A 72089-nucleotide genomic window follows, 5' to 3' on the forward strand; every position below is an offset into this window, starting at 1 on the left:
TCTCGACTTACGACATGTTCGACTTACGACAACCCGGACATACGACACCCATGTTCGTATATAATATTTTTCACATTACATATTTTTGAGACCCGACGTTAGTGATCGCACGTGCTGTGTACGGACAAAATTTTCGTTTGTCATTCTCTTTAAAATGGCTGGCAAGCGTAAAAGTGTGAGTTCTCGTGGTGCTGAGAAGAAAAAGAGATACCTATTTTAGAATTTCTATGTATTATTTTCGCCTTTTCGACTTACGACCAATTCAACTTACGATCCAGTCGTCGAGACGGAACCCCGTCGTAAATCGAAGAGAGACTGTACTGTATCTAGGTATTTTACCTCAGAGACTGATATTTCTTAATACCTCATATGGTGTTTAGAGATTTGAAATTGAGAGTGAATGAATTTATTGTACACTAAATCAGTTATACCTATAGTGAGAGAAAGCATTCAAGGTGTATTGAGTATACAGTATAATGTTAAGATGTTGTGTTTTGAGTACCCATCTGCCAGCAGTAAATCAGTATGTTTCCTGTGAACTTATGAGATAGCAATTCAAACTGAAGTCATATCTTTTTGACCTATGAACATCAGAGAATCCGATAGAAATTGTTGTCGGTCTTGTATTATAGAAAGTACATAGTTTTCCAAAATGTAAACAGACTCTGACTTATCCCTGGAATATAATGGAAAAATCTCGGTATCTGCTCGCAGTTATTTAAAAGTAGTCGGATAAAGAAAAAATAAAGTAAATTAGTATGGAAGAAATCCCCAATACCATTATCACCTCTACACCCCTTCGACCTCTCTCCCTCCCAAGTACGCTCATCTGCCTCTACTGCCGTGTACTTCCCCAAGTGTTGACGTAATCGTCCACACCTACATGAATCCACCCAACTACGGTATATACTCAAACTTAACTGCTTTGAGCAGATTAATGATGTCGCCTCCTCTCTCACGACCTCCCACCCTCCTCTCCTTGGGTCTGTTACGCTGGGCGGCGCTGGGACAGCCGTGTGAATCCCATCCAGTACCAAAATGGGAAGGAGCTTGCAAGAGTAAAAAATAATAATAATTTGTTTTACGAGGTTATATAGAGAGCAAGGTATTTGCATATGCTTTATTGAGACTTACACTGAACACTGTGCGGCAAGTTTGGCAACGTTGTGTGTGGTACAGAAAGGCTTGGAGTCTCACAGCTCGGAGGCAGGGACAGAACCTTATCTTGTCAAAAGTCATCCCAAAATTTTCACAACATTTCAAGTTCATGTGGGGTGTCTATACACATTAAATCACTCAACATTACTTGTATGGCTGGTACTCATATCCAGAGATTATGTGGAGAACAAACTGAAACTATCATCAGTTGACAGAAGTTCATTATATTAGAATAACAATATCATCAATAATCCTTCTGTAAATGACTCTGAGGGACTTGTATTAACATATTAACCAAGAGGAAAGTATAATAAAAAAAGTAAAGCTCTTGGCTAAATTCATACTAGATAAAATAAGGAGGACAAGAGAAAGCTAGAGTTGTGTAGCAATGTTTATGTTAAGGTGAAAGTCTTTAATTTGTTCAGGGTTGTCAAGATGATGATCCACAACAGATGAGTTATGGCTGTTTAGTATATCAAGGCCATGGGTACAAGGGTGCCACCTAGCTCCTTAATGGGTCCAAGGTGCCACCTAGGTCCCTGTGCAGGTACAGGGTGCCACCTACTGTAGGTCCCTGTGCAGGTCCAGGGTGCCACCTAGGTCCCTGTGCAGGTACAGGGTGCCACCTACTGTAGGTCCCTGTGCAGGTCCAGGGTGCTTCCTAGGTCCCTGGCAGGTCCGCTAACTTTTAGTTACTGTTTCATGACATGATTGGGTGTAAAACAACCAATCCATACAGTGGTTTAACTGAACATTTCAACCAACAGTTGTCTGACTATCAACCCTAATGTTACCATAATACCTCACATTATTGAAGATTTAGTTTAGCACACACACTACGATTTTTTCTCAACATAAATGCACATTGAAGTACCCTGGTTTTATTATTGAATGTAAAAAAAAAATGGTTTTGTTTCCTACAGCAAAACGGATAATTCTTAACTGGATATTTTTAAGCCATTTAGTTTTGTTTCGTACTATTGAACTGGATACAATAATGATCAAATATGCTTGGTAAGAAGAGCTAATAACATTATTTGTCTACATTTTATCACTTTATTAAATCATAAATAAGCAGTACAATTCTGCACTTATAGTCACTATTGAACTTTTAAAAATTTATTTCTATTCATGTATAATATCATTTAGACTACTTTTATGAATACTCTGACCAAGCACAATAAAAATAATTTGTATTTCAAGAGTACCTGTATATATAAATGATCTATGACAACTTCTGATTTATTTAAATTACAAGAGGAATTAAATACCCTGTATATGCCACCAAGGGCATGATATGTGCAAGAGAATAGGCACACCATCTGGTGCTCTAGAACGGAGGACTTTAGCAACCTCAGTCGAGGAACTGGTACAGTATATGAAACACATTGGCAGATAGCAACTACTACAACCAGTGCAACACAAACAGCAGCATGGCAGTAGAAAACGAAAGAAAATGTGAAAATTCTCTCAAAGAAAATGAAACAGGTGTCATCAAGTCCCTATGTAATACATAGGGAGTATACTGTAATGTCAAAAATATGTCATGAACATAACATTGTTCAAACTTTCCATTTAAATAAATTGTGTCCGCTCAGCTTGTACAGTACAGTACTGTGCTTACAACATTAATATCTTTTCCACAGATAAAATTCAGCATTAGTCTTAAATTTTGGCAAACATTTGTGATCAACAAGAACTACGATGAAATCACAGCATGTGCACACAAGTTAATGGGATCCAGTATTATGCCTTCGTAAAACATAAAGGCTTTTAACTTCTCATGAGATCTGACCCGCCCCGTGTATTTGAGAATGGAACATGGTCGATGAATGCTCACAAAGACATCTTTAAAGCACTGAACGGAAAAAATATCCCTATTAACTCACTCCATGTTCACCAGTGATATGAGTCTTTCACGTTGTGTAACAGACCTAGACAAATCATCAGTCAGCTGCTAATAACACCATTACATACAGGTATTTCACATGACTAAAAAAATTTTACCCCTGCCTTCTATATGAATGAGCAAATATATTCATCATTAGGGTATGCTGCAAGCAGATGGAGATATTAACATGATAATATATAACTGAATATGCTTTATTTCTGTGCCTTCTGACTCACTGGCGCCTCAATATTACAGATAAAAGTTTTGGAAGAAATATAGCAGTTAACTGTCCTTTCAAACAAAAACTCTTGTCCAGAATATAACACTTCAGAAGACCCCGTCAGTAATGAAGACTCGTATACTTATGTCTGTTAGAATGTGGTAACTGCAAGAGAGTGAAGAACAGAATGTCAAGCATCTATAGAGCACATTCGAGCAAAAATATCGACTAGTAACTCCATGATAATAATATGCATCGTGCCATGACTTGCCTAGACTGTTGTGCAGTTAACATAAGACTTGCAGCTAACAAACATTTCTAGTTTTCCTTCAACAATATGGTAATTTTCTTCATTTTTGTCTTTGCAAAAATTAAAAAAATCAAACAAAAATATCTTGAATAAAGTGCAGGAACAACCAACATATTACAGTAACATAAACAGTATTTTCTACAAGTAGATGAAGACAAAAGATTGTAGCTTTTATATTATAATCCTTCATAATGGTCACAAGTTCCTATGTAAATATATCTAGGTACTATATATGGCAAAACTCTATTTTCAATATAACTCTACATACTAGTAACTAAGAACAATATAGGAACACCAAACATGGAGCATTTGTAGCTTTTATAACAAAATACAGTAATATTATATAATATTATACTGCCTTTAAGCAAACACGCAGATGCTGAAACTGTGGTAGCAAGGAATATCCTGGTGAGTGTATGTACAGTCACAAGCTCTTGGTGGAGTGGCTAATTTTATTTAACAAACTTAAAAGCAAAGTACTCGCATAACATCATCACTGCTTCAGGAAACATAAAATATATTCATTAGATTCTCAAGTGACATAACTCTGTCTGTGAACAGTTAATTTGATAGCTTATCACACATGTAGCACTGTATCATCACACACATAGCACTGTATCATCACACATGTAGCACTGTATCATCACACATGTAGCACTGTATCATCACACATGTAGCACTGTATCATCATCATCATCATCATCACATAAACTCTCCAGAGAGTTAATGTTTAATGTAAACAAACAAGAACAGTAAATCAACGAATAACAAAAACACTTGGCTGCTTCATGTGGCACTAACACTTGGCGCCAGGTGGCACTATCACTACCAGACTGTAAAAGCTGTCAGCATCGCATTAGTGGCTCATCACTTACACAAGTAGACATCACTTTGTACTTTTTCCAAAAAAAATAAAGAGTTAGGGAATATTTGCAGAATTATAAAGTTCACCTTATATATTATATCTGTCCAACTAGGCAGCAAAAAAAGAAAAAAAGAAAAAAAAAAGAAATGGCACTATTTTTTGTAGTTTTTTGGACACATACGAGAGTCAAGGCATCATTGAAAAAAAAAATGTATGAATAAAGAGTGGCCCCTTCTACATATATCAACATTACCCCTCAAATTTTTTCTTCAGTTTTCTGCAAAAGTTATCAACATAATTACTGTACTATATCACTTTCTTCAGCACAGTTTCCTCCATGGCACACTGGGGCTGCTGCAATAATTTCTACCCTACTCAATGAAGGTCTCTGACCTGACTAGTTCAGAAATATTACAACAGAATAATGTAACTTAAGGAAGCATTCACTATGTACTAGTTAATGGGTCTTGACTCGAGAGAAGTGCGGCAACTTACCATTTTGACTTTCATTGTATTACACGGTCATCTTCCCTTCAACTCAGAGGAACTAATCTTCAATCAGAATACATGATGCAATATTCTGTTAATGAGCAATTGAAAACTGAAAACCAACAACCAATGAATTAAAAGCCATAATAACATCAACATTCTCAAGATAAAGCGCTATAAGTGAACAGAAACGTAAACAGACTTATTTCTATGCACATATAACATATATATAACGTATGTACTGTACACGTAGCTTTACCATCACTCACACATGGCAAGTTTATTCACTGGTAAGTTGTACTGGAATATGGGTGTGCTTCAGAGAATTCACAAGTAAGTGCTATGCGGAAGCAGTTTCACCGACTGTCCCTACATTTTCATTGACGTCTCTTCCTCCCTGACGCAGCTCCTCATCCTGAAACACGTACGGACCATTATGTTTCATCATGACTGAGTTTGTCGTCTCACTCTTATTATCGATCACAGTTTCTTGTGAATCTTGAAACTCAAAGACATCTGGTTCAATATTCTGTGATATACGTATCAACTTGTCTGTTTTTGGGGTATTGGAATACCCCTGATTCTCATCACTTGCTGTATTTGCTTTGTCAACTTGTAGCATTTTTGAATCATCTTTGTAATCAACAGAATCCTTTGTCATTTTCACTAGTGAGTCCTGGTGAACCACATCTGCAGAATCTCCATCATCTTCAGCCAAATGTTCCTCGCTAGGAGTCTCACCCTCCAGCTCAGTCAACAAGTACTGCTCATCATAATCTAGAAAGAGCATATGATATACTGTATTAAAAACAAATGTGACAAAAGTCTCATCCTCCAACATTGCAAACATGAAACTGCTCTGTGTAAGAGTAACAGGAAAGGTTTTTCTTGGTTTAAGTCTGCAACTTGACCAAGGGACCAATTCAATATCTGTACCTCACCACCATACACTCGGTTGTATTTGGGGGAAAAAGAAATAAGTGAAAGGTTCACGGTTGTGATACAATGGTGGTAAACTGCATCCAAAGCTCACCCTCTCTCATGCCTTGTCTCAACACTTGGTTTCATATGTTACTGATAAGTCTGTCACTACAATAATATGTTCATAAATTAATAATTTATATCTTCACTCTTATAAGTCTTCTGCTGCTATGAACCAGAGCAGTCAGATGAATGCTAACCCTCTAGCTAATGTACTGTCCTGCTAGTAGGCTACCTCACCCCCTGGCAGTATGGTGGTCCACTACCTCGCCCCCTGACAGTATGGTGGCCCACTACCTCACCCCTGACAGTATGGTGGTCCACTACCTCACCTCCTGGCAGTATGGTGGTCCACTACCTCACCCCTCCTGACAAACAAAGTCTCTCTCTCTCTCTCTCTCTTGGTATTGTTTATTCAATCTTACAGTTGAAACATCCTCAAGAATCATTTGATGGCAATGTTCTGTTGTCTTATTAATACAATATTCTCTTTGTAAGTACGAGGAATGACTCAGATTTATGCAATATGAGCCTCAATGAACACTTTATACATTAATCTGTTTCCAGAATTAGGATTAAAACTAAGCTAGTAATAAATAACTTTACAATCCTCACCAGAATTATCATCAGGATCTAAGTTGAAACGAGGGGTCCTACGTCGACGCCCTCGACGAAGAACCTTTTTTGTTCTCTTTGTACTAACACCTCCTATTTTACCATTTTTTCCACGGCCACGACCTCGACCGCGATAACGTCCTCTTCCACGTAAGCGGGGACGGGGAGAGGGGGTAGAGGGTGGTGACGGAACATCAGATGCATCGGACATTGCCTCCTCATCCTCATCGTCATCCACTTCATCATCCAAATCTTCTTCACCTTCTATATCATTAGTATCATCAGCATTTTGTGTGTCTGCTATGTCAGGACTCAGCGGTGGTGGTGGTGTTGGGGGTGTAGGGGATGGTGCTGGGGGTGTGGGGGATGGTGGTGGTGGTGTGGGGGATGCTGTGGGAGTGGGAACATGTGTAAGAACAGGATCAAGTGTGGGAATGAGTGTGTGTTCAGGTTCAAGTTCAGGTTGAGGTTCATGTTTGGGTTCAGGTTGAGGTTCATGTTTGGGTTCAGGGTCAGGTTGAGGTTTGGGTTCAGGTTCTGGTTCAGGGGTGTGTGGGGGTGCTGGGGTGGCAGTGGATGTAGGAATGGCACTTGTGGCTGTTGTGATGGCAGTACACGTGCTGGCAGTAGTAGTAGAAACAACGTCAGTGGCAGGAGGCAAGACACTGCCTGTTTCAGGGGTAACATCAACAGTAAGGAGTGGTGCCATGTCAACTTTGAATATCTGTGCTTCTATTTTTACTGGTTCTACTTCTTCAATAGAATTTTCAACCTGTGGATAAATTTTTTTTATATAAGATATACAGTATATTAGCAAGAGAAAAAGGTACTATACATTTACAATGAAAATCATAGGTTTCATTTAAAAAATAAATATAGTATATCATGAGTATTTTCCTGTCTGCTCTCCAGAAACTGAGACAAATATGTACCAGAATATTAAAGTACAGTAAACCCTCGATAACTCGGCATTTGATAACTTGGAATTTCATTTAACTTGGCATGGATATGGTCTCGGAATGTACTAGTATAACTCAGGATATGCCGAGATACATAATATTATCTGGGAAAATCTCGGCATATCTGGCCCCCTGCACCACCTACCATACCTCTGTGTCACCTACCATGCCTGTGTCACCTACCATGCCTGTGTCACCTACCATACCTCTGTCACCTACCATACCTCTGTGGCACCTACCACGCCTCTGTGGCACCTACCACGCCTGTGTCACCTACCATGCCTGTGTCACCTACCATGCCTGTGTCACCTACCATGCCTCTGTGGCACCTACCATGCCTGTCACCTGTGTCATACCTCTGTCTGTGGCACCATACCTACCATGCCTGTGTCACCTACCATGCCTGTGGCACCTACCATGCCTCTGTGTCACCTACCATGCCTCTGTGTCACCTACCATGCCTCTGTGTCTTCTACTATGATGCTTCACTCTTCGCCTCCAGTGCTGGTAGTGTTACTTTTTTACATTTAGTAATTACATGTACACATATATGGGTCGATAATTTTTTAGTGTTGTATTTTTATAGGAGGGGGGGGAGTGTGCCTCGATAAGTTGTAATTTGGGTTAACTCGTCAAGGCCAGAGCCCCATGTGTGCCGAGTTATCGAGGATTTACTGTATTGTGAATTTATACTACAGTACATCTCAAATATGTCTGTAAATCTCTTAAGCTTACGTGTGCTGCTCGACATAGATGTATAGTGGCGTTACTATCTTCTCCCTCAGTTATTTCATCAGTTTCATCAATATGTTCAGCTCCTTCTAGACTCTCCAACTCTTCCAGGTTTTCTCTACTATCTGCACAGCCTAAGTCAATTGTTTCCTCAGATGCACAAGAGATGGCCGCACCTAAATGGGAGAGTGTCTCATGGGAGATGTGCTGTTCATCGTACGTCAACTTGCTGCGGTTCGAGAGCTTAAGTGCTTGAAGACGAGGATGATAGACACATAACTGCTTTACACACTTCTGCAAAATAATAAAGAGTTCCTAGTGTTAGTGTACAGTACATGAGGCAGAGATACATTATAAACTAATAAAGCATACAGATTGAATACTGTACACAGAAAAGTTGCATTATAGAACAAAGAAATAAGCAGAAATGGTGAAAATTCCCAGTGTTGTTTGGTGAAGCTGTTGTTTCTCCTAATAAAATGAGACCCTATTATCTGAGCTAAAACTGAATAAATTAGTTATCAGCCTTTGAATATTCTATAGGTGCTGTATTTTGTGCATTAGTGTTGTGTTATGTAGAGCTTTCAGGCAGAGACTTTGATAAAGGTACTTGAGTGTGAGTATAATATCCATGATAAGAAGATAAAGTTGTCTAAGTTTTAAAGAAAGTAGTTAAAATGAAGTTGACACATACTTAGGATGATTTGTCTACTCTTGTCATACTTGTAAGGCTTTTCTTGAACTACACAAAGAACAAACAAGACAAAGAGCAACAAGCACTCGTCCATGCTTAAATTTGTCAAAACTGGAGACTTATGGCCTGCCCAAATTTTTCAAGGCTTGATTAATGAACTGCACGAGGACATGTATGATTGTACATAATTCTGTGCTAGATCTTTACAGTTCACAGCAGTAATTTAAGATTACTGAATGGAGATGACTTTATATGGACAGACAGACAGACAGGACCATCAAAAGCTGTGATGTGTGAAAAGAGAGAGGAACAGAGGTGGTGGTGCAGGATTCTTTTTTGGTGAAGGTGATTCTGTAACAGTTGTAGGACCAGTAGAACATAAACACAAGGCACTGAATGTCAATGATGAATGTCATGATATAACTTGATTATGGTACTGGACTGAAATGCTATGGACATGTGGAGATATATGATGAAATGTGAAGGGCTTGCACTCCTGAAGACAAAAGTTTAAATAAGGTACAGTATTTAATAGTGCTAATGACCCTTAGGGAAATGTTTCCCTTATTCTTTAAGTTTCATGTAACAGTTTTGTTCACTCTCTAAGTTCTCAAGTTTTTTCTTCTATAAAACAGAAGGTACCTGTATTAAACTAATTCTGTAAGCTAATTTCAAATTCTAAGGGAAAACATGTTTTCACCCCAAAAACACATGAAAGACTAAACCTTACTATAGTATCATGGTGATATATATTTACTTTATGTGATCATTATTGTTTTTCTTTACACTTCCCTCTTGCCCACACAGTTCCTCATGTTGTCCTTCTACCTGGTAGAGTCTATCACAACCTTGGTCTCCTCCCTTCAGTGTACCATAAGGTGCTGCATCAGCCAGCTTCTATGAATATTAGAACTTACTTGCTATTCACCTACACAACGAGGGAAATCTTTGGTCAGTCTACAATTATATACAGTAGTTTCTAAGCAGTTCTTGTTCAGTTACTCTTGTCTATCTATCCTCTCACCACATGCTTATCATCTGAACACTATTCTTTATTCTTAACCATTACAGTTTATTGTTCCCTATCTGCTTATTTGTTAATTTCTCTCTCACCACCTGCACCTCTACTCACTTGTCTATATCGCCCAGGACCGCCAAACTTGGGCATGTCCTCACAGTAGAGACAGTTACCGCACGGTGTTGTGGTCTGGCAGCCAGGGCACTCACCGCAGTAATACTTTGTTCGTACCTGTAAAATAAAAAGTTTCTGGTAAAATTATGAGGATATTTCAGTCATTATAAGTTCCTTCAGAATCTTTTTGTTGTCTCTCTTTCTGGTTTAGGAAAGAAAGGAAGAAAATAAAGAAGCAACACCTCAGGCAGGGATGGATTTGCTGGGCCATGTTTTTAAATTGTGTGTGTTGATGATGTCACAAATGTGTATGTGTTGATGGCATTAATGCATACCTGCATACAGACTATGTCATAATATATAATTGGTCTTCTTTAGTGAGGTTTTCCAAAACAATTCAAACTGTGTAAGATACAAATTAAAGTCAGTGGTTAAATGAAAATAGGGAATGTACAAGAAACGTGAAAACATAAATCTGCTATGTGCACAATTTAGTCAGATGTAAGAGTTATGTATTGTAATAATATTCATAAACTTAAAACTCTGTAAGGACGAACAAAACAAAACCATCACATTGCTGCCACCGACCTTGGAGGGGCTTACCCGGCTGTAAGGCTGGGCAAATTTTTTCTTAAGCATTTTTCTCATCAACTTCATTTTATCATTGTGTGTACTAGGCTGGCCATCTGGCGTGGGACTGGATGCTCCAGAGCTGATGCCCATACTCTCTGCCATGAGTGAGTCAGTCGAGTACGGCGATGGTTCCCCGGCAACACTGAGGGCAGCTCGCACTTCCTCCATTTGCTGTTGCTCACACACCCTCATCTCACACACCTGATGTAAGGAATACTGTACTGCATTAAAAATAAGACTTTTTGATACACATGATTTTGTAATGATACAGAAATATTTAATTGTTTTTGTTAATGACTACAAAAGTGAACTGTATTCAGAAATATAAGTACAAGAACAAGTGCAGTATACAGTACAGTGCTGTACATATAAAGTAATTTCCAAGTGGTAAGAGTTATTTGGTGATGTTAACTTAACCTGAATGTGAAGAGAAATATTTCTAACAGTAACTAAGACCTATAGCAACTTCCCTCATCTCATACTCGGTGAAGCTCCTCAGAGAATAATTAAGTAAACTGACCAAGTCTCTCAGTCATATTTCTCACAATGTAGTGTGTTAGGTATATTCTCTTTACACACTATGGTTTAGGGGACACCCTACAGTACCAACATGAGAGGACATAACTACAAGGTCGCCAAGTTACTGGGTGGTAGACCTATTGAATGGTCTACCAGCCCAAGCTGTTAAATCAAGAACAGTACTGATCTTCAAAGTAGACAATGGAGGGATCCTACACAGTCCATGGACCTCCTTCCCTCAGCATGGCCACTTGTAGTGGGTGGCCATTATGTAAATAAGGTACTGTATGTGTCTGATGGTTGATAAACATGTGTCTGATGTGTCTAATGGTTGACAAACATGTGTCTGATGTGTCTAATGGTTGACAAACATGTGTCTGATGGTTGGTGGTAATGGCCATCCACTTGAAATATTTTTGGTTTGTATTTACTGATCCTTCCTGATTTTGTCATCTCCAGGGACCACAACTTTTACCACTGCAGTATTTACTCACACTAGATCCTGTCCTTCCTTGGCCCTCCTATCCACTAAAACCTCCACCATTATCCTCCAATCCTTTATCACATTATCAAAATACAGTACTGCATCTTACTTTCCTCAATATGTAAATTTCAAGATATAAAATATAGTATAATATAAAACAAAAATACTGTAGTTTAAAAAATATAGAAAACTGTGAAGCAGAATGTTATGAGCGCTGTTGTTACCTTCCTGCGTGCTGGAGGCTGGGCGGCTGCATTGTGGAGACAGGCATAGCACTCATTACAGTCACTGGTGCGCTGACAGCCATCACAGCCTCCACACTTACCACGACCTTTCTTCCCACTTGTCTGTATAAAAGTAAAGTTATTGAGTCATTTGGTAGTTGAAAAAAATTAATCTTTCAATTACTTAATTGTTTTTTCAGTAATGTACACCCTTCAACATTATTGCCTTGACTGTCCCACTGTAGGGGCAGATCCAGGAGAGTCCTGGGGGGTCCAGACCCCCTCTTTTCATCAGAAAATTCCAACACTTTTTCTTTAATGCATTTTTGTATTGTAAAACGTAATTACTATTGACCTCATAATATCTACTCATATCAAGTGGACATGGCCTCAAAATACCCATGATATTGGTCAGATTTAGAAAAAAAGTTCTGGGGGGGTCTGACAGTGCCCCCACCCAAGACCCTTAGCTGGGTGGGCTCACTGTGCTTGCCATGTTCTCTCACCCATAACTTCTTGAACCCCCCTTTTGATATTCCTGGATCTGCCCCTGCATTGTCAGGGACCTACTATATGTCACCACCTATCCTATTCATAATAATTTGGATTTAATTCTTGTATGCTACCCATGATTTGGTAGGTGCTAACTCCCATTGTCCTTAAATCATATCAATATTGTCACCATATCACAGTGTGTCCTACGAGACACGAGTACCAATTTATTTGTGTCTGACCGCATGGTCTTGTGACTAGACTTGTCGTCCCGTGGTAAGCGGTGAGGAGATGATGCTTCTATAGGTTTCTTTGGTAACACCCCAGATACTATTGAACAGCTGATGTCTACCCACAAAATTGAGTAACTGAGCAACACTATATCCATTCAACATTACATTACATAGCATTTTAAAATATGGAGTGAGAAAGCAGAAAGGTTATCCAAACACAATTATATGTCAAACAATAAGACCTACAGTACACTCAATATAAGACTTTGTGGTTGTCATGGCTGAAGCCTTTATCCTGTTTGCATCATTATTAATAATGGTTCTAACAGTTGATGTAGCCAAGTTGAAAGCAGTACCAACATCCACCTGATGGTCACCGGCTACCAACCGCATCAACACTTGTAGTTTTACATCGATGGAATACTTTTCTGTGGGTGGCACTTTAAAATGTACAAGCAGGATTAAAACCTGAAGGCCATTTTCTAAACATGATAAGTAAAAAATAGTCACTAATATAAAAAATCAACGGGTCAACAAGAAATTGTACACAGTGTAAGCACAGCAAATTTGTACAGTAAGTCCCCACTGAATGAAAGGGTTAGATTCCACTAAAATGCTTTTGTTAGGTGGATTATGTTCATCAAAACCATTTTTCCCATATAAATTAATGTAATAAGGGAGGATGGGTTCCTGTACTAGGCTTTGTAATAGAATAGTGTACTGTACTAAGCAATGTGACAAAATAATTGCAACACATCAAAATAATGAAGATAAAAACAATAAAACATAAAGGTACAAATACTGTACACACCAAATACTTGTCAAAAGCAACAGGTGCAGTGGTTGTTCCTTCCCGAGGCCAGAGGATCACAGTTACTTTAACTTATTTAGTTATTGCTAGGGACAGGATCATCTGCCTCTTCACTTGAGGCACTGTTATAACAATGATATGAGTGCGTATTTCCCGCCAAACGTGAGCCAATCGCAGTGACCTGTGAGTGTGAATGCCTTAGGCCTGAACCAATAAGAGAGCCTGGGAGATGTGACGTCATGACCACGTGGTGTCCTGTAGAGGACGTCTGTGTTTGAAATAGACAGTCCGGTTTTGGAGAGAGTGAAGTGTGGGCGTGTGGGTGTCATCATCCCACATGGCGGGATATAATTATACACGAGTACCTCAGGTTTATCCGTGTTTACGAAATGTATTGTGATTCATGTGACCCCCTGGTTAGCTAGCTAGTAAGACAGGTTACTGTTTTGAAAGTGTAACTGTTCATTTTGAGTAACGTTGTTAATAAACGAAGAACCATTATGATTAGTTCTCTATTCCCTTGTGTATGGAGTAATGTCCGAAGTCTTTGGTGTACGCAGTAATACAGTGAGCCATTAGTAATAACATACAATAACTTTCACCGGTTACCCCTATTCTTTGTCTACTAGAATCAATGTACAACTCTTAAAAATTACTATACCTAATTAAATGGAAATGGCAAAAATTTTGGAGGATTTTTATGGGTATTATTTTTTTTCTTGTCATTGAATGGGCATAAATGTTTGGTGTTAGTAATGATCAGTTCATGCTCTTTATATCACTAAAAGCACAAATAATTTCCATCAATAGTTTTTGCTGTATTTTGATTACAAAAATGAATGGAAAAGATAATAATAACAAAGAAACTTATCATCCGAATTTGTTGAAATTTTAATTGATTCACTGTTGGATGATTCTAAATACAGTGGTGAAATTTAATATCAATCCATCCATTAAAAAAAAAAAAGTGTTTTCCAGCTGGATGACCCCCTTAAAGCAGCTCTGCCATTCTTATCCTGATCCTCGGATCTCTGGGGTATCAACGAAAATTGCGGGGTATTTCCCCTATATGTAATCGTCAGTTATACGAAGTGGCAGTTAACGGGATGTTGGTTTTCGGAGTACACCTCTATGTGGTTTACCTACACTTGGCTCAACATGTGTACTGTACAGAAGATGGTGTCCATTAAATTTTACCAATAAAACTTTGTGTACATGTACAGTATATAATGTCTAAGATTCATTGAGAAAAATTGTTACATTTAACTGCATGTCAGTTTTTGTTTTTATATAGTACTGTGAATAACAAAAACACTGTGTATGGCAGCTTAAAGAAGAGAAAGAAAACTCAAAATGTGGAAGCCTCAGTCAAGGTCACTTTGCCAGTTGAGTGTTTCCATATATAAATGCAAATCAGAGAATCCATTTTCTAATATGATGGGGTACTGCTGAATGATGTTTAACTTGGGGTAAGAGAGGAGCAGCAAAACTGAATTACTTTTTTTATTTTCCATTTCAGAAAAGTAAACATTGAAGAAACAGATAATATGAATGACTGCTTAGCTTAGTACTGTACAGTATATGATAAATATGTAGTTTCATGTGTAAAATACCATCTTAATTGAGCTGCCCAGCACTGTAGCAGGATGGGGCTTGGTTTGGACGATTAAAAGAAAAACATTACAATTTGTGACTTTCATGGTAACTGCTACTCCCCTTTGCCTTCACAACTGGACATAGATAAGTTAATAGAAGCCTCATTTACACACAACTGCAGGGTCTCAATTGTTTCTCTTTCTTTGATGCCACAACATACAGTATATCGTTTCTCACTCTTGATTTGCTTAATTTTTTCTCAAACACAACTGTTTCTCACCTTCCGCCTCTTCTTGGAGTCTTCTGGCTCCAGCTCAGCAAGGACACAGCGTTTGTACACACACACCTGCTTCAGTCGGTTGGGTCCTCCAAATTTGGCTTTATCACGACAAAACCTACACTGGCCACAGTCCTCGACCACCTGACAACCCTCACACTCTCCACATCCTTTCCTTTTCCGTCCCATCTGAAAAACCCCACTTACATTAACCTCGGAACTCTTTACATTAAAAATTGCCAGTTACTATTTCACAATCTATTCTGTTATACTCAAGCTTTTAAAACTTTTCAGGTACAAAGTACAGGGTAATTGTAAAGTTATGGTGAGTCAGTTATGAATGAATTTTTGAAAAGCTATACAAAGGCAAAATTAAAGTTGCTAACTTAAGTGGAGACAAATTCACAATGACACTAAAATCTATGGCAGTTCTTTTTAATATACAGTACAATCATGGATTAAATTTACAATAGAACAATAAAATATAAATATTTGAGTACTATACACAACAGCTCCTCATCATTCTTTGTGAAAAACATTTGAAATCTGATAAGTAAGTAAAGACCTTTATAACTTTAAGCAGATAACTTCAAGCCGAGCATAATATGCACAACTTGTTCAATTTATTTGAAGAACTTTACAGTAAGTTCAGGATACTTGGGAGGATTATTGTTTCTGTCAGCTACAGGAAGGTCAATGTCTGAGCACCTGTAAAAGTAGGTGGTTACATCTGATGGCCAAAGCCTCACATGTACTAATCTAATAAAATCAACAGTTGTCATGTTACGATGATCCCGGTAACTGTGATCACTGACGAACAGGCATAACGTTGCCAACTGAGAGCACATATATAAAAGAAATAATATTACTAACGTGTCCGGCATGGTAAAGAGTTTTACGGGCATGAAGTTGACTTCGGTTCACTCCGGGGATCTCCTCGATAACCTCAATGCCATTGTCTTCTGCACTGTCTGTTATGTCTGGGGACACCATGCTGTGATCCTGCAATGGTAAGACTAAGCTAACAGACTACCCACCTGAGTTATACTGTACAAGTATATCAACAGACTAACCACCTGTGTTATACAAGTACTGTATACACTACAGTATTAACATATTCATACCTATATTTCACAAGTCTATTACAAGTACTGTACACTGTAATAGGTTTGTGACCTGTGTATTTCACCATACTTATGGAATGTGCGATACAAGTATGATAACACATGATATAACAAGATACTATATAAACTGTACAGTAGGCTACTATACAAGAAGAATAAAAAAAAATACAGCATACTCATGGTCTGTGCTTCAAAAGTGTACAGAATTATCACATCTGTGCTATACATAAAGAATATTTCAACCTTATCCTTAACAACTTCTATAAAATATGTTTATTTTTATTTTAAAAAAGTGTGGAATAGGAGACAAGTGCCATTGTCAGTTCTCTTCAGGGAGGGGACCCTTTGCCAAACATCAGGGATACAAGCAGTAGGTTGTTTTAAGCTGACAGAGATTATACTATGGCTGGTCTACAGTGTTACTTCGGGGTAGTAACAATACAATCAGTTTATAAGAAATTTGAAGGATGAGTTTACTAATGTGTGTCTCACCTGTAGAGCTGCACAGTGAGAATCTAAAGACAAATCTGCAACTGCTGCCAGATCTGCTTGTTGCTGCGCCATCCCTGCCAAGCTCGCTCCAGAGCCCATGAGTAAGAGAGGAAGGCTGCTGCTGTCCATGCTGTTACTGATGATGGTATTGCTGCTTGCATGACTCATAGAGGATGCTGTGCTACCATTAGGGAGGTTATTGCAGATGTTTTCATTTTGACTTATGTCAATTGCACTCTCAGGTGAGTTTTGTGAGATTAAGGGAGGGAAATTAGTTGACATTTCACTAGCGGAAGGTGGCTGGACCATTTGTGTCACTTCATCAGTTTCCTCCACCACTATGCCTGATTCACTAGAGGTAAACTTTACACTGTTATTGGGGGTAAGAGCAGAACCAGACGATTCCTCTTGTATTGTAGGTTTGGGAGACTCACTTTGGGTTGTTAATGCATTGCTGCTCAGGTTAAGAGCGACCTGATCCTCGCAAGTTACTATACTTGGGTTCCCGTCATTTGCTGCCTCGATGCATGATGCTGTGGTTGTAAGACTAGGGTCACTTGAGGGGGCGCCCGGTGACATGTGCAGATCCTTAACACCTGTGTTCCCAAGTAACGGGCTCTCTGGTGAAGTGGGAGCTAGAAACGGAAACAGTGTTGGGAAACTCTGCAGGCTCGATAAGTTATGGAGATTAGCAAGGCTCTGAAGACTGGCAGAACTGCTTAAACTGGATAGATTGTGTAAACTGTCAAATCCTGGGAGGGATGCCAACTGGGGATTGAGTTTTAATTGTTCATATACTTCCTTGGCTACTTCAGGGGTCATCATACCACTCTTCAGTGTGTACAACAACGGTAAGCTATGTTGACTAGAATTTCTGTTGTTGCTGTTGCTACTGTGCCGACTCCCATTACCACTTCTCCCACTGCTGCCAAACTTGTTGCTGCTACGACTTCTGCTGCTTCCACCATTACTAGAACTTTTGCTTTTGGAGGGAGTGGTGGAAGCTAAAGAATGTTGAGCCCCAAGAGAAGCTAATGCAGATGATGATGTAAAAGTGGCAAGAGTAGATGGCGACATCAAATTGGAGGGCGTCAGTGGAGACAGAAGACCAGTCATACCACCTGGCATCGTAGGAGCTAAAGACGTATGACCACTCAGGTTCAAGTCGGTCTGAGAGGCCAGACTGGAAGCCAGATTGGAAGCCAGACTGGAGGCTGGTATGTTGCAAGATGATGTGGTGGAAGTCGAGGAGTTTGTGGAAGATGTATAAGAAGAGGTGTGAGAAGACATATCTGGGGTGGAAGATGAATGACTCTTGCTGGGCTTGGAAAGGTTGAGGGGCTTGAGGTGAGAGTAGGAAGAATCAAATCCCAAGTCTGCAATGGAGTAGCCACTGGAAAACACTGTCCTAAGAGGGTCAGCTTTAGTCAGCAGCTCACCTAAGATTCCACCACGAGGGTCTGGGGGAGGCACTCTAAGGGATTCTAAGAGAGGCACTCGAGAGGACTCTGGGGGAGGCACTAGGCAGGGGTCAGGAATATCAGCTGGCGCTAGATGGTTTACATTAAGTTTCTGGTAGAGAATCTGGTCTAAGCGGTTGCTGCGGATCCTCTTCCCCGACCTCTCGAAACGTGGCTCCAAGGGCAGCGCCAGGCCCTGGGAGCCATAGATAGTGGACCGTGAAGCTGATTGGGGTCGGGACAGCTCCAACAGTGAACCACCACCTTGAGCAATACAAGTTTTCTGTAGGACGGCACTCAGTTCATCCATTTTGAGAAGTTTTGCAGCCTCTGCCAAGTGATACACACTTGCACCAGCTGGAATGTTGCCTGTGTACAAGCACGCCACCAGTGCTTGTAGTGTTGACAATGATGTACCTGTTGAAGCAACAACCTTTTGTAATATTTCACACAAGAGAATTTTATTGTATTATAGTACTAATACCTATTAGTAATACAGTACATGTACTAGGATTTCAATATAACTTAAAAACTGTACTCTGGTGCAGACCAAACTACTTCGAGCAGAAACTAGGCTTCATCGGACCCACTGTTAATGTTAGATGGGTGATCAACCACCAGGTACACTGTTCACTCATAACTCAGTACAACCACCAGTAACAAGGAACACTGTTCACTTATAACTCAGTACAACCACCAGTAACAAGGAACAGTAGTTATACCTGTGACGGAGATGATGGCGGGGTGATCATTGGCGTGAAGGAGGAGGGACTTGAGGAAGGGTGAGGCAGCAGCCAGGACAGCACAGTGGGCGCCCACGTGACCACCCTCAGCCAGCAACACAGCATCCAGGCCAAACTCCTCCTCATGTAGCTCTCTGAAATAACCATAACCTTCAGTACACATATTGAGTGACAGTGCTGTAGGTCTAGTGGGCTACAGCCCCTTTAACCTTTAATTGTATTCATCTGTCACAGTCTGTCTTTTCCTCTAGCCCTCCTACTGATAGTTTTGTCCATCAACATGTGTCCTTATGGAAAATGAAAATAATAATAATAATAATAATAATAATTGTTGGTTTATCCCTGAAAGCACTACCTGTAGTATTTTCCTACAATTCATTAGAGGACAAAACAATAAAATGCTGAAGTGACCATTAAAGAAGGTAGACACACTAAACATTATAACTACAACAATAAGTCTCTTTAAACCTGTTGCCCCTACAGCTTATAATCCTCTTACATGACAAATAACTGACTCACTCATTCACAGCTTCACTCAGCACCATCAGTATAGGTACAGCAACACCTTCATTGTATCACTGTTATAACTACAAAGCATCAACAAGTCTCTCTTCTGTTCTTATTATATTTTTAAAACAAAACAAAGTGCAGCTATGAACCTTTAAATGTTTCAAAAAGTTATTAACATGTAAGGTAGCTCGAACTGTAGACTATCTTCATCACGTCTAAGAAACACCACCAACTTTCCCATAACAAACTGAAATCCGGGTACAGTATCTATTTATCTATGTACATGCAATCAACCATCAACTGTTGTGGTGCACCAGCCAAGTGGATGCAGTATACTCGCCTCCTGTCCTAGGTATCACTAGTTGGTAACATACCCCAGGCTCACCGGGTCACCTATGCAGGGGTACCTAACTTTGGTGTTGGGAATGTGAAGACAGTCGAGTGCAGTGCCAGCCCCACTCTCTCTTTGTGTATTGTAGGCTTAGTAGACACTGTATCTACACTGTCCTATTACACACACACAATGTCCCTCCACCTGGCACTCTAGGTTTATGACACAACCAGCGAGTCATTAGTCCTATGAATATAATCTCGCGAGTTCTGACGCCGCAACTGCTGCTACCACCAACAACACCACCACCAACATCACCACCACCACCGCCACCACCAACACCATCATCACCACCGCCACTACCACCAACACCATCATCACCAACCGCTGCTACCACCAACACCACCACCACCACCGCCACTACCAATTAATTAACATCACCACCACCACTGCCACGCACTAACACCACCACCACCACTACACACCACCAATTAACACCACCAACAATTGAATACACTACCACAATTGACTTCATCACTGCTACCACATCTCATCACTAATACACCACTGCCGCTCGCTGTTACTCACTGCCGCCACCCTGCCAGAGTTAAAAATCTTGAAAACAAAAATACAGCAAAACTATTTGCTGTTCATAAATATTAATTGAGAAGTGAAAAATGAATAAAAGTAACTGATTGCTTTTCTTTTTATATGCGTAAAAGCGTATAAAAATAATTAATATATATATATATATATATATATATATATATATATATATTGTTGTTGTTGTGTGTGAGAGAGAGAGAGAGAGAGTGTGTGAGAGAGAGAGAGAGAGAGTAAAGAGATATATAGAGGAGGAGAAGAACGTAAAAGACAATAAAAGAATGAAACATAAAATAAAGGTCAAAATGAATTCGAGAAAGAAAGTTCCAGCAAACAACAACAACTACAAAAACAACAACAGTAACAACAACAACAAAAACAACAACAGTAACAACTACAAAAACAACAACAGTAACAACTACAAAAACAACAACAGTAACAACTACAAAAACAACAACAGTAACAACTACAAAAACAACAACAGTAACAACTACAAAAACAACAACAGTAACAACTACAAAAACAACAGCCCTTACAGGGACTGACACATTTGAAAGAGGCTGTGACCTTGACCATCTGCTGTGACCTTAACCCCTAGAGTGACCTTGACCCTCTGCTGTGACCTTAACCCCCTTGTGTGACCTTGACCCCTTAATGTGACCTTGACTCTATGCCAAGAACTTGACCCCCAGCAGGGTGTCTCAAGGGTGGGGTGTAGCTGTACTAGACCCAGAGGCGACAGTACCACAGGGAAGGAGGGAAGGGAACATTAGGAAGGGAAATAGGAGGGGAGGAAATGAAGGGAAGCAGGAGGGAGGGAAGGAAAGGGAAGCAGGGGGAGAGAGGGGGAAGGGAGGGGTATGGAGGGTCAACAACACACTGTCAGGTCAGGTGAAGGGTGTTAAGAGCTGGTTATGGTGTAGGAGTGACAAAACAAAGGCTGCCAGGGGGAGAGAGTGCCACACCAGCGCGTGAGCACCAGCGATCACTTGAAAAGAAAGTTATGGAAAAAAGAGTCGTCTCCGAATACTGCGGTCGTCCCAAGACTGCCAACATTGCGACACCCAACAGCAACTGTCCACCAGACCAGAAATTGTGACCTGCCCCTCCAACACGACACACTGTCTCACACCAGCGCAGCAAAGAATAAAAATGTCAAAGGGAGACGAATTCCCTCGCTACGCCCACTGACGTGAGCCATGACGGTGGTGAGGAGCAGCGCCGCCACACCCAAGATAAACAGGAAATAACAATGGTTTTAGGAGTGAGGTGAGTGTGAGGGAGGTGCGCTGGTGGTTGTAAACACTCGCCAGGAGACACACGGACACAAACACCACATTATGTTTGGCACAGTTCCGCAAACCTCCCGCCCTGGTGTCCTCACAGAAGGGTGGGTGCTGCTGCGGCTGTACCTGCTGGTTATCTCACGTCACTTCTCGGGTCCCACCTCCTCCTACCTCCCAACAGCTGCATGTGACCCAACTACCCCCGGCAGCTGCATGTGACCCAACTACCCCCAGCAGCTGCGTGTGACCTAACTACCGCAGCAAGTGTCAGAGGACGGTGGGAGGTACTGTAATTAATGTGAGGGTGCGACTTACCTGATGGCGTGGACGAGGTGGGCGTCATGGCGGGGGTTGGACAGCTGGGACTTAGGGCTGGGGGTCTTCTTGTGGCTCTTGTGTTCCCTGGGACGCTCCCCGACCCTCTTTGTGTCCCCGCCCTCAGGCGTGGCCGCGCCCGCTCTGCTCGAGTCCTTCCTGTCGCGAGATGACTTATGACACTTATCCAGCCTCTCCTGCAAGTAGTTGACGCCCTCTCCGCCGTAGGGAAGGAAGGGGCGGAGATTGTCCATGCCCAGCGGGTACATGGCTTTGGTACCCTCCACGCCCCTGGCGGCCAATAGGGCCATGGTGCCCTCCAGCCCCTGCAGCAAGAGTGACTTGGAGCCGTCAGGGCAGTGAGGGAAGTGAGACTTAAAAGTTTCAGCGACGGAGTTAAGGTGAGAAGGAGTCCCATCCATGGCCAGCGTGAGGGGCGACTTTACTCTGTCGGGGAAGAGCTGTGGGACTGGGGACTCCTCCAGTCGCAGCGGGAAGTGGGGCTTGGGGGCCTCCAGTGTGTCTGAGAGCAGTGACCTGGCTTCCTCCATGACGCGGGCGAGGGTCGTGGGCCGCCGGGGACCACCACCAAGGTCCTCCTCTCCTCCTCACACCTGCCGCGCCACACAAACACACACACACGCTCGCTGCTACATCAACCTCCACCAACAACCTCTCCCGGTCTGTAGAAAAACAAACTTAGTTAATCTGTAAACGATAACACTATCACACCCTGAATAATAATAATAATAATAATAATTAACAATAATAATAATAATTGAAATACAGTATAGCAGTAACAGTACATACTAATAATAATACTAATAACATTAAGTCCTTCAAGAAGAACTTAACAAAGAGATATAGTAGTGGTGGTGATCAGCAGCAGGTACAGCACAACACAGCATATATAGCTAATACTTACGGTCATTTATTAAGACATATATTAACCATGTTCTCTTACACACACACACACACACACACACCTGTCAACGGAAACCTGCCTTTACAGTTTACCATATGAAGGCGATCGAGTGTAATACCAACCACAACACCTCCTTGTGTACTGAGAAGAGGTTAGTCTACACTGTGCCCTTAGCGGGTCGTCAGGCGTATAGGACACACCATCAATTCTCTGTGTCAACACGTTATACAAACTTTACTTATAATTGTAAGTAAATTTTAGCTTTTTTCTCTCAGTGACCGATACATGGTGCTACAGTGTTAAGTGAATATCTACTTATACTGTGTGTGTAGGGAGGGGGGGGGGGTAGCATCAGGGGCGGTGTTAGGCAGTAACGAGTGCGTCTATTTTCACCAGCTGAGAGACGATGGTAATCCCAGGTGGTGACGCAGTTGGTGTGGCGGTGATGGTGAGGACAGATGGTTTCCACACACACGCACACACACAACCACAACCTCTTCCACATTTCACTCCTTCACATCCACCACCACTACTACTACCACTTACCACAACTACCATCACCCAAATTACCATAATCACTTCACCTGTCACCACCATCACCTACCACAACTACCACCAACCAGAGGAAGGTGTTGGTATTCTATAAATGTACTGAGATCGGCAACAGGCGTGGGCGTTATTACGTAATGGTGGTGGTTGTTGTTGTTCGGTAGTGGGCGCAGTCAAGTGTGTGTGTGTGATAAAACCTTCATTATGCAGTACTGTATAAGTAGTATATGAACGTCTCCATGAATATACCTACAACACAATCATAACATATTATATACCTATAATGTATTCTCATAATATTACGTTAATATTACGTCAACTTTATATAACATATAATGTTACCTCCACCATCATATATATATATATATATATATATATATATATATATATATATATATATATATATATATATATATATATATATATACCTACCACTTCATTATACACGGGTTAAATTATATTAGGAGAGTGTCCCAGAGGTAGTAAACCTCTGGGACACTAAGAGAGAGAGAGAGAGATTATCCCCACTACGAGTTAAACCACACAATACAACGGTTGTTTTAATAAACCCGGGAATAAATTTAGAGGATGGTCAACCACCTATTGGGTTACTAGGTAGGGGGGGGGGGAGGGACTATTGATACAAAGTACTGGTAAATATGGCGGAAAATATGTACATGACTATACTATATCCTAGGATATATTTAATTGTTGAATACTACTACTACTAGTATAATAAAATAATAATAATAATAATAATAATAATAATAATAATCATAATCATAATCATAATAATAATAATAATAATAATAATAATAATAATAATAATAATAATAATAATAATAATAATAATAATAATAATAATAATAATAATAATAATAATAATAATTATTATTATTATTATTATTATTATTATTATTATGATTATGATTATTATTATTATTATTATTATTATTATTATTATTATTATTATTATTATTATTATTAGATATTATTCAGGTGTAGTGAAATATGGTGGGCCTTTACCCTAGAGTTCAACACACACATACACCAACACACACACGCACGCACAAACACACACACACACACACACACATGCATTGGTTGGGTAGGTGGGTGGGTGGGTGGGTAGCAGGACGGGCAACTGCTGGCAGGGTGAATGGGTGGGTGGGTAAGGCAAAGGAACCCAACTTAATGGGCGGCAGCGTGAATACAAAGGCAACAGGGTAGCTCTGGGAAGGTTGGGTGAGCGGGCATCAGTGGGACGGTGGATGGGTAAAATGGGAGGGTGGGCATGTAGAGTGGGAGGGTGAGCGTGCACAGTGGGACGGTGGGCGTGCAGAGTGGGACGGTGGGCGTGCAGAGTGAGAGGGTTGCCGGGTACCATGGGAGGATAAGCGTGTAGAGTGGGAATGTGGGTGAGTGGGCAAAATGGGTGGGTGGGAGGGAGGCCAGAGTGGGCGGGTGAGAGGCCGGCTGGGTGGGCGGGGATACAGCAACATCCTCTGGGCGGTACAAGGGATCTGGCCGCCGGAAACCTCCTTTGTCCTGTCGGTAATTGTCGGGGTTCCCAGCACCTCCCAGCTCTCAGCACCTCCCAACTCTCAGTACCTCTCAGCTCCCAGCTTCTAGCTCTCAGCACCTCCCAGATCTCAACATCTCCCAGCTCTCAGCACCTCCCAGCTCTCAGCACCTCCCAACCCCTCCCAGCGCTCAGCACCTCCCAGCTCTCAGCACCTCCCAGCTCTCAACCACTCCAGCTCTCAGCACCTCCCAGAACTCAGAACCTCCCAGCTACCAACACCCCTCAGATTCTAGCTCCCAGCTCCGCTCAGCTCTCAGCACTTCCCAGATCTCAGCCTCTAGCTCTCAGCACCTCCCTGTTTCTAATAAGCGCTACCTAGAAGCTCTCGGCTTATAGCTCTAGGTACTTCCCAGCTCCCAGACTCGTTGCAACAGTTAGGAGACTCTTTTCAGCAGTTAGGAGACTCTTTCCAACAGTTCAGACTCGCTACAGCAGTTCAGAGACTCGGGGTTGTACGGGGACTTGTGCTCATGAGTGTAAATCAGTTAATACGTCAAAAAGTGTTTGTGACAAATTTGATCACAATTCATCGCATAGGAGACGTTAACTTCACGACGTATCTACCCTAATTCCAGACGGACGGACAACAAAACCAAAGCAGGAATTGTTCATTATGTGTAGGAAGCCTCTCTTGTAGGAAAAAAAATCACTCGCAAGGGATAAAACACAACAGGCAGATCAGAAGAGGCAGGTGTGTGTGTGTGTGTGTGTGTGTTGAGGTTATCAAACACGAGTAAATAAGGTTATTATGTTTTTCCAACTTACGATACAGTCTCAGCATGTTTTTGACGCCACAAGTGTCAGATATACTTAGTTTTCTCTCCCATATATATTAATTGTGGTACTTTAGATGCCTTCTCACAGCTCAAAATAGGGTAAAACTTAACGTAGAAAGTTTTGAGAATCAATCTTTGTGCCGTAGTTTAGGTGAACCAGTTAGTAGGGAAAAACTTAAAGTACGATTTAGTGAGAGTTAAGACAAACCCAGACGACAGTAGCGGTGGCGGCGGCAGTGACGGTGGCAGTGACGGCGGCAGTATCGGTTTTCGGGGAGGTCGGGGGCAGCGTGTGAGAGTCCAGCCGGCAGGTGTGGCGGCGACGGCGTTTTAAATATGCACCTGTAAACACCTGTGCCTTCCCCCACCTCCTGCTGGCCTTACTGCTGCTCTCTCTCTCTCTCTCTCTCTCCCACACACACACACACACACCTGCTCTTTACAGCTGCACCACTCATGACAAAATAAGACACTTGCAATACTCCACATGTTACTTAAACCGTGTCATTTACAGTTGACCCATGTGTACACCTAACCAAATAACGTGCATACTCTGACACCTCTTGACACCCCTTAACACCTCCTGACACCCCTTAACACCTCCTGACACCCCTTAACACACTCCTGACACCTTAACACCTCTTGGCACCCCCTAACACCTCTTGACACCCCTTAACACACTCCTGACACCTAACACCTCTTGGCACCCCTAACACCTCTTGACACCCCTTAACACACTCCTGACACCCCTTAACACCTCCTGACACCCTTAACACCTCTTGACACCCCTTAACACACTCCTGACACCCCTTAACACCTCTTGGCACCCCCTAACACCTCTTGACACCCCTTAACACACTCCTGACACCCCTTAACACACTCCTGACACCCCTTAACACCTCTTGACACCCCTTAACACACACCTGACACCCTATGACACACTGACACACCCTTGATCTCCTTCAACCTCACCCTGGACCCCTGAACATCACCCCGAACCCCTCAACATCACCCCGGACCTCTTACCATCACCCCGGACCCCTTAACATCACCCTTAACCCCGTCCCTGGAGAGAGAGAGAGAGAGAGACGCTAGCAATGGGGACTTAGTTGGGTTGTGCTGAGTGGAAGGCCAAGCTAATTGGTGAGAGGTGCCGACCCCAAGGTGAGAGATGCTCCATACCCCCCTCTTTCCTCCCTGTTGAAATTGGGAGCTGAACTTGGTATTGTAATTGGGAGGGATGAAATGCATGAAGGAGAGAAAAGGAGAGAGAAAGAGAGTAGATGAGAGATTAGGGAAAGGAGAGAAGGAGGAGACAGAAAGAGAGGAAAGGGGAGATTGAGGAGAGAGTGAGGGAAGAAGAGGAGGAGAGACGAGAAGGAGGGATATGTTGTTGGGGGGTGGGGGAACCTTAGTAGTAGTAGTAGTAGTATGCATAATGGAGGTGGTTAATGATGATGTTAGGGCAGCTGCAGGGAGCCTACAAGTATGTGATGACCACCAGGCCGGGGGGAAAGATGCCATTCACGCCATGAGAAAGATATTTGAGCAGCGCGATTATGAGGCCGTTCTACTGGTTAACACCTGCAACACATTCAACATAATCAACCGCAAGGCTACACTGGACAACATCAAGATCAAGTGTCCAAGCTTTGCAATGTATGTTGAAAACACCTACAGGAACCCATCAGACCTCTATGTAACAAGCTTCAAGGACCTACGAGGAGATACCACCATACAGCCAACTAAGGGAACTATGGAAGGGGACCCAGTCGTCATGGCAATGTATGCACTAGGCCTAGCCGTTCTTCAACATACAATAAACTATGAAACAGCCAATGTCAAGCAAGTGGTATATTCTCACGACCTTACAAGAGCAAGAAAAGTTGAGGACATCAAAAAGTGGTGGGACCCGGTAACATCATGTGGTCCACATATAGGGTACCACCCAAATGCCAGCAAGTCCTTCCTCATTGTGAAGCTAGAGCACCATGACCGGGCTATAGAGGTGTTCGGCGGAAGTGAGCTCAAATTAACTAAGGACGGCCAAAGACATCTAGGTGAGGTAATCGGGACAAATGACTTCAAGACCGAGTACGTAACGGGAAAGGTGAATGAGAGGGTGAAGGAAATCCATGCTTTGTCGGATATTGGTAACACAGAGCCACATACGGCTTTTGCGGCATTCACCCACGGAGCCAAGCATCGCTGGAACTACCTGATGCGCACTATCCCTGATATCAGACCCCTCCCACCAGAGGTTGTGAACTACTACCTACAGTATACAACTGCTTCTTTCCAACGCTAGATGACCCTCCCTTACCCTGCTTATACTGCTGGCGCCTGCTTACGCTCCCTACTCGTCTTTGCTTCCATGCAGGCCTTCCTGCTTGCTCTGCTTGTATAGATATTTGATGATTCTATTCCTGCATACAAGCACTTGCAACGTTGGCTTAACCTAACCCACCCTCCCTCCCTCTCCCCACACGCTTTTCTCTGCTTGCTCCTGCTTGCTTGTAGACCTTCCTGCTTGACTCGTTTCTTATCTATCAACAACTTCCTTATTCTGACTGTGGGTGTGTTTGTTTGTCCTCTCCGTGCTCGTCAACTCCTTGGCCTACCATCTGTTAAGAATGTACACCACCTAGCTTGATTTCAGTGCTTGGCTGCGACACACACTGTTGAGCCTGCCCTCTGACTGCTTGTTTATCTCAGTTATGCCTCCCGCCACAGAAAATAGAAATCTGATGATAGTAATGTCACCATTATCCGTCCATACGTCTTTCTGTAATGTAGTATCCGTCCAGTAACACGAGAACTGTTTAGCGGATCGTAACAAAATTTGGTGTGTAGTTCCGCATCCTGAATATCTCGGTCGAGTTTGATTATTAAGAGACTTAAACCTTCATTTACCTGAGTTATGTGGTCCTGGGTCGAGCTTGCAGATGGTGATGTAGGCTGTGAGGCAGGTGGTGTTGTAGATAATGTTGTAGGTGGTGTTGTAGATAGTGTTGTAGGTGGTGAAGCAGGTGGTGTTGTAGGTGGTGTTGTAGGTGTTGTAGGTGGTGTTGTAGATAGTGTTGTAGGTGGTGAAGCAGGTGGTGTTGTAGATAGTGTTGTAGGTGGTGTTGTAGATAGTGTTGTAGGTGGTGTTGTAGGTGTGTTGTAGGTGGTGAAGCAGGTGGTGTTGTAGATAGTGTTGTAGGTGGTGTTGTAGATAGTGTTGTAGGTGGTGAAGCAGGTGGTGTTGTAGATAGTGTTGCAGGTGGTGGAGTAGGTTTTTTGATGGAGCTAAAATATTTAGATGGTTAAACAGGTGGTTGAGACACTGGCATCCCAGCTGGTGTTGTCGCACGTGGTGGTGGTGGTGGTGGTGGCGCCTGGTGCACTAGGTAACAGCAGCGAGGAGGGAGGGAGAGAGTCATCAGGCAGAGCTCCCACACTTATCCTGATGTTTAACACTTGGCCTGGTTGTTTGGCACCTGTGTGTGTGTGTGTGCGTGTGTGTGTGTGCGTGTGTGTGCGTGTCTCACAGATCCTGCACACAACACAAAACTAGCACAGTGCAACAGGTTATTATGCCATATGTGGCTCTGGGTGAGTGTGCCAGTGAGTGCCTCCCGCTCTCCCTCCCTCGCGCGCTCTCTCTCTCTCTCTCTCTCTCTCTCTCTCTCTCTCTCCCTCGCTCTCCCGCCGCCGTCGACAGTGTCCCTGGCGGCTGGCGGCAGCGGCGGCGGTGCTCCGTCTGAGTGATGGGCAGCGAAAGCAGACGAAGCTTATCGGTGCGGCTGGTGGTGGTGGTGCTCCCGGCCAGCACCGTGCGAACCCGCCCAAACCGCCCCTCACACACACACACACACAGTCGCCGCCCACCCCACACTCCTTAACGCCACCCATCCCTTACCCCCCTAAGGTCGCCCACTCCACTACCGCCCCTGCTTGGCCCTCACGTCACCTCCTGACACCCCTCTCACCCTCTCCCCGCCCCGCCCCAACCACTCGCCCGGGGTGGGGTGGAGCTCCGGGGGCAGTAAATGGGTGAATGGCTGCGGGTTCCGACAGCGGCGGCAGCGGCAGCGGCCAGGCACGCACGTACACCTCGTACCCGCCAACTTTACGCCCCGCCAAGTTAGCGTCGCCAAGCTAAGTGGTGGCCAAGGTGAGGGGCGCGCGGGGTGTCCACACCGCCTCCACCGACCCGCCCGCCCGCCCGCCCGCCACCCCGATTTTGTCGCCGCTCCATCCTGCCCGCCCGCCTGCCGCCCGCTTGTTATCGCTCACCGCCACATTTCAGCGCCGCCCCCACGGTCGCCGCCGCCCACCATCACACTTAGATTAACACCGCCTCCACCACACGCCCACACCACAGCATCACCGAGGTCCTGTATCATCAATACGCCCACTCTCCTGTGCTTCTTATCAACAAGAAAACGGGCGTGCATCACCGCTCCTCCACGCCCACACGCCCGCTGGCCCAGTAAGCCGCGCCGTCATTAGAGAGCGTGGGAGGCCAGGCGACCACTGACGACCCCCTCCCCCCCCAGGGTCCGTCCCTCACCCCTCAACCTCGGCCACATTATCACGCCCGCACTCCCACACCGTCCGCTGTCGCTACCCACACCCACCCTCACTGTTCACGCCCACCCTTTTTGTACACGACGCCCATCCTCGCTACTCACGCCCACCATAGCTGTTCATGCCCATCCTCGCTGCCCACGCCCACCCTTGCTGCTCACGCCCATCCTCGTTGCTCACGCCCACACCGACGCTTCACGCCCACAGTGACGAAACTTAGTGAAAAATAATGTGGTGGTGATGGTGCCTGACCCACACCCACCACCACACGCTAACACTTCCATCACCACCCACGCCAACACACCCCCTCACTACTGCCACGCCCGTCTACCACGCCCACACGCATGGCTAGAGTATGCTACCTCATACCAGGAATACATGGGGGGGGGAAGGAAACTCGGGGATCGGGAAGAGGGGACAATGACCCATCTCCCCTCTCCCCCACGGTCTGGTGGAGGGCGGGGAGGGGAGTGGGCACTTACCTCCCCTGAACCCTCACGACACACACACAGAGAGAGAGAGAGAGAGAGAGAGAGAGAGAGAGAGAGATGGTTATATGTGAGGAGTTTGGTAACCTGGCCCTCCCTGTATATCAATAATAATAATAATAATAATAATAATAATAATAATAATAATAATAATGACAGTTACAGTACAAAAGTGAGACTGGCAAGGAAGTGAACACACGAGTTGTTGATGATTTATACAATGGTTGGGATGAAGCTGTTGATCAGTGGTATGAGCTGAATGTGGTTGTGGCGTCGAACAGCAATTCAAAGACGTGGGATTTCAGGTGGTAGTGAGGGTGGTGTAGATGCTTCGTCCCAAACTGACAGATGAGGTGATGGTGATAATCAGAGAGAGTTGAGAAGGTCACTATACTGAGCACCATATGATGTGGTGTAAGAGAGGGAGAGAATGGTCTTGTATGGTTCTATGATGCTCTGTTTCTAGCAGTCCTTGTGTAGCAGTGAAGGTGGTGCTACTGTGGTGGTGGTAGTGGTGATTGTGATAATGGTGGTAGGTGGTAATCGAGGTAAGTGGTAGCGATGATGTTCGAAGTGGTGGTTGTGGTAAATAGTGGTAATGACTGAGGAAGGTTCACTCATATATACATAAATAATAGAAGGGTGGGGGGTGTGGGGGGGGGGAGGGTAGGGAGGGAGGTGTCTTCTAGGGGAGGCGCGGGAGCTGTAATGAACGGCAAATCCCACGTGTATGCGGTCCTGACGTGCGCTGATTGGTTCTCGTCCTACCATGACATCAACACGGGGTGACATGATCAAAGTAGACTCTTACTGATGGTGTCCTAAGTTAGGTTAGGTTAGGTTAGGTTAAGTTGAATTAAGCTAGGTTAGGTTTGATTAGGTTAGGCCAAGTCTGATTAGGTCAAACTATACCAGGATTGCTTAGGTTAGGTTAAGGTAAGTTAGGTCTGAGTGAGGTGTCCCACACATGCTCAGTTAAGCTCAGCCCGCCTCCTGAGACTCGCAGTGTGAAAGTCAAGGTGGACGAGTGTGGGCGTGGAGGGCTGTGTTAAGTGTGTGGGCGTGGAGGGCTGTGTTAAGTGTGTGGGCGTGGAGGCTGTGTTAGAATGTGGGCGTGGAGGGCTGTGTTAAGTGTGTGGGCGTGGAGGGCTGTGTTAAGTGTGTGGGCGTGTGTGTATGTGTGTGTGTGGGCGTGGAGGGCTGTGTTAAGGGCTGTGTATGTGTGGGCGTGGACAGCGTGAGGGGCCAGGGGGGGACTGATGCGCTTCTATACAGACTTTCACTCACGCCCACACCTGTCACAAACCCTCCTGCACCACACACCCTGCCCACACCCCACACCTGTCAAACCCTCCTGCCCCACCCCACACCTGTCACAAACACCTCCTCACCACACACCCCACACCTGTCACAAACCCTCCTGCCCACACCCCACACCTGTCACAAACCCTCCTGCCCACACCCCACACACCTGTCACAAACCCTCCTGCCCCACACCCCACACCTGTCACCCTCACAACCCCTCCCCACACCCACACCTGTCAAACCCTCCTGCCCACACCCCACACCTGTCACAAACCCTCCTGCCCACACCCCACACACCTGTCACAAACCCTCCTGCCCACACCCCACACCTGTCACAAACCCTCCTGCCCACACCCCACACCTGTCACAAACCCTCCTGCCCACACCCCACACCTGTCACAAACCTTCCTGCCCACATTTTTAACATCATTATCACCATCACCATTATTACCACCATCATTACCATCATAATCACCAGGGCAACAACCATCACCACTACTACCACTATCACCATCATCACCATCACCACCATCACCACCACCACTACTACCACCATCACCACCACCACTACTACCACCATCACCAACATAGGCGAGGGTATAGTTGGTTTACTGAAGAGACGACAATAACAGCGTTAGTCACAGCAATACAGGAATATATTTGTTTGGAATTAATTATGTGGGATAAATATGTATGTACAGTATGTGTTTGTTGTTGCAATAGAGGAATAAATCTAATGTGGTCAGCGGGTGAGGCACTTCGGGCTCCCAAGATGGTCAACAGACTGACCAAGACACCACCACAAGGGGTTGCCAGAGGGAGGTGACGGGATGTTTGCAGGGAAAGTGTTATAGGTAGAACAAGGTTAATCAGTCCATAAACTTACCACGAGTCGTCAGTGTGAGTGTGATGAAGGAGAACTTAGCTGTTAAGTATACATATTCTGAAATACTGTACATGTAAGACTTGAGTGAACAGTGTGTAAGGGTGTGTAAACCTGATTTATACCACACCCAGCCATAAACAATTATCAACAGAAGTAAGCAGAAGCAACTTTATATAGACTGGCTTCACGATATTTACAGTAATATACGTCTAACATTCTGGTGACAGCGGCTGTTGAGAGGATTCACTGTGCCTTTTGACGTCAGATGGAATAACAGGAAATAGTAGTCGAAGGAGGTTATCAAAACTTCACCACTTGGGACTAACGGACAAAAGGTCGTCACTTCCCTACATCCCGACCACCACTACAAGATTATCAGTAAGAATTATAATACCTACGAGAAGGGCGTGGTAGTACATCAGCAGTGAATGGTCAACCCATGGCGTTCACCGCACAGGGTCTACACACCGCCCTGTCGGTGCTGGGGACGAGGCTACCTCTCTCTACACACCTTGTCAGTTCTTCCTTTCTTTGGCAGTCGACAGGGAATAACCAGGGAGATTGGGGAAAACAAGAAAGACGTGGTTGTACGTTTAGCAAAGGTCGTGAACGAACGGATAAGCCTCTTCATCGTCGCCGCACAAGCAGAGGTTCAGCACACTACGAGGACAGCCACTACAGGAGCTTCTGCCCAGCCGACAATACATACACTACCAGAGGTAAACTATATAATTATATTTTTTTGTGATCTATTGGCTGATAAGTTTTCTCTTTCAAAATACGAAGTATTGATTGTTGATAATTTGAAGGAGCTGTTCACTTATTGTGTCGCTCATACTTCTTCATCACTTTCCCTAACATTCACTTCTAATTATACTCATCCTTGTCTTTGTTCCCAAGCCCGAGGAGACTGTTTCTCGAGACGAGGAGAGTAGCGATATTTGTAATAAAGGAACGACCGGACAAGACTTAGATTGACACATTTACCTCAGGCATTATACTGACTTAGGAGAGGTTAACAATGATGGTCATGTAGAAACTAGGGAAGAGGAAAGGTCGCGCGGGGCCGGAATTAACAGACAGCCACAATCTTATGTCTTTGAGATCAGATACAACCGTTTCAACTAATTGTTACCACATAACCAACCCAGGACTCACATTACTGTACAACCTATACTACGTGAACTTCAAAACACAAACAACAAACCACTACCGCAGGCACCACCATGTCTCATCCCCAGAACACAGGGACCCGTCACCATCAATAATAATCAATAGTTATCCAAGATCAGATCCCATCTTCAAAATGCACGGGACCGGACAGCAATATTTAAATTCTCAATGTCATAAAAGAAAATGGGGACGAAATAGTGGAGGGAGTCATCACACCTGGTTGTGAGAAAATAACATTGTTAGTCTAGCAGAATAGACCATGGAAGATGTCCAACAGGTTCTTAATAAGGAGTGACAACCTGGTGAACATAGATATTTCCAGAGCCACAAGCAGGAATTTGTCCACATATTTAGCAATAGATCAATAAGATCCTTCACGGAATTCCAAAATCTGGCGGAGAAAGTTATAAATCACACAAGTCAGATGGAACTAGATGAACTCACAGTAACTCCCCGTGGCTAGACAGTGATGGAAAAGTTAGTTGTAATCAATTAGTCTCGAACATATATAATGGGGAAGTTACCACATAGGCTAGACTAAAGAAAGTAGGGAAGGCCGTTGCCATTAAACCAGACTCTACACTACTTGATTTTAGGAAGGAGTTGGAAATCGCGTGTATACCGTAGAGCGATGCTGGAATATAAACACTGTACTGTAGGACCGCGTTGGTTGGTGTACAGTACCAGGCAACTCATCTCCTCAAGGTTGGCCGCCTCGCTTGCCGCACACAAACAACAATACGTTTATACGACGGTCTACATCTAAGGGTAGATCACAACAAACCCAAAATTAAATATCCAAGCTATTAGTATGGGGAAGTATGGTATATAAAGAGAGCTTGTTATGTAAAGAAAAGGGAGGGGAATCAAAGGAGAAACGGGAAACAGACCTATTGCTGGCATCACAAGTATCTGGGCCGTTGGACTGGTAATTGCCATGTTCTGTCGCCTATGAGGAATCAACAGTTTGGGGAAGACCAGGGCCAAGCTCAAAGAGGTCCTACGTAAATACAGTATCATCCTAATGGAAACCGGAAGCAGGTGGTAGCGACTGTTAACCCATCAGACTCCATTACAATTGTTGCTCAATGTGGAAACACTTACGTCAATCTTTATGGACACCGGATCATAAGTTAATTTGACTACACAGGAAACAGTGGGCAAAATTTGTATAAAAAAAAAAGAAAGTTGTTTTTCTAGACCTAGAGGAATCAAGATACCAAACTTCGCACAGTTGATGGGAAGGAACTAAAAGAAAAATGCATGATTAATCTGGGGATAAATCTCCCTACTTTATTAGAAGTAAATTTTGGTGTGTTGGCAGAACTTGCCCTACCTGCCGATGCTCTTCTGAGACTGAATTTAATGACAAAAGGAAACATAATTCTATATTTACAGGGAATTCATTGCTGCCAAGTACTGTACTGTACACCCCATATCGTTTGGTGTTAGGCACTATGACTGATACAAATTTATTATCACTGGAGGTCGAGCAGTCATTTACGAAACAGGTTCAGACCAACAGACGAGCACACTCAAAATCCTAGACAAGCGCTGGCAACACCAAAATGGGAAAGGGGAAAGTTAGTACTAATTATCTTACTCTTTTGCCAACACATGCAGACACGGACAATTCCTTAACTAATCCTTCTACTTCTGAATTCCAGATTTCCTTGCATGATGCCTTACACAGTTGTAAGATCCGGAATGGTGTGTTAATTCAGCACCTGACTAAGTGGAAGTAACGGCTCAACTATTACAACTAATTATTCTCTACTATAATGTCGTTACGTTACCGGGTGAACCGTCAACATGTACTGTTTTATTGAAGCTTTGGAGTCCTCGCGCACCGAACACGTGGCCGATACATATACCGTGTATAGAGTGGCCCATAGTGGGTGTATAGTAGTGGACAGTTATGTTAAGGATGTGCTCGCTGAAGGTATTACTGAACCGAGTACTGTACGTCACCTTGGAGTGGCCCATAGTGGGTGTATAGTAGTGGACAGTTATGTTAAGGATGTGCTCGCTGAAGGTATTACTGAACCAGTACTGTACGTCACCTTGGAGTGGCCCATAGTGGGTGTATAGTAGTGGACAGTTATGTTAAGGATGTGCTCGCTGAAGGTATTACTGAACCAAGTACTGTACGTCACCTTGGAGTGGCCCATAGTGCGTGTATAGTAGTAGACAGTTATGTTAAGGATGTGCTCGCTGAAGGTATTACTGAACCAAGTACTGTACGTCACCTTGGAGTGGCCCATAGTGCGTGTATAGTAGTGGACAGTTATGTTAAGGATGTGCTCGCTGAAGGTATTACTGAACCGAGTACTGTACGTCACCTTGGAGTGGCCCATAGTGGGTGTATAGTAGTGGACAGTTATGTTAAGGATGTGCTCGCTGAAGGTATTACTGAACCGAGTACTGTACGTCACCTTGGAGTGGCCCATAGTGCGTGTATAGTAGTGGACAGTTATGTTAAGGATGTGCTCGCTGAAGGTATTACTGAACCAAGTACTGTACGTCACCTTGGAGTGGCCCAGTGCGTGGGGTAACAGACGCAGCAGCCGTCACAGTATAGAACACTCCAACAGCAACAAGAAGACTTAACATCCGGTGCCTGGGGAAGAACACCCCGACAGCAGAAACAGCAGCAAGAGGAGGAAGGTTGACTAAGCGGGAGGAGGGTGAGAGGGTGGACCTTAAGGTGAGTGGCAGGGTGATGGCAGAGTGAGAGTTACAGGGTGATGGCAGAGTGAGAGTTACAGGGTGATGGCAGAGTGAGAGTTACAGGGTGATGGCAGAGTGAGAGTTACAAGGTGATGGCAGAGTGAGAGTTACAAGGTGATGGCAGAGTGAGAGTTACAGGGTGATGGCAGAGTGAGAGTTACAGGGTGATGGCAGAGTGAGAGTTACAGGGTGATGGCAGAGTGAGAGTTACAAGGTGATGGCAGAGTGAGAGTTACAGGGTGATGGCAGAGTGAGAGTTACAAGGTGATGGCAGAGTGAGAGTTACAGGGTGGGTGAGTGTTGGAAGCTTATGGACTGACCACAGAGAGAGAGAGAGAGAGAGAGACTTCCTCCTCTGGCCTCCCCAACTACAGTAGGAAGAGCAGGAGGAGGAGAGGAGAGGAGAAGAGAAGAGAGGGGTGAGAGGGTTGGTCCTTTCCCTGACCAATACTGAGGGGCGTCACTCCCCTCTCCACCCTACTTTTATATCCTGCAGGGGTAGCGGCGGCCACCAGCCAGGCACCCCAACCTCTCTCTCTCTCTAACACTGAGGCTCCCAGCGTCATGTTTACTGCCTAGTGTGACGCTTACTACTCGTCACCGTCACACCACCAACAGTTGAAACCCGTCACACCTCCTTCCTGCGTGACGCCTTTGTTACTGTCACGTCGTGTCTGGTCTGCGTGACGCTTCAAGTCCTTCAACAGCTGAGCATCAGTACAGAGCCGCTTGTGCGTTACGTGCGTCCTCTGTGCGTTATTTTGCCCTTCCACCATATGTTATGTTTATGTGCACCAGTGTAGGTGTGTACCTGTGTGTGTGTACCTGTGTGTGTGTGTGTGTGTGTACCTGTGTGTGTGTGTGTGTGTACCTGTGTGTGTGTGTGTACCTGTGTGTGTGTGTGTGTGTGTGTGTGTGTGAACCTGTGTTTATGTGCACCAGTGTAGGTGTGTACCTGTGTGTGTGTGTGTGAACCTGTGTTTATGTGCACCAGTGTAGGTGTGTACCTGTGTGTGTGTGTGTGTGTGTGTACCTGTGTGTACCCCAGCTAGATCCTTGTTGTTGCTACAGCTTCCTCAGCAGATGTCCCTCACCACTCACTTCCTTAACCCCTACTTCTCCCTCACCACTCACCTCCACTATCTCACCCCCTCACCACCCTTACCACCCTCACCTCCTCACCTCATCCTTGACTTCCAGCAGCTAACCTCTTTGTCTATTATCCTGCCACCCACTGCCTCTCTTTGTGCCGCCACCCACTGCCTCTCTTTGTGCCGCCACCCACTGCCTCTCTTTGTGCCGCCACCTACTGCCTCTCCTTGTGCCGCCACCCACTGCCTCTCCTTGTACCTCCATCCAGTGCCTTTTCTTGTACCGCCACCCTGCCACCCGCTACCTCTACGTGTGCAGCCAACCTGCCACCCACTACCTCTAAGTGTGCCGCCACCCACTACCTCTCGTGTGCCGCCTCCCAGTAACCACTCCGCTTGTTAACACACTATAATAACACACTTCTCCCGTTGTCTTGTTTATCACAGTGTTATTCTCCCCTTCACTCTACTGACTCTATCTAATCCCTTACTCATCAACCATAAACAAATTTAACATAATGAATCACTCGACTTGTTAATTATACTTGTCATAATGGTAATAAATTGAGTAACATTATACATCATTATAGAACAACAATGTCATAAGTGACTAATTATTCTTTAAACATCAACCAATTTCACAACACAAGGGATCATTTATACTAGTAGGTACAGTACTGTATCTCTCTGTAGTGTTCATTACTCACAAAATATGGGACACATTTTGTAATTGATAAAGTTGTTTTATAGTGTTGAAAGTTAAAGACATAATGAACGACAATTAAAGACACAGTGAACGATATTTAAAGACCCACTTAAAGACCCCGGAAGGTAAAGTAATAAACACTCACTAGTATAAAGGCAGATAGTACAGGTATTCACTTGTGTTACGCCTTCTGGGCTCAATTACCTGAAAGGGGGATAAATATTAACATTAGTGCCTCATCAATATAAAAATTAGTGTTTATCAACTAATAAAACTAAGAGAACAACATAAACTACATACTTAACATAAAATAAAACTAATGTATCAGTTTATTGACAAGTATACACAAAACATGGTGCACAGTAGAGGTGGTCAAGCCCCCACCACCACCGCGCCACGAGTCCAAGTGGCCATAAGTCTCTACCATGGTGAGAGAAAAACCTGGTAATATAACTCGTCCAAGACCTTGTTGTGATATATCCACGCATTAAATTTGGTTAGAATCTATTAATCGTTGTTCGAGTGATGGTGGTGACAACTTCTCCACAGAAGGTTGGAAGCGCGGGTTAATATAGATTAGCCAAGGTTAAGCAAGACAGGGTTAAGATAAGTCAGGTTTAGGTTATGTTAGAGAGGGTTAAGATAAGTTGGGCTTAAATTACGTTAGGTTAAGGTAGATCGGGTTTAGGTTAGGTTAAGATAAATCAGGTGTAGGTGAGAGAGCCTCAAGTTAGATGGTCAGAAAAGACTGTGCGAGGCATCCTCTTTGGCCCGGCGAAGATCAACACACTGTGGGGTTCCTGTGAGAGTCGTGGCGTGATACACAATCCTGTCTCCTCCTCTTCTCACTTATCCGTTCTCATGATATTACGAATTACTGATTAAAGTTACGAAATACTGATTAAAGTTACGAATTACTGATTAATGTTTGGGATTTCGGTATACAGTTTCGAAATATTGATCCAAGTTGCGAAGAAGAGGAAGAATTCTTGGTTCTCTGGTATAAAAATGCGAATTACAAGAATTAATTAGTGAATTATTTGTAGATAGTTGTAAATTACTCATATAAGTTACGGTATGCATATCAACCTTTATGACCATTTAGAGGGAAAAGTAGATCTTAGATATTTCATTCAGGGTAACACCTTTGTACCGAATTAACTGGTATAAGGTAGCGTATTAAGTTACAATAAGTTAAGACTTCGCTAAAACAACATGACAACTACAAACTTCTAAACCTTTATTTAGATTTTTAGGACATCACTGTCAGCTACCTCCTGATATATGCTGACACTTCCTTAAGGTCAGGAAGACTTGAGGTTTATTTAAGGGTTAAGGCAGAATAATTTAAAGGAGGAGGAAGTTGACATATAAACATTCGAGTGTAAGAAGATATTGTATTTATCTCTGTTTACTTATTTCTCGACGATTTTAATGAACCCAAGTTTTAATTTTTTTAGTTATTTTTACTTATTTTATTTACGTCATCAATTTATTTTCTAGTAACCAAATTTTCTTGGAACATTTTTTGGTTATTCTGGTTCATAGTTTCGTAAGAAGAAGAAGAAGAAGAAGAAGATTTTAATATTTTTCCATAATTGGTCTTAAGTGAACGAGTTAAAGTGACTTTTAAAGTTTTAAGTGAATTTACTATCCCAAGATAAACACTTAAAGTGTACCTAAAGGTAATAGTAAATTAGGAGAGTAAAGTGTACCAAAAGTGTTTTAGGGTGTGGTTAGGTGTAGGAGCGAGTTTTAGGGTGTTTTAAGGGTGTGGTTAGGTGTAGGAGCGAGTTTTAGGGTGTTTTAAGGGTGTGTTTAGGTGTAGGAGCGAGTTTTAGGGTGTTTTAAGGGTGTGGTTAGGTATAGGAGCGAGTTTTAGGGTGTTTTAAGGGTGTGTTTAGGTGTAGGAGCGAGTTTTAGGGTGTTTTAATGGTGTGTTTAGGTGTAGGAGCGAGTTTTAGGGTGTTGTAAGGGTGTGTTTAGGTGTAGGAGCGAGTTTTAGGGTGTTTTAATGGTGTGTAGGAGCGAGTTTTAGGGTGTTTTAGGGTGTGTTAGGTGTAGGAGCGAGTTTTAGGGTGTTTTAAGGGTGTGTTTAGGTGTAGGAGCGAGTTTTAGGGTGTTTTAAGGGTGTGGTTAGGTATAGGAGCGAGTTTTAGGGTGTTTTAAGGGTGTGTTTAGGTGTAGGAGCGAGTTTTAGGGTGTTTTAATGGTGTGTTTAGGTGTAGGAGCGAGTTTTAGGGTGTTGTAAGGGTGTGTTTAGGTGTAGGAGCGAGTTTTAGGGTGTTTTAATGGTGTGTTTAGGTGTAGGAGCGAGTTTTAGGGTGTTTTAATGGTGTGTTTAGGTGTAGGAGCGAGTTTTAGGGTGTTGTAAGGGTGTGTTTAGGTGTAGGAGCGAGTTTTAGGGTGTTTTAATGGTGTGTCTAGGTGTTGAGTGTTACCAAGTACACTTCAACACCATAATCAAAGCATGTGTTAGCAACTTGACCCTACACTTACATCCCACTCGTACCTGCTACTCTCTCTCTCTCTCTCTCTCGTAACACACTCTAAAGTCTAAACACTTCTCACGCTACATACTTAACACACCCTCCGCCGCCGCTACCTCCCTCAAGACGGTCTTACTCGTTCCCTGAGTGCATCTCTCTCTCTCTCTCTCTCTCTCTCTCTCTCTCTCTCTCTGTTGTAACTTCTCCCGTTTCTGTGTGGTGGTGTGTGGTAGTACTGTACAGTATGTGTGGTGGGGTGGTGGTTTGGTGGTAGTGCAGTGGATTTGGGGAGAGGAATATCACCACACTTTCACCATGTACTACCACGCACAGCACCACAATTTCACCATGTATCACCACACATATCACCATGTATCACCACACATATCACCACAATTTCATCATGTATTACCACACACAGCACCACACTTTCACCTCACAGTTACCAGCTGGATTTTCAACTTTCGCTCCGAGGGGATTTTTTCGTATACAGTACTTTCCCTCAGTAACGTGAAGCGGGAGTCTGCCCGCTTACCTCCACGGTGGAACTCCTTAACAGTATTTATTTGTACCGTAGTAATTGTGGCTTCCCTTAATATTTATTCGTTAATGAGTAAAAACTAACTTTGTACAGTGATTAAACACCTTAGTTGTTGAAATGCAGTAATAACATTATAACATCAACAAGTTAATCAGGTAAATTCTTATCTATTTCCAGTTGAGGCGAGAAAAATAATGTACAGTGTTTTGAGAATCCGTAACTCGCTAAGCGCCGGAGCCCGTCAGCTGACTGGCCCAGGTGAGAGACACTAGTCAGCTGACTGGCCCAGGTGAGAGACACTAGTCAGCTGACTGGCCCCAGGTGAGAGACACTAGTCAGCTGATCATGTAAACAAACATGTGAAAGGGAGGGAGGGAGGGAGGGAGGGGTGTGTGGCACCACTGCCAGTACTTCCGGCTAACATATTTTGTACACACACACGCACGCACACACACGCACACACACACACACACGCACACACACACACACACACACGCACGCCAGTGCACCGCGACGCCACCAGGAAGGTCCGTGAACGTATTTCAGACTCACATGGGTGAGTTAATATTCACACGAGACCTCTTATTAATGCAGATGCACACCAGCCACTGTTACCTCACCACCAGTGACACTCTCTTGTTGTGAGTAACATGAGTAACCACCAGTGACACTCTTTTGTTGTGAGTAACATGAGTAACCACCAGTGACACTCTTTTGTTGTGACTAACATGAGTGACCACCAGTGACACTCTCTTGTTGTGAGTAACATGAGTAACCACCAGTGACACTCTTGTTGTGAGTAACATGAATGATCACCAGTGACACTCTTGTTGTGAGGAACATGAGTGACCACCAGTGACACTCTTGTTGTGAGGAACATAAGTGCACAATAACACGCGTGTGTGTGGACCAATATACCATCTGGTAGAGTATCCCCCCTCCCCCCCACCCCCCACTGGCCCACCTCTCCCCCCCCGACCCCCCACTGGCCCCCTGCAGCGCTGAACCTCATAACGAAGGAAGGATCCCCCCCCGGACCCATCTAGGACGTGTGATCATCCCGAAGCTCCGTAGGATAAGGAACCCGGGCTCCAGGCTCTGTAGTCCTGGTGCTGTAGGATTTGGAACCTAACCTTAATATAACTTTAACCTAACCTAACTTTAACCTAACCTAACTTTAACCTAACCTAACTTTAACCTAACCTAACCTAACTTTAACCTAACCTAACTTTAACCTAACCTAACCTAACTTTAACCTAACCTAACTTTAACCTAACCTAACCTACACCACCCAACCCTACCGACACCGCCAGTCTTTGTCACGAGTTTGGTGAGAGGAGATGGTGGCAGCCAAAGCCTCCTGCCCTCAGCGGGTGTTGGCAGGGTGGGAGGAGGACAGGGGTGTTGGCAGGGTGGGAGGAGGACAGGGGTGTTGGCAGGGTGGGAGGAGGACAGGGGTGTTGGCAGGGTGGGAGGAGGACAGGGGTGTTGGCAGGGTGGGAGGAGACAGGGGTGTTGGCAGGAGGAGGACAGGGTGTTGGCAGGGTGGGAGGAGACAGGGGTGTTGGCAGGGGTGGGAGGAGGACAGGGGTGTTGGCAGGGTGGGAGGAGGACAGGGGTGTTGGCAGGGTGGGAGGAGGACAGGGGTGTTGGCAGGGTGGGAGGAGGACAGGGGTGTTGGCAGGGTGGGAGGAGGACAGGGGTGTTGGCAGGGCAGAAGGACGGGAAATGGTGATGAAATAGGTCGACCATCTTGCCCAAAGACGACCGGTGATGGTGGTGGTGATGGTGGTGGTTGTGACGATGGTGGTGATGGTGGTGGTGATGGGGGTGGTGATGGTGGTGATGCTTGTGGTTGTGACGATGGTGGTGATGGTGGTGGTGATGGGGGTGGTGATGGTGGTGATGCTTGTGGTGTGACGATGGTGGTGATGGTGGTGGTGATGGTGGTGGTGATGGTGATGCTTGTGGTTGTGACGATGGTGGTGGTGGTGGTGATGCTTGTGGTTGTGACGGTGGTGGTGATGGTGGTGGTGGTGATGCTTGTGGTTGTGACGGTGGTGGTGATGGTGGTGGTGGTGATGCTTGTGGTTGTGACGGTGGTTGGCAGTGATGATAGAAGAAAGAGAAATATTGCAGTGGTGAGGGAGTGAGGGAGGGAGGGAGGAGAGGAGAGGAAGGGAGGGTAATAGTGGTGAGGGAGTGAGGGAAGGAGGGAGGAGAGGAAGGGAGGGTATTAGTGTTGAGGGAGGGAAGGAGGGAGTGAGGGAGGGGGAGAGTGGGCGGCAACTGTGGTAGGTTTTACGTGATGGTTAATGAGGGTGGTGGGCGGCCCAGCCACCCACCACCTGCTGATGGCTCTTTCCTCCCTGTGTTACGATGGTGGTAGTGGTGGTTGTTGTTACTGATGGTGGTAGTGAGTGGTGGTTGTTATTGATGGTGATGGTAGTGGTGGTAATGCTCCCAGTTATAATAACCGTGCCACCACTACCACAATCACCCTGCCACCACTACTACCACTACCACAATTAACCTGCCACCACTACCACAATCACCCTGCCACCACTACCACACTCATCCTACCACCACTACCATCATCTTGACAGCATCGCCGCCGCTGCCACCACCAAGACGTGCTGGTACAGTATAACAAGCGGGAGTCCTAAGGGGCTCTGACCCTCCCTCCTCCCTGACCCTCTCTCTTCCTGATCCTCCCTCTCTTCCCTCCCTCCCTTATCCTCCTCCTCCTCCTTCCTCTCCCTGATCCTCCCTGTCTTCCCTCCGCCCTCCCTGACCCTTCTCCTCCTACATCCCTCCCTGACCCCTTCTCCCTGATCCTTCCCCTCCTCCCTGACCCAACCTGTCCTCCTTGACCCTCTCTCCCTCCCTCCCTCCCTCAAGCTGCACCATCTCCTTCCCTCCCTGATACCACAGTGCCTCCCTCCCTCCTTGTCAGTGCGGTGTGGTGTCCCCTGACCAGCGCCCCCCGGGGTGAGGGAGTGTACCGGAGGAGAGAGGGAGGGACGGAGGGGGCGCAGGTCCCAGCTTTGCCCCTGAGGCCCTCCTGGTCTGCACAAACAAGGTCCCTCCCTCCCTCCCTCCCTCCCTCACTCCACTCCCTCACTCCCTCACTCACACTCACGACGCGTCCTCCACCACCATCACCACTACCACCACTACTACCAACTAAACCAACGCAACCACCATTACTACCACCATAATCTTCATCATTACCACATCATCACATACACCACCATCACCCCACAGCCTGGCTTCACCTGTGGTAGTTTAGTCAGTAAGTAACACACACACATTGGAAGGTGGTGGTGATGCTTATATGGGTTACCTTTATCTATACGTAAATCTGTCTATCAATCATCTATCTTTCTATTTTCTATCTATATATCCATAATTTTTATATCTATCTGTCTAATTATCTATCTATCTATAGTACTTTTACTCATTATCTGTATGTTAATGTCAAACATACAGAAATACATACACAAAACGCGTGGCACTGTGTGTGTGTGTGTGTGTGTGTGTGTGTGTGTGTGTGTGTGTGTGTGTGAGCAGCAGACACACCAGGCCCGCGGCTTTACCAGCGGCTCACAGCATCACACACACACTCTCCCGTCCACGGACACACACAGAGTCAGTTACAGCACGGAGAAACGGCTAGGCTAACAAGCACAGCCGGAGGGACAGCAATAACAGCAGCAGGGGCAGTGATAGAAGGTGGTATTGCAGCAGCAGAAGCGACACGAGACGGATGCTGCATCTACAAGTCGAGGGAACGGATGCAGCATTAATGGTAGCAGTGGGTAGAATCACAGCAGCAATAACAGAAGGCGAAGACGTCAGATAAGCTACAGGAAGGTACGGGTAGGTAGGAACAGCAGTAAGAGTGGGAGTAAACAATGTTGTCAGTACAGGTGGTCGCCTCCCTTCCCCCCCCCTCCCGCCACAACAAGCGCACGATGCCGTAAGTCTGTGCCGTGATGACATAATGCGCTCATTATTGAACTCATCTGAGATCTTGCAGAAACACATCTACCTGCCGAGTTTGATTAAAATCCAGCTGTTATTTTGGGCAAAGTTAACGTGTTCACCAACTCCCGGATGCACGCACGGATGAACGGAAAGTATGCATTACCAAGTCCCCCTCCCGAGACAGCGGTGGACAGCAAGGCGGCACTCCCGCCTCAGCCACCACCAGCAGCACGACGCGTGAGAGCAACAGCAGCAGTAGTAGTAGTGGGTACAGCAGCACCAGTAGGAGGGGATCGTCCGCATATTGTAAATGTAACAAGGAGACATCTCTCCTTGAACATAGCGGGGACCACCTCCTCCCCCTCCTCCTCCACCACTACCAACACCGCTCACCAATTACGCTTGTGTAAACACCTTCTGCCCACCACCACCATTACTACCACACTTATACTGCCATCCACCATAACCCCTGTCCCCCACCACCACCACTTACTACACAATCACCAGAACTACACCTACACGACCACCACTGGCAACCTGACACTTTCCTCACCACACCTGCATTATCGTCATCCTAAATCTATACCACCCCTGACCCACACTTACACCACACCTGCCACACCTGGCCATAACATATCACATATTGAAGCAGTACAGACACACGACACCATACACAGCTGGACCAACGTTATTCCCCAAGAAGAAAAAAACAAAAGTAACAAAAGGTGCGACGACTCACTTAACATACACCAAGTACCTGTGACGGAAGCCTACATCATGCAAGGACCAGGTTTAGCCCACACTGTGTTTCTGTTTTCTCTCTAAATTTTCTTCACATTATTGTCTTCATAATATCTTAACTAAAGGCATCAATGTCAATATTCTCAACGTTTGTTCCAAGACGTTTAATACGGCAGCAGTGTGACCGATAATGTTTCGCACGCCAACTTTTCATTAAGAACCGTCTATGTCTATACATACTAAGTTCTATTGCAATAATAATCCTTGTTTACACACACACACACACACACACACACACACACACACACACACACAAACACACACACACACCCCACCACCGATATTTTTTCTTTTACAGGTGTGTAGATGTGCGTTGTGTCACGGCAGGTGCTGAGGCAGACCAAGGCAACACCTCCACATGTGTACACACCTCGTATATAAATCACAGCCTCCTGCACTTTCACTTCAGGTTCAGGAAAGCTTTATCTCCGCCACTGCACACGACTCGGAACTTCACATCACCTGAAGAATAGTCAAGCTAACATAACCTAACCTATCTCCAAGTTACGTTTGGGTGGTAAATTGTAAGCTGAAATAAGCTGGTCTGTGTAATTTTAAAGTGATCCGAAACGCCTCCTGGAAACTCAATGGTTCCTAGGTTGAATTTTCCTGTTAACTGGAGATGTTAAGACAGCATTAACTCATTCACCTAACATACTTCCTTAAAAATATCGTCAGAAAATGGCACCAGAATTACACCACGACTCGACCATAACTATAGGTGTCACCTTTTCTATAGTCAAGGGTAGAAAATTACCGTCTGGTCTATAGAAAATCCGTGTTCCAAATTGTCTTTGACACGCCTCTCACCTACGCTGGTTTGACCTCCCGCTGTGACCTTGACCTCAGCCCAATTGTGGTAAAATTGTGTTTGCCTCATCCTAAGTTATTAAGCCACGAGTTTACCAAGTTTTGCCGATATCTGTCTATTAGTTTGTAATAGTTAAGTGGATTACATACATCGAGTTCGAATCGATCACCATCCAGCGCCATTTTGACCTGCTGCTGTGACATTGACTTGGGTCAAATATTGCCTAAGTTTTGTTCACCTTGTCCCAGACTCTTATATTACAATTGTGCCAAGTTTCACTGATATTGTCTACTAAAATGAGATATTTTAGTGATTTACGCACACACATAGTTAGACAAGTCAAACCTCTCTCCACAACTCCCACTACAGTCGTCGTATGTAAATAACTCCAGTGGCTGCTAGTTTAGGTGACCCCCCCCCTCCTCTCTATTGTGACGTACTTGTAGCCATCTCCCATCTCCTCTCCCAGATGACGACCCCGCCCTCGCGAGTCTCTGTGCCACACACCACCTCACAACAACAATAAACGACTTGAACGTTCAACCTACAACATTTTTTTTCTTTTCCTGGTACTTCCCTCTCCTCATAACCTCTCTCTCTTCCCTCCTCCACACCCCACAATCATCCCCTTTACCCCTCTCCCTCCCTTCTGGCTCTTGTCCCTCTAACCCCTCCCCTTCCGTTTCTCTTGCCCTGCTCCATCTCACCCCAGGCCCTCTCCATCTTACCCCTTCCCCTCATCCACCTTCCCTGCTCCTCCCCAGACCCTCCACAATTTCCGGCAGCTCTCACACACCTAGAAGAAAGTTTACTCTGGCGCACCCAACCCAGACCCGTACCTCCACCATTCCTTCCTCATCTAGCCTAGCATAGCCCATCCCAGCCTTGCCTAGCCTAGCCCGGACTAACCTCACACCACTACACCCTCGGCCATCATCGTCATGGCTCGCTCAAGTAACCTTCCTTGGCCTTGAGCCTCCACCTCTGCGCCTCCCTTATGGGGGACCCGGTTATTGTTATCACGGGGACACCCACGCCACCGTCGTCGTCATCACCAGGGTTCTATACCATCCTCGTCAGCTCCTGTAATGTGAGGTCCTCCTCGACTGACTTACACCATCCTAAGTCGTCGTAGTCGTGATGTGAGACACAGTCCGCGGTTGGCCTGGGTGTGGGGTCCCCCGCCCCCCGCACCTCCCCAGACGGCGTCCTTGGGTGTTCGTGGCGGCGTATGAGGCCGCCGTCGCCTCCTCTCCTCCTCCTACTCGCTAAGACAAAATAATTTCGAGGCTGCCGGCTGCTGGTCGCTGGCTGCCCCCCCCTACCCCCCCTTTCCTCCCTCCCTACCCCCACCTTCCCTCCAGCCTCGCCACCGCCGGGAGACCCACCCAATTACGGTCGCCTCCTGATGCCGCTGCCGCTGCTTCTAGTGCGGGTGTTGGTGGTGTTGGCGGTGTTGGCGGTGCTGGTGTTGGTGGCGATGGTGGTGGTGTTGTTGTTGTTGGCGGTGCTGGTGTTAGCAGTGGTGGTGTTGGACTTGGTGTTGGGGATAGTGGTGTTCGTGGTGGTATTGGCGGTGGTGTTAGGGTGGTGTTAGGGTGGTGTTAGGGTGTGTAGGGTGGTGTTAGAGATGGTGTTAGGGTGGTGTTGCTGATGGTGGTGTTGTTGATGGCGGTGGTGTTGATGGCGGTGGTGTTGAAGGTAGTGGTGTTGATGGTGGTGGTGTTGATGGTGGTGGTGTTGATGGTGGCGGTGGTGATGGTGTTGATGGTGATGGTGGCGGTGTTGATGGTAGTGGTGTTGATGGTGGCGGTGTTGATGGTGGCGGTGGTGATGGTGTTGGTGTTGGTGTTGATGGTGGCGGTGTTGATGGTGGCGGTGTTGATGGTGGCGGTGTTGATGGCGATGGCGATGGTGTTGATGGTGGTGATGGTGGTGTTGGTGGTTGTGTTGGTGGTAATGGTGTTGGTCGTGATGATGATAGTATTGGTGGTGTTGGTAATAATAATAATAATAATAATAATAATAATAATAATAATAATAATAATAATAATAATAATAATAATAATAATTGGTTTTACTATTAAAATATATTATTATTATTATTATTATTATTATTATATTTTTCATTACACAGTATCCTTGTTGTTGCCGTGTGACATCAGTTTACTGCCACACTGAGCGGAGATTCTCAAAAAAGAAATCTTAACACAACAACCACACCCTAAGTTAACGAGCTGCATGACCCAGTGTCAAGGACTAGCCCGAGAAGACCGGACAACTCGCCAACTGCACTGGCAAACCATTATCCTGGAACACGATCCGCAAATCGATTAACATCCAGGTTCCCAATTTCTGCTGGGTAGACAGAGGCAAATGGCGTAAAGAAACTTGCCTAACCTGCCTTAACCCCCCCAGACAGCATTAGGGTGGTTAATATTCAGGTGAATTAAGAGGGGGGGTAATCTCCAGGTGATCTGAAAATTCAACGTAAGAATATATGAGAACAAACTGTGGCATCAACTTATTGTGCTGTGCCTCTCAGTCAACACACGGAGAGTTATATTCACTGTCCGGATTAACTCAGATATCTTAGGTTAAGTTAACATAAGGATGGTTAATATTGAGGTGACCTTTAAAATGCCTTATGTTAGCCCGGACAGTTGACATGTAGTGGTCGTTAGTATCTGTTGCTTAACTCTTTCTTTCTTTTGATTATTATCGATTATGTCATAGTTCAGTACTTCTGAAGTGAGAGTAACAAGGATCTAAGTGATTACCAGACATTATGTACATCAATTTGATCCCTTAAGTGGTATTGTTAACTCTGACGTCACCGGGTGTCTTCCCTTATCAACCACCTGCGCGCGCACTGTGTTGTTTACGTCTCAAGATGTGACGTCACACCATCAATGGCGCCTTTCCTGACGACCAATATGATGGTGTGCAGAGCCGAGGGAGCGTCCAGTCCTTGCTCACTCCTTCACGGGCGGCCGCCGAGTAAGTCTGCCACCACATCTCAGCCTTGACTCAGCAGACGAAATAAAGAGATCACACGCAACAGGTGCTTAATACATTCCAGGCTATTAACCACAGATTACCTGGATATATGACGTCATTGACCAGATAAGGCGGTGGGCAGGTGTGTGGAGGGGAGAGGGAGGGTAGGCAGGTGTGTGAAGGGGAGTGGGAGGGTAGGCAGGTGTGTGGAGGGAAGTGGGAGGGTAGGCAGGTGTGTGGAGGGGAGTGGTAGGGTAGGCAGGTGAGGGGAGGCAGGTGTAGGGGGTGGGTGGGTGTGTGGAGGTGGTGGGGTAGGCAGGTGTGTGGAGGGGAGAGGGAGGGTAGGCAGGTGTGTGAAGGGGAGTGGGAGGGTAGGCAGGTGTTGAGAAGGGAGAGGGAGGGTATGAGGTGCCTGGAGAGAAGAGTGTATGAAGAGAGGTTCTCCCCTTCACAGGGGTCACGGGGAAGCCCTTCATATTGACCCCCACTATTAGAAGCAACTCCCTCACCTCACCTCACCTCACCTCGCCTCGCCTCCCTTCGTTATCCTCGTTTTCCCCTCCCTGCCACCTCCAGCACACCCCCTGGACATCACCCCCGTCCCCCCCCACTGGCCAGAGAGCCACAATCATCAACACCCTGGAGTCCTGGACTAGTACCACCACCAGATGCCGGCCATGAACAGCTCTCCCAGCTTACCCCCCCCTCCCTTCCCTAGTACCATCCCCGGCCCACTCCACCATGAAATCGGATCGTTTAAATCTCAACACCAGTAACGTTTACAAGTCCACGATGCGATCGAATCGTTTAAACCACAGTAGTGATGCTACGGCCTAAATACTTTATACATCCAACTTATTACTCTGGGAACTGTTTCTCTTGGGTTAGTATGATGAATATTTTCGTTTATGAAGATGTAAGAATGTATATACTGTAATAAGTTGATTTAAAACTAAAAAAAAAATTTCAACAGTAAAATCTAAATTATTCAGAATTTACCCTAACTAGATGTGTTCACTGTACATACGTCAAGAGGTAAGGTAACACATAATATTTTCCAATACATTTATTGTTTGTCTTGTTCCTGTGTTTTAGCTGACGTCAACAGTTAGGTTGAGTCTTGCATCCCTCACGTGATCCTATAAACAGCAAAATACTCAATTCCTTGGGGTTATTGTTGATGAGAAACTTAGCTGGAGAAACCGCATACAGGCCATTCACAATATAGTCAATAAACAGTTCGGTATCCTGTAACACACTCGTCAGTCACTCACTCTTGCAGCAATGAAAGAAATCCATTATGATCTTGTTTACCAACACCTGATACACTGTCACACACTATGGGGGCCTCTGGCTCTTCAAAAACACAACCCCTGATTACTGCACAAAAGAGAGTTGTGTGGTCAATGACCTACTTGAAAAAACTGATCACACTAACGAACAATTTGATAAATTGAAAATATTAAAATTCGAGGATATTAACACCTACTGCTGGGACCTATTTGTTCACAAATCCGTCAATCACTTGCTTGACAATATTTGTTTCCAGTTCCGGAATAATCAGAGATACAACTTAAGGCACCCAGAGCTACTAAGACCACCCCAAATGCGCTCCTCTCAGACCCAGACCTCCATAAAACATCCTGGTGTGAAGGTGTGGAACAACTTACCCCCACCCACCCGAGCAAAGACTACGCTCCCTTCATTTAAATTACCTCTCAAAAATTATTTATTGTCTAAGTATTAATATTTTTTGGTAATAGCTACTTTATATTCTTGCTTTTATTGTCCCACCAAAAAACCGTTTTATCAGAAATTATCATGTAGATAGATAGAAATTACCATTGCGATAAATATATTTGCCAACTAGACATCATACTGACAGCTTTGTCCTCTTGTTCCACCTTAATACAACCCATGTTGTACTGCTTCCCTCCCTTATCATATTTATGTATATCAACCGTGGTAACATTCTGATATGTTCTTATTACCACCATGCTATGTGTGCTATTCCAGATGATACTAAATGTTACATAATATCAGGTGCCTACAAGAGAGCTCAGACTCTCAACTGGCTCAGCCATGTTAATATTGTTATTATTATCCCCTCTGTATGTGTTCTTCTGGCTAAATAAACTGTTTCAATATCAATATCATGTGTGTGGGTCTATAATAATTCTTATATCTCATAATGAATCAGAATATTTAAAGACCCAATTACACATATGTGATGCAACCAGATTGTATTTTGCTACAGCACATGACGGAATCATAACCTTTAAACACGCTCCACTTACGCCACAGGGATTGGACGTGATCGAACCATAACACCACAAGAGTCGAGTTTTACAGCTACGGTGAAATTAAATCCCCAGATAAATCCTTAAATAAACAAGTTCCACTATACGATTAACCCTCGACGGAATCCAATCGCTTACACACAACAGAGAGAGGATAGGGTCATATAAACCAGGGTATGAGCGTGTTACAAGCCCAGGTGAACACAGGTGAGAGGCTCACTTCAGCACCTTGCGTGTGGTGTCCCCGACGCCGCTAATGAACCAGTGGGTGTTGTCCCCCCAACACACTTCACTTGCCTGCCTCACACACCCCTGCCTGCCTGCCTCACACACTCCTGCCTGCCTGCCTGCCTCACACACCCCTGCCTGCCTGCCTGCCACACCCCCCTGCCCCTGCCTGCCTGCCTGCCTGCCTCCACACCCCTGCCTGCCTGCCTCCACACCCCTGCCTGCCTGCCTGCCTCACTGCCACACACCCCTGCCTGCCTGCCTGCCTCACACTGCCTGCCTGCCTGCCTCTGCCTGCCTGCCCCTCACACACCCCTGCCTGCCTGCCTGCCTCCCACACACCTGCCTGCCTGCCTGCCTCACACACCCTGCCTGCCTGCCTGCCTCCACACACCCCTGCCTGCCTGCCTGCACACACACACACCCCTGCCCTGCCTGCCTGCCTCCACACACCCCTGCCTGCCTGCCTGCCCCACACACCCCTGCCTGCCTGCCTGCCTCCACACCCCTGCCTGCCTGCCTGCCTCACACACCTGCCCTGCCTGCCTCCACACACCCCTGCCTGCCTGCCTGCCTCACACCCCTGCCTGCCTGCACACCCTGCCTGCCTGCCTGCCTCACACACCCTGCCTGCCTGCCTGCCTGCCTGCCTGCCTGCCTCACACACACACCCCTGCCTGCCTGCCTGCCTCCACACACCCCTGCCTGCCTGCCTGCCTCACACACTCCTGCCTGCCCTGCCCCTGCCTGCCCCTCACACACCCCTGCCTGCCTGCCTGCCTCACACCCCTGCCTGCCTCGCCTCACACACCCCTGCCTGCCCTGCCTGCCTCACACACACCCTGCCTGCCTGCCTGCCTCACACACCCTGCCTGCCTGCCTGCCTGCCTCACACACCCCTGCCCTGCCTGCCTCACACCCCTGCCTGCCTGCCTGCCTCACACCCCTGCACCTGCCTGCCTGCCTCACACACCCCTGCCTGCCTGCCTGCACCACACACACCCTGCCTGCCTGCCTCACACTCCTGCCTGCCACCGCCTGCCTGCCTCACACACCCCTGCCTGCCTGCCTGCCTCACACACCCCCTGCCTGCCCTGCCTCACACTTGGGTGTTGTTTTAACACCACACTACTCACTACACTATACACCCCTTGCGGGTCCCGTGTCTCTGATGCGAGAGCCTCGCGCCCTGGCCTCATAGCCTCCGCCCTGGCCTCATAGCCTCGCGCCCTGGCCTCCTATAGCCTCGCGCCCTGGCCTCATAGAACCTCGCGCCCTGGACTCCATATAGCCTCGTGCCCTGACCTCATATAACCTCGCGCCCTGGCCTCCTTGAACCCCCCCTACCCTCACCCGACCTCTCCTTGTGTACAAACAACGGCCTCAGCTGGACAGACGGTTGACCTAGATATCGGTCGATGTAGCGGCTCGGGGACGACCTGACGACTCAGAGACGACCTTCCGCTGGACAGAAGGACGACCATTACCTAGTTATAGAGATACCATAGTTATAGGATCGACCTAACCATTCAGGGAAGACCTGGTGACTCAGGGACGACCCTCCCATGGACAGCGCGACGACCTAGAAATTGCGTCGACCTAACGACTTGGGGACAACGAGGTTGAGAGACAGAGAGGAGAATCAAGAGAGAAGAGGTGAAGAGACAAGGCAGATGAAGGACGTAACTGGAGGAGACAAGGGAAGCAGGTGAAGTGAGGAAGGAGAATGAAGGTGGGAGGAGCCCAGCCCTGGGAGGTAAGGTGAGGTAAGGAGAGGCGAGGCGCGGCAGCAAGACGGCGGCGGGGGTGACGGATGTCGGGGCGTGAGGCGGCAGGCCAGGTTGACGGTCAGCGGACGGTCGGTCGGTAACAGCGGCGGCGACCATCGATCCTGGGCGGTACAGCCTCCACCACCACTACCACCCCCGACCTTCTCTACCTACCTGCTGCTGCTGCACACCCACACCCGCCGCCGCCGCTGTCGCTAGCGAGCCACACTACCGCGCTTCTCCACCACCACCACCACTACAATCACCACTAACGCTTTCGCTGTCGCACCCATAACTGCTTTTAGGCCGTCTGTCGCACGCGTAACTGCTTTTAGGTCGTCTGTCGCACCCGTAACTGCTTTCAGGTCGTCTGTCGCACCCGTAACTGCTTTCAGGTCGTCTGTCGCACCCATAATTGCTTTTAGGTCGTCTGTCGCACCCGTAACTGCTTTCAGGTCGTCTGTCGCACCATAATTAGCTTTAGGTCGTCTGTCGCACCCTAACTGCTTTTTAGGTCGTCTGTCGCACCCTAACTGCTTTTAGGTCGTCTGTCGCACCCATGCTGCTTTAGTCGTCTGTCTGTCGCACCCGTAACTGCTTTTAGGTCGTATGTCGCACCCGTAACTGCTTTTAGGTCGTCTGTCGCACCCGTAACTGCTTTTAGGTCGTCTGTCGCACCCATAATTGCTTTTAGGTCGTCTGTCGCACCCATAATTGCTTTTAGGTCGTCTGTCGCACCCATAACTGCTTTTAGGTCGTCTGTCGCAACCGTAACTCCTTCTAGGTCGTCTGTCGCACACATAACTGCTACCTACTAAGACCTAATACGATCTGCTACGACCTGTTACTACCTATTGTGATCTGAAACGACCTACTAAGACCTGTAATTACCTATTAAGATATGCAAAGGCCTACGAAGACCTAATGAGACCTGCTTAGACCTGTTACTATACCTACTACGTCCTGATATGACCTACTAAGACTGTTGCGACTTAGTACGACCTGCAACAACCAAATCTCGAGTGACCTCCTTAATTCTGATTATTTACCTCCTGACCCAACCTGACATTTTCCTTTACACAATTTACATGAAAACTCAAATACTAACTTTTTTACACATAAGAAAATAGAACATTTATTTACACAGACAAGAAACTTACTACATTTACAGTCAACGCCTTTAAAGGTTACGTTTAAATATCATTTATTTACAAAACAAAATTATGAAATTTTTACACAATTTTAATATCGTTTTACACAAATAAAAAGTGAGTCTTTTTTTTTTACATGTGAATAATAGTTGTGTTATTCCCCAGGTCATTACACTACGAGGTAGTAGATAATGACGAAAATTACCATGTTGTTTACTTAGACTTTAGCAAAGCATTTGACAGAGTACCGCATCAGAGGCTTCTGAGAAAAATTAAGGCTCATGGTATCGAGGGGAAAGTTTTAAATTGGATAAAATCATGGCTCACCGATAGAACGCAGAGGGTCAGCGTAGATGGTGTTAAATCTGAGTGGGGCCGTGTAACCAGTGGGGTTCCCCAGGGGTCAGTACTAGGCCCACTCTTGTTCATAATTTACATAAACGATCTAGAATCCTAGATACTGGGATCAGCAGTGACATAAGCAAGTTTGCGGATGACACCAAAATAGGGCGGCAAATTAATTCAGGGCAGGATGCAAATGCATTACAGGAGGATCTAAATAAACTGCAGGGGTGGTCTGAAAAATGGCAAATGAAATTCAACACCAGCAAGTGCAGCGTACTTAATATTGGAAGAACAAATACTTATAATGTATACAGCCTTAACAACATCAACCTAGAGAAGTCGACTTGTGAAAGAGACCTAGGGGTACTTGTAAGCCCGGACCTACAGCCTAGAAAACGGTGCGTTAATGTTCGAAATAAGGCAAACAGAGTATTGGGTTTTATATCTAGAAGTGTAAGTAACAAGAGTGCAGAGGTCTTATTGCAACTATATCTTGCGCTAGTCAGGCCGCACCTCGATTATGCGGTTCAGTTCTGGTGCCCTATTATAGAATGGATATAAATTCACTAGAGTCGGTGCAGCGAAGAATGACAAAAATGATTCCGGGACTTAGAAACCTTCCATATCAGGATAGGTTAAAGAAACTTAACTTGCATTCCCTAGAAAGACGAAGAGTGCGGGGAGATATGATAGAAGTATTTAAGTGGGTGAAAGGAATCAATAAAGGGGATATAGATAAAGTTCTTATAATATCCGAGCAGGATAGGACTCGGAGCAACGGATTCAAGTTGGATAAGTTTAGGTTTAGGAGGGAGATAGGAAGAAACTGGTTCACAAATAGGGTGGTGGACGAGTGGAACAAGCTTAGCAACTTTGTAGTAAGTGCGGGAACTCTGGAAAGTTTTAAAAGGAGGCTAGATAGATTCATGGATGATAGAGAGTGGTAGTAACTCTCAACAGGAGCTGCCATGCACAGGCCAACCGGCCTATTGGAGAATCCTTATTTTCTTATGTTCTTACTACCACCTGTACACTTCCACGTCCTTGTTATCGTGTGTGTGTGGCTTCATCATCATCCAGAAGACACACACACACACACACACACACACACACACACACACACACACACACACACACAACACACACACACACACACACACACACATACACACACACACACGTACTTGACCCTCCCATTCTGTTAATGCAAACGTGGTATGTGTACAACATCTGTGTATGTGTGTGTGTGAGAATATCACGTAAGATGATGCAGTCCGTTATTTACCCCCCCTCCCCGCCCCTCTACCCACTGACCTTCACGCTCTCTCGGTCCTGTTTGTTTGTTTGTGTTGTTGAAATATGGACAAGGAACCATAGATTTTTGTCACGTGAGGTTAGCTAGGGGAGGGAGGGGGCGTGGGGAGGCGTGGTGGGAGGCAGTGGTAGGGAGGTAGGCGTGGTAGGGGGCGTGGTGGGGAGGCGTGGTGGGGAAGAAGGCGATGGTGGGGGAAGGGCGTGGTGGGGAGGCAGTGGGGAAGCGTGTGGGGGAAGGGAGGCGTGGTGAGGAGGCAGTGGTGGGGAGGCGTGGCAGGGAGGAGGTGTGGGGAGGAGGGTGGTGAGGAGGAGTGGTAGGGGAGGAGACGTGGTAGGGGGGGCGTGGTAGAGGGGGATGCGAGGTAGGGGGAGGTGTGGTGGGGGCTTGTAAAGGGAGGCGTGGTACGGGAAGACGAGGTAGGGGGGGGGGTTATTTCCAGGGTGACAACAGTGATGTCTTCACCTGACAGGTAAACACACCTGGAGTATTTACCTGTGTTATTGTACTTGTTCATTGTTCTTGTTCTTCGTGTTGTGATTCATCTTCTTTTTCTAGTTCGTTGTCTTATGTTCTTCTTGATATTGTTTCTCCTCACTTAACCTTTATTGACCTGACCTGACCTGACCTGACCTGACCTGACCTAACCTCCATCTTGGCAGACTTGTCCCTTCATCCACTACACTACCTTTATTAACCTAACCTAGCGGGATGAGGTACGTGTCCGTGGCGTCCTTACTATCCGCGAGGTATATTTAGAGGTGTGTTCGTTGTCCATGGAAGGGTTTAAGGGGGGGAGGATAGAGGTGTCCTTGGTATTCTAACGTTCGTGGCGTCCTTGTGGGGCCACGGACGCTGCTCCTCGCTAGATGCAAAACATTTACGTGGCCGCAATGAATATTTTGTGCCTGTTTTGTAAGGTAAATGAGGAGGCCGCCAGGTAGAGGAAGAGAGGTGGAGGCCAAAGAGGAAGGGTGAAGAGGAAGAAAAGGGAAGCAATGAGGAGGAGAAAAAGAAGGAAAGGGGAACCTGAAATATAGGTCACAGATGAAGAAGGAAGAGGAGGAGGAGGAGGAATAGAAGGAAGAGACCAGTCTGAGTAACACACACACACACACACACACACACACACACACACACACCCCGTTTATATGTCACTGCTGTTTATTTTGTACTTTCATTTTCACCTTTTATTTTCTGTCAATAAACCATTACCATATTATTATTATTATTATTATTATTATTATTACTATATTATCATTATTATTATTTTTATTATTACACCGTTTTCCGAGAGTTACCCAGTCATCGGTGGAGGGCAGATGAGGGCCCCACCCTGACAGGACCCAACCTAACCTAACTTACCAATGCAACGCCAGACGATGGATCTCCAGTCTTTCCTTTGGATGTTTGCCTCTCTAGATTTTAATCTACACCATAACGTCAGATGTAAGTTCGCCTACCTTCTGCCTACTCTGGCGTAGTTCCACGGTGGAAGGTTGCATTAAGTAGAGGTATGATGCACACTCACAGCTGAAGGACAAGTTAATTCACAGCACGGCGGCGACGGGGGACACACTCGGCTACAGCAACACCTGTTAGTGCATCACAACCTCCGCCGAATCGAAAACAAAAATTCTCACTGACGAATTCATTTAAAAAAATCCACATTCTGTTAATCCAACTTTCTTTACTGTGTACGTCTAGCGCGGCGGTGTACTGTAGTGCTTGTAATTCACGACTGCCAAACAACTGATATTACTGTCCGGTACGACAATTTGGACATAAACAGCTGATCATATTTATGTAGTACAAATGTTTGAGTATAAAAAGTGAAGTGTTGTAATAAATTAACTTGGATAATAACAACAACAGCTGACTTCCTGCTGCTAATGTACGATAACTTGAACAATAACAACAGCTGACCTCCCCGCTGCCACTGTACGGACAATAACAACAGCTGACCTCCCTGCTGCCACTGTACGGACAATAACAACAGCTGACCTCACCGCTGCCACTGTACGGACAATAACAACAGCTGATCTCACCGCTGCCACTGTACGGACAATAACAACAGCTGATCTCACCGCTGCCACTGTACGGACAATAACAACAGCTGACCTCCCGCTGCCACTGTCACGGACAATAACAACAGCTGATCTCCACCGCTGCCACTGTCACGGACAATAACAACGCTGATCTCACCGCTGCCACTGTGGCAATAACAACAGCCCACCTCCCGCCACTATGCGGACAATAACAACAGCTGATCTCACGCTGCCACTGTCACGGACAATAACAACAGCCTGACCTCCCGCGCTGCCACTATGCGGTTAATAACAACAGCTGACCTTACGCTGCCACTGTACGGACAATAACAGCAGCTGATCTCACCGCTGCCACTGTACGGACAATAACAACAGCTGATCTCACCGCTGCCACTGTACGGACAATAACAACAGCTGATCTCACCGCTGCCACTGTACAGACAATAACAACAGCTGACCTCCCCGCTGCCACTGTACGGACAATAACAACAGCTGACCTCCCTGCTGCCACTGTACGGACAATAACAACAGCTGACCTCACCGCTGTCACTGTACGGACAATAACAACAGCTGACCTCCGCTGCCACTGTACGGACAATAACAACCTTCAGCCTCACACCGCTGTCACTGTATGAGACAATAACAACGCTGATCTCACCGCTGCCACTGTACGGACAATAACAGCAGCTGATCTCACCGCTGCCACTGTACGGACAATAACAACAGCTGATCTCACCGCTGCCACTGTACGGACAATAACAACAGCTGATCTCACCGCTGCCACTGTACAGACAATAACAACAGCTGACCTCCCCGCTGCCACTGTACGGACAATAACAACAGCTGACCTCCCTGCTGCCACTGTACGGACAATAACAACAGCTGACCTCACCGCTGTCACTAAGCCCAAAGATAAACACCAGACTTGAATTACTGACAAGGTAAAAAAAATATTATTTGTTATCAAAAGGTGAACAAATTAATTCATTTTCTGTTATGGTATAAAAGACAACTTTGATGTTGAGGTGGTTGTTGTTGTAGTTATTGCGAAGGTAGTTGTGGTGGCCGTACTAGTTGTGGTGGTTGTCATTGTGCTAGTTAATGTGGTGGGAGGAGTAGTTGTGGTGGTGGTGGTGGTGGTGGTGAGGGGGATGGTTCGATTGTTTTTAAGGACAGTGAGGCAAGGAACATGAAGTAAGGCAAGGAACATGAAGAGTGATATAAGGAACATGAAGTGAGGCAAGGAACATGAAGTAAGGCAAGGAACATGAAGAGTGAGGTAAGGAACATGAAGTGAGGCAAGGAACATGAAGTAAGGCAAGGAACATGAAGTAAGGCAAGAAACACGAAGTACCCACCACCACCACCCTGGGAGGAGACAACCTTGGGTGTACAAACATTACTGTGCTGTCTCCTCCACATACAGATGACTGGCTGCCTCTACCAACACCTCCACACCACACCACATCACCACACCGGAGCACCATCACCACACCGGAGCACCATCAGTGATAAGCAGATGATTGACTTATTTTCAATCCAAACTGAGATGTAAGAACGTTAACCAACCGACTCACTTCAGCTTCTTACGGGTTCCGACCTTAATTTTTCCCTTTTCCCTTTATCTATAAGAGAAAGTCTATCTACTTATTTTATGTTAATTGTCTGTTTTATCTAATATGTTCATTGGTCTTCAGTAAAAATCCACGTAAGAATTAAGAGTCTCCATCTTTGTGTCATAACTTAAGTGAGTTGGATGCTTTCTCACGTAAGAGCCTTTGAAAATGTGTGATCTGGGGACTCCTGAGTTATGCCAGAGGCGTGGGTGCCAAAGTCACCTGACACACACAAACACACACACGCGCGCGCGCCACTTACTTCATCTCTCAATTATCTTCACCGTGAGAGACAGATGCCTACACTCATGACAACTAAACCACCGCTCACAACAACACCAACAACAAAGACTAAAATAATAAAAACTATACCAAAAACAACAACAACAACTTGCGTGATTATCTCGACACTTTACAAACTTTATAACTACAAACTTTCAATGTGAGGATGAGGCTGGAGCTGTGTCACGAGTGTTGACAACTATGTAGCCATGACATTTCCCCTTGACACTCTGTAACCTAAAATAGCCTAAGCTTCCCACCTTCACGATACGGACCCCTTAACCCTACACCCCTTAACCCCACCTCCACACCCCTTAACCCCACCTCCACACCCCTTAATCCCACCTCCACACCCCTTAACCCCACCTCCACACCCCTTAACCCCACCCCCACAACCTTAACCCCACCCCTGGACCCCACAACCCTACCCGAACTCCCAGGGCACTTACTGGGTATCTGGTCTGCGCTAATAACTTGCACCTCATAACTTACACCCTCATACCCAGTGTATTACAACAGCCTGGGCGTCTGGTCCACACCACACCACCACTAAACACCATCATACCACTCCACCACAATATTACCACATCACCACCACACTACCACACCACGCCACCACCACTAGACCCATCACACTACCACACCACGCCACCACCACTAGACCTACCACACTACCACATTACCACCACGCCACCACCACTAGACCTACCACACTACCACATTACCACCACGCTACCACCACTAGACCCATCACACTACCACCACCAAAACCAGCAGAAGGACACCACGAGGACAGGTAAGCAGCTTTGATCTACTACACCTGTACTAAACCTAAGTTCAATTAGTTTCAATTCTTGTGTAACCGCTGGTACATCCCCACTGTGTACCTCTGTGTAGTGTGTAGGTGTGAGTAGTGTGTAGGTGTGAGTAGTGTGTAGGTGTGAGTGGTGTGTAGATGTGAGTGGTGTGTAGATGTGAGTGGTGTGTAGATGTGAGTAGTGTGTAGGTGTGAGTGGTGTGTAGATGTGAGTGGTGTGTTAGTGTGGTGTGTGTGTGTGTGTGTAGTGTGTGTGTGTGTGTGTGTAGTATGTATGTGTGTGTGTAGTGTGAATGTGTACTGTAGGTGTGGTGTGTGTAGTGTGTAGGTGTGGTGTGTGTAGTGTGTACGTGTGGTGTGTGTAGTGTGTACGTGTGGTGTGTGTAGTGTGTACGTATGGTGTGTGTAGTGTGTACGTGTGGTGTGTGTAGTGTGTACGTGTGGTGTGTGTAGTGTGTAGCATTGCAGGACGGTGTGGTGACAGAAACAAGGGCGGCTCTGGTGGTAGTGGTAGTGGTGGCAAGGGGTGACAGTAACGCAGACATTGACAGGAATGACAGAGGTGTGGGCGTGTAGCGTGACAGGGGAGGTTGGCGACAAGTGACCGTGCTGGCAATTACAACACGGGCGTGGATGACAACAGTAACAACACTGACAACAGGGGCGTGAGTGAAGTAAGGCGTGGGGCGGGGCGTGGGACGGGGCGAGGGGCAGCAGGACCCACCTTCACCACATTACCCAAATTATCCGAAAATTGATCCACGCTGCCGCCCGTCCTCAGCCTGGCCCACCCACCCATAAACCTCTCCTGTGGACGGCGTCATGGGTGTAGGCGGCGTGGGCGGTGTAGTGCGTGGACATCAACCGTGACAAGCTGAAGGGCAGGGCGGTTGTGACGCAGACGTGGGCCGTGGCAGCAGAGGACAAGGAACAAGGCTTCAGGAACGTCGGAAGGACAGTGGGTGGGGCTGGCAGGGTGACCCATGGTGGGGCTGGCAGGGTGACCCATGGTGGCAGGATGAGCCACGGTGGCTGGGTGACCCACAGTGGTGTTGGCAGGGTGTCCAGCGGTGGCAGGGTGACCCTTAGTGGTGTTGGCAGGGTGACCAGCGGTGGCAGGGTGACACACGATGGTGTTGGCAGGGTAACCCGTGGTGGTAGGGTGACACACGATGGTGTTGGCAGGGTGACCCTTAGTGGTGTTGGCAGTATGACCTGTGGTGGCACTAGCTTGGGAGCGGCAGGTATCGTGGGCGGTGAAGTGGGAGGAGACGGGAGAGCTGGGGGGAGCAGAGAGGCGCTGGGGAATTGAACGTTGGCACCAGGGAATGTTGTAGACCGCGGCAGGGGGCGAACAAAGGCAGGGTCGTGATGATGAGAGGGCAGGGGAAGTGAGGGAGAGGCAGGGACCAACATTACCACAATAAACGAGGGTCTACTACCACCCTAACACCACCACAAACACCTCTACCACCACCACAAACACCTCTACCACCCTAACACCACCACAAACACCTCTACCACCACCACAAACACCTCACCGTACCACACCTCTCTACCACCCTAACACCACCACAAACACCACCCTACACCTACCCCTAACACCACCACAAACACCTCTACCACCACCACAAACACTACCTCACCCCTAACACCACCACAAACACCCTACCACTAACACACACACTACCACCCTAACACCACCACAAACACCTCTACCACCCTAACACCACCACAAACACCTCTACCACCCTAACACCACCAAAAACACCACCACAAACATCTCTACCACCACCACCACCACCACCACAAACACCTCTACCACCATAACAACAACATTATCACTACTGGGGGGGGGGAGGTTAGGTTAGGTTTACCTATAGTAACCTCGGTGACGAGGCGGGCAGGAACAAGGACCTCAATTCATCATCAGTTTCGGTAAGCCATCGACGAGTTACTGCACCTAAGTAGAACATAAGAACATAGAATGGAGGAAAGTGCAGCGGGCCTATTGGCCCATACTGGGCAGTCCCGTTTACACCCAACCCCTATCGCTCATATATCCATCCAACCTATGTTTGAAGCTATCCAGCGTATTCGAGTTAATGATGATGTTTGGTAACTTGTTCCAGTCATCTACTACTCTATTTCCAAACCAATGTTTACCTATCTCGCGCCTAAATCTAAATATGTCTGATTTAAAACCATTGCTACGAGTTCGCTCCTGGTTGGATAGTTTGAGTACCTTTGTTATATCACCTTTGTTTAGCCCTGACTTCCATTTGTACACCTCTATCATATTGCTTCACTCTACGTCTCTTCGTCTCTCAACACCCAGAATTCGTACCAGGATGACGATCGGCAGGTGGTAGCAGGAGGCAGTAGGTGGTAGCAGGAGGCAGCAGGTAGTAGCAGGAGGCAGCAGGTGGTAGCAGGAGACCACAGGTGGTAGCAGGAGGCAACAGGAGACAGCAGGTAGTAGCAGGAGGTAGTTAGCAGGAGGCAGCAGGTGGTAGCAGGAGACCACGGGTGGTAGCAGGAGGCAACAGGAGACAGCAGGTCGCTCTTACTGTGGCGATTTTGACTAAACATATGTGAGGTGGTGGCGGTGTCGGGTCGTGGCGGTGGACGATGGCGTGTTAATGGAAGTAAGGCCTCGGCCGCCGCCATCGCCGCCGCCTCACCTACCGCCATCGCCGCCGCTACCACGCAGGAGGGCCACTACCTGCTGCTTCCTTCGCCTCCCCCCTTAGTCAGGGGAGACACGCTCTTGTGGAGAAGGGGCGGGGCGGCACACACACACACGGACGGACGCAGGGAGCCACGGGGTTAATGGATGGATGGAGCCACGGACGGACCCAAGGAGCCACGGAAAGACGGATAGAGGGGAGGACGGGAGAGGCGGAAGGGGGAAGGGACGGCGGGACACATGAAAAGAACCCACAGTGTTTATGGAGTGAAAGGAGAGAGAGAGAGATTGAGAGCGCCTATACCAGGACGACGGTGTGTGTGTGTGATCACTATTACAGATGACCCATCACCACATCACCAACACAAGTCACCATCACTCATGATTACACTGGGTCACCATTACACTGGGTCACCATTACACTGGGTCATCATTACGTTAGGTTCACCATTACACTGGGTCACCATCACACTGGGTCATCATTACACTGGGTCACCATCACGTTAGGTTCACCATCACACTGGGTCACCATTACACTGGGTCACCATCACACTGTATCACTATCTCACTCACTTTACAACACCATGACTCTCTTTACCACACCATGACTGTTTACCACACCATGACTCACCACACCATGACTGTTTACCACACCATGACTCACCAAACCATGACTCTTTACCACACCATGAATCTCATTACCACACCATGACTCACCACACCATGACTATTTACCACACCATGAATCTCATTACCACACCATGATACTTTTACCACACCGTGAGACTCTTTACCACACCATGACTCTCATTACCACACCATGATACTTTTTACCACACCGTGACTCTTTACCACACCAAATTACTTTACCACACCATGACTCTTTACCACACCATGATACTTTTACCACACCATGATACTTTTACCACACCATGAAACTCTTTACCACACCATGAAACTCTTTACCACACCATGACTCTCATTACCACACCATGATACTTTTTACCACACCGTGACTCTTTACCACACCAAATGACTTTACCACACCATGACTCTTCACCACACCATGACTCTTCACCACACCATGACGTATCTACTTATTTTTTTAACTGTAACCCAAATCTATTATTGTTAACAACAACAAAAACAATAATAATAACAATAAACGGTTTACTGGACGAACATGGCAGCCATAAGGGTGAAAATACAGCATACAGTTGTATTATTAGGGAATGAGACACTTGATTGGTAAATAATATACAAGTAATATAAATGGTATACATATGACATATAATAACAAGGGAAGGGGGAGGTCATTCAACAAGGTATTTCAGCATTGTAACTACCGTACCTGATCACGTTCACTGTCAGGGTGATATAAAGAATTGGTTCATGTGAGGGTTAAGTCGCACTCGTGAACAGCAATATCAGTCAGGCTAGGATGAGGTGTGTGGCTGTGATGGACTCCGCGTAGGGAGGGAGGCGCTCACCAAGGGGCGGCCAGGGCGGAGAGAGTAATAGGAGGAGTTGGAGGGAGGGAGGGGATGGAGGGAGGAGTTCCGGTTCTCCTTGTCCCCCCCCCCCATCTCCCTGGTGAGGGGCGAGGGGTCGACCAGGTGTCTCCCCTCCGCCTTCTCCTGCGTCTAGCGACCAACTCCCAGCCTGCCTTGACAACCTGCCTCACAAACACCTAACACAGAATACCTAACTTAATGCAACCTAACCTAATCTAACAGGTACAGGTACATACACAAGTACAGATACAGGTCACCCAGGTACCGTCTACACCATTTACAGGTCCTTCAGGTACCGTCTACACCATTTACAGGTCCTTCAGGTACCGTCTACACCATTTACAGGTCCTTCAGGTACCGTCTACACCCTTCACAGGTCACCCAGGTACCGTCTATACCCTTCACAGGTCACCCAGGTACCGTCTATACCCTTCACAGGTCCCAGGGTCCCTCAGGTACCGCCCACACCCATCACAGGTCCCTTAGGTACCGCCCACACTCATCATTGGTCCTCCAGATCTTTCAGGTACCATCTAGACCATTTACAGGTCACACGGGTTACCTACATCTCCCAGGTACCGTATACACCATTTACAGGTCACCCGCCCCTCCCAGCGACTCCCGGGAGAACACACAACTCTCTCAGCTACTCTCAGTGTACACCATCCAACATTCCCAGTAGAATACACGAGAGTCTTCCCAGCGACTGTCGACACACCAGGAAGCCTCACATCGCTGGGGGCACGACGCTCCTCCTCCCAGTTTTTTTTTTCATACGGAGGGAGGAGGGAGGTGGTAGGAGGAGGGGAGGCAGGAGGGAGGGAGGCAGGAGGGAGGGGTGAGGGCCCTAAGACGTCATGGGGACTTGTGTATAAAGTTCCAGTGTGACCTTCCGGGTCGTGTGGATGACCTACCGGGTAGTAGAACCTGCATAAGTAGCAGGACGACCTGAGCTGCAAAGTGGAAAGGATGAGTCAGAAGTCAGGTAGACACGTGTAGTCGTCAGGTGGTTGTGAGGTAGTCGTAAAGTGGTTGTGAGGTAGTCGTGAGGTAGTCGTGAGGTGGTTGTGAGGTAGTCGTGAGGTAGTCGTGAGGTAGTTGAAGACTAAACGGGTGAACCAACCAGAAATGTGTGTGTGTGTGTAATGAAGGAAAGGGAAGGTTCGTAGCGGCCTGGGGAGGTGTCTAATGTGAAGTGGGACAGCGTAGTGGGATGAAGGAGCTACTGCAGGGGGAGGAGCAGGGTAGCCTATGAGGTGGGCAGTGGGGTTTAGAAAATGACCCCAGGGATGCTCACCATCAAGCTCTGCATATTGACAATGAACCTGCGGCCACGTCCAACCCACCCCGTCCGGACCTGCCCCGCTATGCTCCGGAGTGGGGCTGTGGAGGTCCCGGCTATGTTCCGAGGAGAGTTAGCGGAGGCCCCCGCTATGCTCTGGGGTGAAGCAGGTCCAGCAAGAACCACTTAATTGACGCCGCCTGTCGACCCACGCCCCGGGGGCCGCGGAGGGCGCGCCAGTATCACCGCGTCTCCTGCTCCCCCGCCCACGTCTCCACCCACGACCACTATGCTGGCCTACTATAGCACCCCGTCACCATACTACCATACTACCAAGTAACGCTATATCACCACACAAACATCATCAGTCTCATCATAACAAACTTGTCAGTAGAGGTAGTCAAGTCCCTCGCCACAACACACTCCAAGAGGCCATAAGTCTCCATCATGTTGACAGTAAACGCTGATTCCTTTACTCGCTAGATAACTCGGTGTGATATATTCACAGGTGGTGATTGGTTAAAATACAACGCTATTTGATCAAGTTACGTGTTGACATCCCTCCGAAGACGGACTGACGGACAGGAGGACGCATAAATGAGCATTTCCTATCCTCAGGAAATAAGAAGCCTAACACGGGATACAAGACAGGTGCCACTAAACCTTTCTACACAACCAGGAAGGTAAATCAATAAAGACAGGAAGAAGGGAGGCGAAGGAAGAGCAGTGAGATGAAATGAAGTTAGAGAAGAAAGGAGAAAAGAATAAAGATAAATAAAGAAAATAATAATAATTTTGGAGACGAAGCAGTTTCTGGTGTACTGCTGGATGGCCTGTGTTAACTATCGGGTGACTATCTGCACTGCCACAACCACTACTACCACCACTACTACAATCACTATCATCACCAGCACTACCTGCAGCACCACAACCACTTTCTGCACCACCACCTGCATCATCACCATAACCACTATCTGCACCACCACCACAATCACTACCATTACCACCACTACCTGCATCACCGCAACCACTTTCTGCACCACCACCTGCATCATCACCATAACCACTATCTGCACCACCACCACTACCTGCATCACCGCAACCAATTTCTGCACCACCACTACTTGCACCACTACCACCACCGCCACCGCCTGCACCGCTTTCTCTGTCCTCCCCACCTGCTGCTGGGTTGGGCTGAAGTTCTGCATCACACAGTAGCTCACGCGCCCGCCGCCACCTCCCCGGGCACCTCGACTCTGGCCCCTGGGTGAGACGACGGCAAGATGAAGCTGGAGTGATGAAAGATTAACACACCGAGATGACCCTCACACACACAGAGTTACGCCATCATTTCGGTGTACACGTATATACTGATGACCACAAGGAAAAACAAGACGCGAAGTTCCCAATTGATTTAGTGTAGTTCACATTCAGGGGTGGCTAAGACTATGACGTCATCATAGTTAGTTACCGGGTGTGGTTAGCTGACAGTTCGAGGGTAGCTGATGGGTGTGGCTAGTCGGTGGGTGCGGTAAGTTGGCGGGCGTGACAGCTAACGAGGGTGGTGTACAGTGGGCAAGGCAGCTATAAGGGGTGGTGTAGAGTGGGAATGGCAGCTAACAGAGGTGGTGAACAGTGGGCGTGGCAGCTAACGGGGGTGGTGTACAGTGGGAGTAGCAGCTAACGGGGGTGGTGTACAGTGGGCGTGGCAGCTAACGAGGGTGGTGTACAGTGGGCGTGACAGCTAACGAGGGTGGTGTACAGTGGGCGTGGCAGCTAACGAGGGTGGTGGTGCAGTGGTACAGTGGGCTAACGGGGTGGGGCAGTGGCAGCTAACGGGGTGGTGAACAGGCGTGGCAGCTAACGGGGTGGTGAACAGTGGGCGTGGCAGCTAACGGGTGTGGCAGGGCGGCAGCTAACGGGTGGTGTACAGGGCGTGGCAGCTAACGTGTAAGTGGTGTACAGGAGTGGCAGCTAACGAGGGTGGTGTACAGTGGGCGTGGCAGCTAACGGGGGTGGTGTACAGTGGGCGGCAGCTAACGAGGGTGGTGTACAGTGGGCGTGGCAGCTAACGGGTGGTGTACAGTGGGCGTGGCAGCTAACGAGGGTGGTGTACAGTGGTGGCACACGGGGTGGGCGGCAGCTAACGGGGTGGTGTACAGTGGGCGTGGCAGCTCGCAGTTGTGTTAGGTGAGGGTCACAATAATTAATGACCTTGGTCGCTACCTGACGGGCGTGGTGTGTGGATAGTGGACGTGGAGTGTGGACAGTTAGTGGGTGTGGGGTGTGGATAGTTAGTGGGTGTGGAGTGTGGATAGTTAGTGGGTGTGGGCTGTGGATAGTTAGTGGGTGTGGGGTGTGGATAGTTAATGAGTGTGGATAGTTAGTGGGTGTGTGTGGATTATTGATAATGAAAGTGTTTATTTCGCGAGAAAAACACAGATACAGAGTGGATAATAATAACAACATTGAGATGACTGAGCCAAGTGAGAGCCTGAGCTCTCTTAGTGGCGCCTGTTATGGGTCATTCAATAAGTAACGACATTTTTTGACAGACGGCAAAGGGGGGGGGGGGCCAAGTGCAGAGATTCTGTTTAGACATGCATAAGACACATCTCCATCTGTTTGTTTAGTCAGTTAGTCTCGAGTAAGTGTTGCATTAACAATGACCAATCTGCTTCAATTTTGTACTTTGGAAGAACAACGATCTGTTATTCGTTTTTTTAAATTCTGAAAGGATAAAACCAAGCGAAATTCATCGCAGAATATCACTTCAATAGGGAAGCAATTGCATCAGTCGAGCGAACATTTACAAGTGGGTTGAACAATTCAAGAATGGTTGAACAAGCATTGTGGACGAAGACCAACATTGCATCTGAACATTGAGCGGAAAATTTGGGGAAACCGACGCATTACAATTGAACAAACTGCGACAGATTTGAATGCCACTGTCAGTGCAGTACACAACGTCGTTCAAAACTGCTTTACGTGATACGCATTTTTCGAATAATGAAAAGGTGATGAAAGAAATCCGAAATTGGTTACGGAGTCGACCCAAAGAACTTTTCGCCACAGGAATAAGAAAACTCGTAGAAAGATGGGACGAGTGCATAGCTGTACAGGGAGACTATGTGCAGAAATAGGTATGTGATCATTGATAATAAATCATTACTTCTGCAGTTATATTTATTTTCTCATTACTTATTGAATGACCCTTGTACTGTACATTTAGTATCATTTGAATAATTTACTAGTTACTACACGTAACATGGTCTTGGTAAATACATATTAGTAAATTAACACGATTATCACTTTTTATTTATTTATTTCAAATTTAATTATAAATATATACACATTTTTACAGCAGTGTATAGCTGATATAGAGTCATCAGGTGAGTGGGTGGGAGCGATACAACATAAGGTGTTACAAAATTATTAATACAAATACAATAGACATCTTTTAAGAGATGATTTAAAGATAGTCTTTGCTTGGGTGGGTGGGGCGTGTCGCATGACTACCACCGCCACTACTACTATTACCACCACTACTACCACCACCACCACTACTACTATTACCACCACCACTACTACTACTATCACCACCACCACTACCACCACCACCACTAAACCCACCACCACTACCACCACCCCTCCGACACACCACCACTACCACCACCCCTCCGACACACCTCCGCTATCCTACGTTTTTACAACCTCCCCCACCGCTCGATAGGATCATATGTGGGGTGCTGTTGCTGGTGATGGTGGTAGTGGTGGTAATGGTGGTAGTGGTGGTAATGGTGGTAGTGATGGTGGTAGTAATATTGATGGTATTAGTAGTGATGGTGGTAATGGTGGCAGTAATGGTAGGTAAGGAAGCGTGTGGTAGTGGTGTCAGCAGTTGTGTTGAAGGGGTTGTGGTAAACGTGAGTAAACAACAGTAGAGTCTCAGATCACTTTGTGCGTCATAATTGGTTGAGAATTTCGATGCGGTGCTGAAGTAGGTCAAAGTGATACGCTGTGGCAGGTCCGGCAGGGGGAGGAATAATATGTCCTCATGTCACGTCAGATTACGAACCTTAGAGAATCGTAATTACGAATTTCCCCCCCCCCCTAACTAGTGATGTGAGAACGAA

At 46.2% G+C, this 72089-nt stretch overlaps 1 protein-coding gene across 3 annotated transcripts; it reads right to left on the reverse strand.

Annotated features, from left to right (window-relative positions):
* Positions 1 to 1105: 1105 nt before the first annotated feature.
* On the reverse strand, positions 1106 to 22862 carry LOC121853087. 3 transcript variants are annotated; one of them, XR_006086265.1, is made up of 12 exons: positions 22180 to 22862; positions 19114 to 19268; positions 16932 to 18808; positions 16189 to 16317; positions 15319 to 15504; positions 11907 to 12029; positions 10635 to 10880; positions 10047 to 10163; positions 8224 to 8514; positions 6530 to 7301; positions 1755 to 5710; positions 1106 to 1689 (listed from the first exon to the last, which is right to left on the reverse strand). XR_006086265.1 is itself a non-coding variant. In XM_042347019.1 (11 exons), the coding sequence occupies exons 1-11, from the start codon at positions 22728 to 22730 to the stop codon at positions 5274 to 5276; spliced, it is 4869 nt and encodes a 1622-aa protein (XP_042202953.1). In that variant the 5' UTR covers positions 22731 to 22862; the 3' UTR covers positions 1106 to 5273. The 3 variants fall into 3 exon arrangements, 2 of the variants coding, with proteins under 2 accessions (XP_042202953.1, XP_042202952.1); XM_042347019.1 differs by having other exon boundaries at positions 1106 to 5710; positions 10650 to 10880; XM_042347018.1 differs by having other exon boundaries at positions 1106 to 5710.
* Positions 22863 to 72089: the final 49227 nt, after the last annotated feature.

Source organism: Homarus americanus, unplaced genomic scaffold (genome assembly GCF_018991925.1).
Source record: "Homarus americanus isolate GMGI-L3 unplaced genomic scaffold, GMGI_Hamer_2.0 scaffold15794, whole genome shotgun sequence".
NCBI classification, from domain to species: Eukaryota; Metazoa; Arthropoda; class Malacostraca; order Decapoda; family Nephropidae; genus Homarus; species Homarus americanus.

What these genes read in the sequence shown, in the direction of transcription:
- LOC121853087 (XM_042347018.1), bottom strand. Translation starts at nt 22,730, where the DNA reads ATGGAGGAAGCCAGGTCACTGCTCTCAGACACACTGGAGGCCCCCAAG. An exon ending in CACCTCGTCCACGCCATCAG is followed by an intron (nt 19,269 to 22,179) that starts GTAAGTCGCACC and finishes TGGTTATTTCAG; the next exon opens with AGAGCTACATGAGGAGGAGT. An exon ending in GTCCTGGGCGATATAGACAA is followed by an intron (nt 8,515 to 10,046) that starts GTGAGTAGAGGT and finishes ATTATTTTGCAG; the next exon opens with AAGTGTGTAAAGCAGTTATG.